This window comes from Procambarus clarkii, chromosome 11 (assembly GCF_040958095.1).
Source record: "Procambarus clarkii isolate CNS0578487 chromosome 11, FALCON_Pclarkii_2.0, whole genome shotgun sequence".
Taxonomy (NCBI): Eukaryota; Metazoa; Arthropoda; class Malacostraca; order Decapoda; family Cambaridae; genus Procambarus; species Procambarus clarkii.
The window spans coordinates 43168822-43228821 of NC_091160.1; the positions used below are offsets into that span (position 1 = coordinate 43168822).

General features: G+C 39.6%; 3 protein-coding genes across 8 annotated transcripts in view; 2 read left to right on the forward strand and 1 right to left on the reverse strand.

Annotated features, from left to right (window-relative positions):
* The first annotated feature begins 4209 nt into the window (after positions 1–4209).
* Positions 4210–16410, forward strand: LOC138363469 (uncharacterized). 2 transcript variants are annotated; one of them, XM_069322730.1, is made up of 5 exons: positions 4210–4255; positions 6478–6684; positions 9487–9671; positions 10680–10807; positions 12474–16410. In XM_069322730.1, exons 2-5 carry the CDS (start codon positions 6482–6484, stop codon positions 12591–12593), a joined length of 636 nt encoding a protein of 211 aa, XP_069178831.1. In that variant the 5' UTR covers positions 4210–4255; positions 6478–6481; the 3' UTR covers positions 12594–16410. The 2 variants fall into 2 exon arrangements, with proteins under 2 accessions (XP_069178831.1, XP_069178832.1); XM_069322731.1 differs by lacking the exon at positions 4210–4255 and adding an exon at positions 4356–4495.
* Positions 16411–17911: 1501 nt separating this feature from the next.
* Positions 17912–38206, reverse strand: LOC123758441 (gamma-butyrobetaine dioxygenase). The gene is made up of 11 exons (XM_069322732.1): positions 38085–38206; positions 28386–28483; positions 26406–26548; positions 25137–25318; positions 24544–24756; positions 24181–24403; positions 23920–24050; positions 22547–22706; positions 20900–21027; positions 20613–20681; positions 17912–18054 (listed from the first exon to the last, which is right to left on the reverse strand). Exons 2-11 carry the CDS (start codon positions 28465–28467, stop codon positions 18036–18038), a joined length of 1350 nt encoding a protein of 449 aa, XP_069178833.1. The 5' UTR covers positions 28468–28483; positions 38085–38206; the 3' UTR covers positions 17912–18035.
* A 19239-nt stretch (positions 38207–57445) lies between these two features.
* LOC123758439 (PHD finger protein rhinoceros) overlaps positions 57446–60000 on the forward strand; it is a 58172-nt gene continuing 55617 nt past the window's right edge. For all 5 annotated transcript variants that reach the window (XR_006772888.2, XR_006772889.2, XM_045742857.2 and 2 more), the window contains exon 1: positions 57446–57553. Coding sequence is in view for 3 of the 5 variants with exons in the window: in XM_045742857.2 (XP_045598813.2) it covers positions 57493–57553 (61 nt within the window). In the remaining 2 variants the exon portion in view is untranslated. The remainder of the gene's footprint in view (positions 57554–60000) is intronic.

Here is a 60000-nt window from a genome sequence, read left to right on the forward strand (position 1 = left end):
TACGAACCCAGACCAAATCGCTCACAAGGTGTAGGGTGTTTGTGTTATCACTATGCCAAGAGTTGTTCAAGAGCTGACAACACACAACAAAACCAAAGATGTTTCCCACTTCATGTTACAGTGACAGGAAGAAGACCGTGGTGATAGGCCACATTTAATTGTGCACAATTTGTTCTTCGGAATACCTAACCACCTATTTCTCCAGTGCTTGGGAATGGCAATATGAATCATGGGGTATAAATCTGAGTAAGGAATGTACTTCTGGGAGATAGGACAGACATAAAAGACTTCTTTAGGTGCCTCTAATGACCATCCATTAAAGTGAACCCCAATATGGCTGGGAACCCAGCAAAATTTAATTGTCTTATCTGCTAAAGATTAGGGGCAGCCAATATTGAATTTCGATCATCATGAGCACTAAAGGGCCAAAACCTGTAAGGTCATACGAGCATGAGTCAACTATTATAATGAATGTTGCCTTATGAAAAGTAACTGCCATAAAGCATATACAATTACATAAAGCTCTGCAGTAAAAATACTAGTCTCTAGCGGGAGGCAACACACAAATGTTTGCCCTGGAAAGATAAAAGAAAAGCTTACAGAAATAATCTGAAGCCTTCAGAGATGGTAACGGATTTAATGTGTAGCTTATACTAGTATTTGTCTTGAGAAAAAAAAATCATGTTTATCGACTTACATGTATCGAGATGATTTCAAGATTTTTTGGAGGGTTTCTGGATTTTTTGACGTGACTTGAGCAATAAGTAACCTGACTAGATTACAATGTAGATTGATGGCCTCATAATTTATTTGGGTGAATTTAAATTCCTGATGAGACAGGTCTCATAGCCTGGTGGATAGCGCGCAGGATTTGTAATTCTGTGGCGCGGGTTCGATTCCCGCACGAGGCAGAAACAAATGGGCAAAGTTTCTTTCACCCTGAATGCCCCTGTTACCTAGCAGTAAATAGGTACCTGGGTGTTAGTCAGCTGTCACAGGCTGCTTCCTGGGGGTGGAGGCCTGGTCGAGGACCGGGCCGCGGGGACACTAAAGCCCCGAAATCATCTCAAGATAACCTCAAGAAGGGTACATGTCCCCCCCCCCCCATACATCACCACATAATTTTCAAACTCCTTAAATGGGTTGACCCAAATACTAGTTGGGTCAAACTCCAGAATGAAGAATATATACAAACAATTTGAGGCGCATCCGATCCCTCGATCGTCATCGCCCCTCAACCAACAATAACATACAATTTGCACACTGGATGTTTCATCCATAGGTAACTCATTTTTAAATACTGTACTATATTCTCCACATTTTTAAGTTTTGTACGCCCACACATACTGTACAACCTATCCTATGGTTCCCGCATCGTCATGAGTTCGGTTAGGCAAGACAATAATATTTATGCTAACTGCTTCATGTTGTAATGTACTGTACCTGTAGCCTCCAGAAAACTGCTGTAGGATTACTGCTACAGTTGTAAGTGCTGTAAGTTAACTACATGAACTTAACAATTTATCCTAGTGACATAACACCATGCTAACTGTTGCTATCCAATATTCGGCCTTCTTGGCACCATTCCCTCACTCTGTCCTCACACTCGGCCCCTATACTGTCCTCATAGCCCTTCCATGTGCTAGATAGTCATGATGACTTAGTGGCTCTCTCCTCATAATTACGTTCGTCATGTTCCTTCATACCAGTGAAAGTGCACGCTGGCATCCCGCCAGCCAAGTCCCGTCTACCCACCAGCCAAATCCTGTCAACCCGCCAGCCAAGTCCTGTCAACCCGCCAGCCAAGTCCTGTCAACCCGCCAGCCAAGTCCCGTCAACCCGCCAGCGAAGTCAAGTCAACCCGCCAGCCAAGTTCCGTCAACCCGCCAGCCAAGTTCCGTCAACCCGCCAGCCAAGTCCCGTCAACCCGCCAGCCAAGTCCCGTCAACCCGCCAGCCAAGTCCCGTCAACCCGCCAGCCAAGTCCCGTCAACCCGCCAGCCAAGTCCCGTCAACCCGCCAGCCAAGTCCCGTCAACCCGCCAGCCAAGTCCCGTCAACCCGCCAGCCAAGTCCCGTCAACCCGCCAGCCAAGTCCCGTCAACCCGCCAGCCAAGTCCCGTCAACCCGCCAGCCAAGTCCCGTCCACTAAAGCCACAAAAAACGTCTAATTAAGCCAGAGAAAGCAAAATCAAGCCAAATACAAAGCAAGTTAGGCCAAATCAACCCAATAAAAGCCTTAAGAGAGCCAAGCCGAGGAGGTAATGACTCAACCACTCAACACTAACTCAATTATCACCAAGAAATCTACACACTATTGATGCAATTCCTTCATTCCATAATAGTCAGAAGACATAGAGCCTCGACATGTCGAGATATAAGCTACATTATACACAGCTGAGTTAGAAGACTCACCAAATATGAGAAAAGGCGCCAAAACTCAGTCCGGTGAGAAACTTCACATCACAACAACAACAATGACACATTCCTCAGGGACCCCGCGCTTGTCATTTCAAATATCATTGTGGACCATAATTTACAAACATACTCGAATCTAATCTAAGTTAATCTACACTAATCTGTGCTACACTAACCTAATCTAACGAATCAAGTAATTTGGTTTTGCTATTTTATTTTTTGAGTTATGACGTCACTGTGATGTCATGAAGGGACCTCTTTATTTTTTTTTAGAATCCTCTCTGCCAAATATTTCCTTGTTTTTTTTAGTATTGCTTATCTTTAAACTCAATTACTAAATTACTCTAATATTAATATTTAAGAACATAAGAACATAAGAACAAAGGTAACTGCAGAAGGCCTATTGGCCCATACGAGGCAGCTCCTATTCTATAACCACCCAATCCCACTCATATACTTGTCCAACCCGTGCTTGAAACAATCGAGGGACCCCACCTCCACAATGTTACGCGGCAATTGGTTCCACAAATCAACAACCCTGTTACTGAACCAGTATTTACCCAAGTCTTTCCTAAATCTAAACTTATCCAATTTATATCCATTGTTTCGTGTTCTGTCCTGTGTTGATACTTTTAATACCCTATTAATATCCCCCCGGTTATGTCCATTCATCCACTTGTAAACCTCTATCATGTCACCCCTAACTCTTCGCCTTTCCAGTGAATGCAACTTAAGCTTTGTTAATCTTTCTTCATATGAAAGATTTCTAATTTGGGGAATTAACTTAGTCATCCTACGCTGGACACGTTCAAGTGAATTTATATCCATTCTATAATATGGCGACCAAAACTGAACTGCATAATCTAAATGGGGCCTAACTAGAGCAAGATATAGCTTGAGAACCACACCAGGTGTCTTGTTACTAACGCTGCGATTAATAAATCCAAGTGTCCGATTTGCCTTATTACGAACATTTATGCATTGATCCTTTTGTTTTAAATTCTTACTAATCATAACTCCCAGATCCCTTTCGCAATCCGACTTTCGCAATCACAACACCATCTAGCTCGTATCTTGTAACTCTATCATCATTACCTAACCTCAGAACTTTACATTTATCAGCATTAAACTGCATCTGCCAATCCTTTGACCATTTCAAAACCCTATCTAGATCAACTTGAAGTGATAGTGAGTCCTCCTCCGAATTAATTTCCCTACCGATTTTCGTATCATCGGCAAATTTGCAAATGTTGCTACTCAAACCTACTTATTTACAATAAGAAAATAATTTCTTCTTCAGATATTCGTAAGCTTAATATCTTCTAATATGGCATAACCTTCCTATCAAATATATCAATCAATCAATTCATGTTTATCCAAAAGAATGTGTATACAAAGAACATAAGGGTAATGTACAAATGTAGGGACAGGAGTTACACATACTAATGAAGCAACTACAGGATTACGCAAAACGTTTTTCGCAAAAAATCTAACCGAATAGCATATTATTACATATTATATGTGGCATATTATTCATGTTTTATACATAGCTATTTAATATCATTACAAAATCATTAATTTGCTTCACTAAATATTATATTACATTATCGCGGGCTGGAATATACCGCTCAATCATCATACTTTAAAATACAATAACCCATTACATCTAATTTTATAGTAATCCCCTGTTTATGTTTATAATATAAATAAATGAATTAACCCTAAATAGGTAATTCATAATGAATAAGTAATTTGGCCAATATGTCCATGTTCAATATATGAGGTGAGTTTACACTCGGGCTGCCTTGAACAGCTGACACAGTCAACAACAAGCAACAGGTGGGAGCTAATATTTTGGTGTTTGGGCGCATCCGATCCCATGATCGTCGTCGCCCCTAAATCAACACAACATAATATTTTGGTGCTCATCATCAGCCTCTTTACGGGCTATTCATGCCCGTGCCACTTCTTGGGGTGGCTTAATCTTTATCAATCAATCAGCCTCAAACGGGAGACATCTCCCGTCACGCAGGGTGCAGTCACACCTCCACAGATCTCCAGTATCAGCTCTTGATACTGGTAATGGCTCAAAAGGGTCACCATTTACGGGCTATTCATGCCCGTGCCAACTTTTGGGTGGCTTAATCTTTATCAATCAATCAATCATCAGCCTCTGGAGAGGTACATGAGGCTTAGCCCCGTCCCTCTCTTTCATACCAACAACAACCTCTACCAACCTTAAGGCTACCATAGTATACTTAAGGCTACCATAGTATACTTAAGGCTACCATAGTATAGTTATGGCTACCATAGTATACTTAAGGTTACCATAGTATACTTAAGGCTACCATAGTATACTTATGGCTACCATAGTATACTTAAGGTTACCATAGTATACTTAAGGCTACCATAGTATACTTAAGGCTACCATAGTATACTAAGGCTACCATAGTATACTTAAGGCTACCATAGTATACTAAGGCTACCATAGTATACCTAAGGCTGCCATAGTATACCTAAGGCTGCCATAGTATACTTAAGGCTACCATAGTATACTTAAGGCTACCATAGTATACTTAAGGCTACCATAGTATACTTAAGGCTACCATAGTATACTTAAGGCTACCATAGTATACTTAAGGCTACCATAGTATACTTAAGGCTACCATAGTATACTTAAGGCTACCATAGTACCTTACCAACCAGCGAGTATGCCTTAGTCCTAAACATGACCTAGGATAAAAGTATACTTTCCTGTCCTGTCATATTCATATTCCATATGAATATACTTCACGGAATATGCTTCACACTTTTCTTATATCTTAGATTCTTTAGATTAATCTAGGTTTGAAAATTGCACGTGCAAACTATCTGCTGTTCAAAATTATCTGCTTCCATTTGAAATAGGCGTTTGGAGTGCTGTACTATTTAGATACACCGTAAGATATTAAATATCCTCCAACGATTTCAGTCAATTTATGTGGTAATTATCCAAACTATTCAGTGCCCAATTTGCCTGTTTCCATCCTGTCCATGCTTGGGTATGTAAGAGGGTATGTGGCCTTCATAGACTTAAGCATGTGTGTGTCAAAGGTACAGTATGGTGATGCTAAATGTGTTGTACCGTAGCTGATATTCGAAAAGAATATGTAAGATATAGAGCTTGTAAAAGACATATTAATCATTTCATGAATTTTCATTAATGAATTACATTTCACCTTTGTGAATGTACATTAATGACACTATGTAAAAGACACATCTAATACTTTATGTAGGGCATACGTAAATCTGTGTATCTATGTATTTACGTATGTAGGTTAGCTTAGCATTTTAAAAGCACCGAATCACCTTCTGTGGTTGAGTGTTCAATAAACCCTTGAACTGTATGTTTAACACTTCTCTAACCCTGTCCATGGAGGACAGAAGAAAATGTATATATGCTGGTTAGCATTGTAAATGTGTGGCCACGTCTGTGGTAGAAAATAATAAAAAAAAAAAAAAAAAAAAAAAAAAGACATTGTATTGGTGTAGGGGCCGGAGGGGAATCGAAAGTACTGTACCTGTGGCCTTTTATGGTACAGTACTCTGTACTACCTTCAAACACATTTTATATTAATGAAACAATCTGTAAGTTTGTTTTCACGTTTGAATGCATTTAGCACATGATACAAAGTGCGGCCTTATGAAATCTTCACCGAGTAAAATACAGCATTTGTATGATGAAAGGTTCCCCACCCCTGAGGTGGGAGGAGGCCTGGTCGACGACCGGGCCGCGGGGACGCTAAGCCCCGGAAGCACCTCAAGGTCAAGGTACCCCTGGTGTAAGCTAATGATTGGTTTCTTAATACTGTATGCTCTTTTTCATGTGGGATGATTCAGGTTACAATTCTCTAGTTTTTATTTATTTGAAAAGGTATTTGTGTATGTAAAATATTAATCTTGCATGTATATAGTACTGTATATACTTAATATATGCTGCTTTAAAACAGTTTTGTGTACAGTACTTTATAATTCAGTATGTATTAGGGTATTAATGTTATTTTAACGTGTTTATTTTCCAGAAAGATGGCTTACTCTGATCTTAAGGATGAGATTTGCAGTACTTGGCTGCAGTTAAGTGCCGAGCAAATGGCACAAGTTCGTTTAGCTCTGTTGGGAGTTTCTAGCTCGGTTGGGGAGTTTCCACGAATGCGAGAGATCAGTAGATGTGCTGATCTGTCTTCTGCTCTGATTCTACTGGAAAAATGGATGCTTCTTACACCTCAGAAGTAAGCTATCCCTGCATAAAGCTGTTTGTAGTGACTATAAAGAGAATGCATTAAATTTTGATTCATATATTTACCTAAAAGTCATCATCACTAGTGGCCTCAAGGGCAACATGAAACTGGGGGCTTGTCAAAGGTTTCACAAGTATTGCTGAGCTTTTTCAGCTGAATTTTCAAATGAAATTTTCAACATGTGACCATAGTCGGCAGAATGACATGCAGGACATATGTCAAATATTACTCTTTTATATTGTATGCCTGTATACATGCATTTTTTAATTTGCATATGGGTTACGAAGTAGCTGGAGGAAAATCATATACTGTACTTGAATATGGTTTTCACAGCTTTAATCTACTTGGTTCCTGCATGATATCCTGAATTAACACAAATCAAACTTATAAGAAGGGAATTACAAATCATAATAAAGATTTCTACAACAAGAACAAATTAATATTGTCTAATGAATAAGATATTTCTAAATATCACAGGATATATTCCTTCAAAAGTTTCACAATCCAGCTTAAAAGTATAGTTTATGGGAAAAATAGGGTTATATGCCTGAGACCTCCAAATGTCTCCTAATGTCTACCATCCTCCCAACCACTTGGGCTGGACAGTAGAGCGACGGTCTCGCTTCATGCAGGTCAGCGTTCAATCCCCGACCGTCCAAGTGGTTGGGCACCATTCCTTTTCCCCCATCCCAACCCAAATACTTATCCTGACCCCTTTCAAGTCCTGCATAGTTGTAATTGCTTGGTGCTTATCCCTGATAATTCCCCCCCCCCCCCTGAGACCTCCAAATGGTCACTTTTTGCCACTGCACTTGATAAAACACATACAATATTTTAACATTAATGTTTAATGCTCCCTCCACTTTGCAGCTACATATTCAGCACATAATGAGGTCCAGAATGCTTTTGCATGCACATGACTAATCATTATTATAAGGGACAAATCATAATTTGTTTATTACAGTATATTATATCACTACTTTTCATTTGAAGTCCTATGGCTTTATTGCCTCTTTTGTTCTAATTCTTTTCTGGAGTTTAAATCAGACCAACCAAAAATTACTTTTCACATATAATTTTTCATTTATATGTGGAAAATTACCTGCCCCCTCTATAGTTCCATTCAAAATTCTTTTTGTTTTGTATAATGTATATAGTGTATATAGACAAAAATAGTTTAGTCTACATTTTTAATATAATAGAAAAACATGGACCAACTAACACGTGAAGTTAGAAAAGGTTCAGAGATACGTCACCAGGCTAGGCCCCGAGCTAAAGAGTACAGTATGAGCTACGAGGAAAGATTGCTGGAACTAAACCTCACGACACTGAAAGACACAAGTTAGGGGAAACATCACTACCTATAAAATTCTCAGAGGAATTGACAGGGTAGATAAACTGTTTAGCATGGGTGGTACGTAAACAAAGGGACACAAGTGGAAACTTAGTACCCAAATGAACCACAGGGACATTTGAAAGAACTTTTTTCAGTGTCAGAGTAGTTAACAGATGAAATGCATTTGGCAGTGATGTGGTGGAGGCAGATTCTAAAAAGAGTTTCGAATGTACTGTAGATATGATAGAGCCCAGTAGGCTCAGAAATCTGTACACCAGTTGATTGATAGTTGAGAGGTGAAACCAAAGATCCGAAGCTCAACCCCCGCAAGCACAACTATGAGAGTACTATACCAGGCCACAGATATGTTCTGCCTGCCTGCTAGTCAGGCTTAACTAGATTTATTATTGTTTCTGTTGTAGAATAGTGACCATGAGCCCAGCTCATTTGAACTTGGGTCCATGTTTGGTTCCTGGCTGCAGTTTCAGGTTACAGATTCCTCCTGGCTAGCAAGCAATGATTATTTTCTTTGTGGTATTAGTAGCTGTTGTTAGTTCCAGGTTCTTAAGGGTTAGTGTGCCTCCTGAGCCCATCCTCTCGAGTTGCCACACTGGACAGAAAATGGTGCACTAAAACACCTGAACCTAACCTAGTAACCCAGGCATAGAAAATGTGAATGTTTGTGAGCTACTATGATTTAAAGTACATCATATTTTGTCATTTAAGGATTTTGACATCAAAATGCACAGTATTATTAGTGAGAGGGGACAGATTAGCTTCCAATTACTTCTATGTTATGTAAGCCAGAGAGGACCTTGACTTTCTAAATGAGGTCTTGCTCTATTCTCTCTTTTTGCAGCAGACCTTGACCCTTAAATGGCTTCAATCACAAGCGACAATTTTCCAAATAATTTTTTTTTACATTAGTTTACATTAGGACTTTAAATTAGCTGAGTCATTTAAGGGTTAAGGTCTATAACACTCGTCTAATTGGTGAATATCCCTGTCCTTAGTTCTGTCTTTCCCGCAGCTGTGTCTGTACCCAAGTTGTTTACTCCAATCCTCCTGGATCCAGTTTCCCTCTTCATGGCACATTTTACCTTCTGTTCACCCCATTTTTCATTACCCATATCTGAGAGATGATGTTTCAAGTAATATGAGACCATTCCCTTCAATGACATGGAGAATATTCAAGTAGAAAAATAATAACAAGAATATATGAATATGTAATTCTAGGTGAAGATAAAGTGGTGAGACTGTCACAAGTATATTGGGCATCAGTGTTAAATTTATTGTTTCAGGTGTTTATGCAGTTTTGTTTCACTTGCGAAGATTACTACATATTAAAAATATAATTGTTTATTCCCTGTATTAAAGACATTGATATTAAAGTTGAAATAAGTTGTATTTCTAAATAGATTTTCCATTGAAGCAATTAATTTAAACTACATCCTCAGAGTTGACATTCTGTTGTGGCTAACTGAGCAAGTTGGGCCCCACACGCAGATGGTGAGAGCACGTATAGAGCAATACAAGAAGGTTTCTCTGCTACCTAATACCCACGAGAAGGAAATGCCTTCAGTAAAGCAAGATGATAATGCTCATTCTGATCCATTACTTCATCACCCAGTCTTTGATGAGGGTATGTCAGCCCATTCTTCTAATGTTGCCACTCTTACAAAATACAAATTGTTAATCTAACCATAAATGTACAAACCGGAGCAACCCGGTCCGACCTGGGAGCCGGTCGGCCGAGCGGACAGCACGCTGAACTTGTGATCCTGGGTTCGTTCCTGGGCGCCGGCGAGAAACAATGGGCAGAGTTTCTTTCACCCTATGCCCCTGTTACCTAGCAGTAAAATAGGTACCTGGGTGTTAGTCAGCTGTCACGGGCTGCTTCCTGGGGGTGGAGGCCTGGTCGAGGACCGGGCCGCGGGGACACTAAAGCCCCGAAATCATCTCAAAATAACCTCAAGATAACCCACCTAACCTAACCAACCGACGCCTAGAAGCTGTGGAGTTTTGTGAGCCACTACATTTCAGAGTATTCTATAATTTGTAAGTTGGAGACCATAACATACAAAATGAGACATACTGGTTGAAAGGACAGGTTGAGTTTGTACAGTATTGGATATTTGACTTGTTATTATACACTGTTTTTATTTCATTAAACTGTCTTGACAGTAGATGAAAAGTTCCATTCTGAGCATAGCACTTGGTTGCTTCCACTTCCTCCTTTCTGTCCCAACTTTTGATTTTATTTTATTTTATTTTTTTTTCTCGTGCTCTCTCTGTCTGTCTGTCTCTATCTCTGTCTCTGTTTCTCTCTCTCTCTCTCTCTCTCTCTCTCTCTCTCTCTCTCTCTCTCTCTCTCTCCCCGTCCTCCTCAGGATATGCTGTAGGCATTTCGATGCTGACTCATGTTAAAGGTTGGGAAGACCAACTAGCAATTAATGCCTCTTGGCAATTATATTTGGTAGTAATAGCACTTGAAAGAGGTATAGAGTGAGCCTTCTCAACTTTATTATGCCCAAAATGCTGTGTATAACCTGTGACTTTATATAATAAACTCCTTTACCTACTATATAACTACTTCAACATGTCCATTGTATATTGTATGAATAAATTTATAGTTATTACTTTCTTGCAGTGTGTGTGTATCTGAGCGAGAATTTACGAGGACGTTGGGCTGATCTTGGACGTAGTCTTGGCTTGGCTAATTTTGTCAGTGAACTGTTTCGTGAACCCACTGTGCGACAAAAAGATAAAGTATACCAGGTACAGTAACAGTCTGCATGTAGAACTTGATATGTTTGGCTTTATTAATACAGTATACGTATAATAATTATGTGGTAGTAAAGCTCCTATTTTACAAGTGTTTTGGTTTATTGCCTTTCTCTGTGATTAGTGACATTTACAAATTTATAATATACATACAATTTATACTATAATCATGTACTTTTCACAAATAAACTTATACTTTATTATTTTAGTGCAGAAAAATTATATTGGATTTATTTTGGTACAGTACTGTATTGGGATAGACAGTGGACATGGCTGTAAGAAGCCTAGTTTCAGTGGTCCATCGTCTTGTGGCACACATTAATTTCCATTGGCAAGGACAGAGAGCCCTGTACCTACTTATATCAAGATTCCCCCTCCCCCCTCTAGGCCAACTACTTAATGATTGTAAAAGAAGCACACACATTGACTTTACCAGGCTCAAAAGTTTATTTAGCTTATGATTTTCCATGAAAGATCAGGGGAACCCATTCCAATAAATAATTATGGAGATGTGGCTTCATGACAGTCTTCAGTAAAATTTCTGGCACCAACTCCAATGGAGGTTAGAATTTGGCTTGAACAACTAATTCGAACTTGATAGTTAAATTAAAACCAGCCGTACAATTTCTTCAAAGATGGGTCCATTAATTTTACCATACCCCAAACTTACTTTCGGGCAAAATTTGCTGACATTATTACTGCTATAAAACGGTATTTAAGGATATTGGGTCACATTCAAAGCTCTTCACAATCAAAATAAAAACTAGCCGTATAATCTATTTTCATAGTACAGTTGGATTCATCCTTGACTCCCAGTTGGGGATACCAGGTGCAATTTCCAGACAAGACAGAAATGGTTGGGCATGTTTCCTTTCGCCTAATGCATACGTTGACCTAGCAGTAAATAGGTTCCTGGGAGTTAGGCCACTGTGGTAGAGCTATATCCTGGTTAAGGTTAGTAGTTCAACGTTGATACTGTACCAGCCTAAATGGGAATTATCTACTTTTTCTCATGCCAAAACTTCTTAATGATCATGATGAAATATTTTGAAAACCTCTTCCAATTAATAATCTAGGAGATATGGCATCAGCCATTACCAGATTACCATTTCTGGCACCTCTAATTACCCATACCGAATTAAAAAAAAAATATTGAGAAAAAAATTATCTGCTGGAATTTACTACAGTATACGTAACCAGATTTCACCGTGGCTCTGTTTAAATAAATGCCCAGATTCCAAAGATCAGAATTTGGAGGAGATATCGGGTATGCAAAGTTGGTCCATTACTTAGAGGGTTGTATGGATTCCTTCGTGCCTCCTTTTGATAATACCGTAACTCACTTAAGAGCGTTGTATGGTGGTCCAGATTTTGAGGGTGCCTCTGTAATCATAAAAGTTTCCTTGTACTGTACTGTACAATATATCATACCTTTGTACTGTAGTACTAAAAATAATAATGTATAGAATAATTATAAAATTATGAAAAAAAAAATACTATTATTACTATAAGCAGTTGAATTTACAGTTCAATACTGTATATGTATGTGCACGACTACTTATGTCATTACTGGACTAGAGGTGCGTGTATATTCATGCGTGCAAATAATGCAGAGCAGTTGTGTATGCAACATTGCATGGTTGTCCTTTTACTGTTGCAGATTTTAGAAGAATACAAAAGGCAAGCAGAAGGTGACCCAGTGACAGGACTGCTGGAGGCCTTAAAGAACTGTGGACTTAACCGCCAGCGCAATCATATAATTAATGAAATTCTCGCTTAATGCCTAGTAAGGTTTTGGCCCCCCTCACTGTGATGGGTCAAATGAAGTAATAATAGAAAGCAATTTACTGCAATATGAAAGTTCTGCCAAATGTTTTAAGTCTAAAGGATCCTGAAAATTCACCGAGACATGACGTCCAGAAAACAATATAAAAGTAATGTCGCCCATTGTGGTAGATCCAAATTTTTCAGAAATAGTTTGTCCAAGACCAGGGTCATTAAGTACAGTATTTTAATGATTGTACCATGAAAACATTATTATGATTGTCTTTAAAGAGAAAATAAAAATGAAATGTTAGATCTTGGGCCTATACTGTGTATAAGAGGCTGAAATGCAAGTACCACAGTGAAAGTCAAATGAGCAAGAATACTTTTTTTATACAATAATATAAATCCTAATTTAATAATTTTGAAAACTCCATTGCTTCTTTTACAAAGGTTTCCCGGGTATGTGCTTCATGCCCTTCTGAACACGCTATTTACATTCGGTATTAAAAAGTTTTGTAACAGCAAATGTATTCTTAAATTCTAGAAATTGCCATTTATTTCTAAATACAGCAATAAATTCGTCAATATTGTACTGTGTAAATTGACAAACTTAATGAATACCATTTACATTTTAATATGATTACGGTATACAGTAGATTTTTTATCCGCACTCCAGCCGTCTGTTGACCATTTACGTAACCATCCATGCCTCGAATTGAAACTGCTAGAAATGTCTAATTGCATCAGCTTCTGGTGTTGCCTGGGCCCACATCTATAAAATATCAAATTCTGGCCTGTACAGGAATCCAAGTTATTTAATAAGCAAATATAAATTTCTGGTTTTATTTATGATATCCTATTCTAGTTTCTATAGCCCATTCATTCTTACATAAAATTATTTGAACAACTATTCAGAACGTCTCCAGTGGCAAGTTGGGTCATAGCCGAAAGGTACTAGGTTTAACTCCTGTTGCAGGACAAAAGCATTAAACCCGATGCCTCCTGTTCTAGCAGTAAATAGGTACCTGAAAGTGGCAACCATTGTGGGGTTGCATCTTGGGGCTTGTTGGTCGTTCAACACTGTGTGTGTGTGTAATTACCCAAGTGTAGTGTTTTGTTCTTAAAGTTCCAGGTCTCTGGAAATCTTCCCTATCGATTTTACCAATTCCTGTTACTATTTTGTATGTAGTGATCATATCACCTCTTTCTTCTGTCTTCTAGTTTTGGCATATTTAATGCCTCTAACCTCTCCTCGTAGCTCTTGCCCTTCAGTTCTGGTAGCCACTTAGTAGCGTGTCTTTGCACCTTTTCCAGTTTGTTGATGTGCTGCTTAAGATATGGGCACTGCATATTCTAGCTTTGGCCTAACAAAAGTCGTGAACAATTTCTTTAGTATATCGCCATCCATGTATTTAAAAGCAATTCTGAAGTTAAAAAGTGTGGCATAGGCTCCTCGCACAATATTCTTTGTGGTCCTCAGGTGATAAAGATCTAGGGGTGGTTCTAGATAGTTTTATATCAAATTCTTTAAAGATTTCTCACATAATATATAGGTTGTGTGAGGTCTATGTTCTATTCCACATTCCATAACATGGCATTTATTAACATTAAATTCCATTTGCCAAGTGGTACTCCATATACTACTTTTGTCCAGGTCATCTTGAAGGGCATGACAATCATCCAAGTTTCTTATCCTTCCTAGTGTGTGTGTGTTGGGGGGGGGGGGGGGGGGTGCTTTAAAAGCTTACTGGGTTGTCCATTATGGTAAACTTAGTTTTAAACAAGTTTATTCCAGTTTTACAGCATTGATTATCTGGGTGATAGTTACCTCAAAAGGTGGTGATACAGTTTTTGAACTCTTCCATTTTGCTAATGCTGTCATCTGAAATAAGTAGTTTATAATGTGATGTTCAATTCTATACTTATTGCTTTGGATTTATTGTACTGTAGTTCTGATGTCACTCGTCTTTCATCTTTTTGCTCCTGTATTAGTATCCTGTGTAACAACACAGCTGCCCACCGTGAGTGCCCAGCCCTCCAAGGTGGGCCTGGCATTTCCCACGAGTGTGCACTCACTAAATTGTGTGTACTCTTCAGTTTTCTTGCATATTTTCTTTTTCAATAGTTCATTTTGATACTGTTCAAAATAGAATTCTCTAAAGGGATATACCCAGTACTGTGCATACAAGGGCAAATGGAAAGACCAACATAATAAAAACTTATCTTTCCACAGTATTATAAAAGTATTGTCCTTTTTCTGAACACAGTTTTATCCATTGGGAGTTTACCTTTTGCATGTAGCTGAAGATAGTTTGGTGCACCATGCTGTAATCTGAGTACCAGAGGTGTATACACTTTGTATAAGCAGCTTTTCACCCAGTTGAACAGTTATAGTAGTTATCTATATATAAATGAATCAATGAAGCCCATAACCATTTGAATTGAAGACAATTCCTGCAGACTAGTTACATCCATGATTTTGAAGTGTGTGATTCAGCTAGCATGTACAGCTTTACTCCATACTTTAGCTTTCAAGGTTAATAATCCAAAAACTTAACATTGTGCCTTCATCCAAAAATGTTTTGAAGATTGTATAATTGTTTTGCATTTGTGTAATAGATATTCCATGAATGTTTTAACTTTAGTCTGTCTTATTGTCTTTGGGAATGGCAGTGTTACAAGTATGAAAATACTTTACTTTTGATATTAATCGATTGCATTGAAAAAAGGTACATGCCACAATTTACCCATTTTCCAGTAAACTCATCATTGGCATCTTCACAACGCCCATAAACATTTAATCCAAAATATCTGGCAAGCTCTTACACCTCATTCATTCCATTTACTGTTTGTTAGAAGCATTAGACATGCTTTGTGATGCACAAAGATGTGATGCACCAAACTATCCGAAGAAATATAAGAAAATTCACCTTCGCAAATAGAGTGGTAGACGGTTGGAACAAGTTAAGTGAGAAGGTGGTGGAGGCCAAGACCGTCAGTAGTTTCAAAGCGTTATATGACAAAGAGTGCTGGGAAGACGGGACACCACGAGCGTAGCTCTCATCCTGTAACTACACTTAGGTAATTACACTTAGGTAATTACAAGTTTTACAATGTACCATAAATTTCAGCAAATCTCTCGATAAAATACCAGAGGACAGATTGGGCACTGCACATGTGGCAGTATCAACATCACTTTCAATTTCCTCCTCCACCTGCCATTTCAGTTTCAACCACCTCACTTTAGAAACTTTCAAGATCAGAGAATTCCGAAAGCCTGGAATTTTGTTGGCGCAAGTTTCACTTTGCTGTACTCTTTGGGAACACTAATCTTTTGAGGGAGAAACAGCGTTTCTTTCCCCGCTTTCATCCTGGAGTAGCCGTGTCCTTGATCACTATCCATCTTCGAGTCAATTTAGCCGAGGAAAAATAGTGGGAACGGACACACGTGTTGGATGCAAGGGGAGGCCACAGCAGTCACTAGACACTAACAATGGGCCTACCATGTGGTGCAATGACGCCACATGGGTCATCACATACAGACATTATGCACATTTAAGACACGTCTCAATAAGCAGGGAAAAACAGAATTAAATTAATTTTGGATGCAAAATGCATCAGCCAAAAGTGTTAATATCCTGCAACATGGAAAAACTATTTTCATGTTGGATAGCATTTACTTTCATTCTGCTTATCAATTCTTAGTCAAGTGCTATAACAACTCATTTTTCACTTATTTCCTACAGCCCATCTCTAAGGTGTCTAACGATTCAATTAATTTATCTATGCATATTTTATATTTTTGTACAAATAAAACAAAGTACAGTATATATTAGTTTTATTTTTCAACTGCAAAAAATTCACATTTATACAGCACCACCTTTGATAATGAGCACCACATTAATAAACAAATTTAAAACTAGCAATATACTGTATGGTAGAGTACTTACTGTATTCAAGCTCCTAGAGCATATAAAATTTACACTTTCTCAGTACAGTATACCATTTCTGGCTGTATTTTTCCACCTCCAATATCTACAACTCAAGTCAAATGTAAACCATTTTGGGACTTTTAGGTAGTTTTAAAAGACTGTATACAGAGCACTGCTTTATGGAGGCAACTAATGCCCAAGTGAAGCTTTGAGATCATCATAATACGGCATGAATGGCAGTTTTGCTAGTAGGTATATATACTGTATTCTTACCAAGAATAGTATAGGAAGAACACTTCAAAATAATGAATAATATTCTTTCCAACAAACTTTATCCATTATAACAGTTGCAGAAACTTAACATGCACATCATATCAAGACATCAAATACTATATACATGCTGTACTGAAAATCTTGACATTTGAAAAAAGTATAACAAATGTACCAATTTAGATGAATAGCAAGCGACAAAATATTAAAAAAAATGTCCCTTTTTTTTTCCTCCACCACCTATGATTTGTGCTTCAATAACACGTAATGATTTTTATGTACTTACAGTACATGCCTAGAAATTAAGTCAATTTGCATATTATATATTGGTACATTAGATCAATATCTGCCCAAGTTTTCCAACCAGTGTATTTTGATTTTATCCATTAACAGTGTATACAAGATAAAACGGCTTGCTTTTGTATTTATGAAGGCTTCTGTAGTCATTTGCCTCGCATTCTAACATCAAAAGTTATGAATAGAAGCTAATGTACTGGTGCCCCTTATTAAATTCATTTAAAATAGACTGTGCTAAAAAAATATAAACATGCATGACTGCGTGCCAGATTTGATTTAATATAAAACTAATTTCACTATTCAATGTGGCAATATATCAAGGCATCATATTGAACATTAAGACAAAGTACAGTAATTAATTAAATTTAAAATATTCTAATTTGAAACTATTAAATATTTTTTTCTAAGTAGGTTTCATAAAATATTAAGAAAACTTAAAAATTACAGTATTACGAATTAAGAGTTATTGGATAATTAAAAATATCTCTGGGGAAAGGGATAGAAAGAATCTTGCTCATGTCTCACAGGACAGAATAGACATCTGCCTCCAATACTTCATTAAATGAACCATCTAATAAGTTTGGTCTACACGTTTTTTTTTTAGAGAGCACAGTAAAGAAAATTAGTGTAGCATTCTGCAAGACAATGTACTTTAAAATTAAATAAGTTACGAATATACTTTTTTTTTTATTTTTTAAATTTTTAAAACCAATTTAAAACTTGTTATTTGGCAGCATAACCCAGAACCACAATTTAATAAATTCAGTTTTTGCCTTCTGTGGCCAACTTTAAAGCCAACTGATGAACGTTTATGAAATATTTCTTTTGGTAGAGAAATATATATTACAAGACATTTACCTGACGTGAGGTCCCTCAAGAAACTAGCAAGAGCCATTTAAATCCAACACCACATTGCTGTCATGCCCCTGACTGCAGTCTTCTGTTCCATCATCACATCATACTGTGAGGTGGAATCTATGGAGAAAAGGAAAAATTTAATTAGCGACGTGTAATCAATGGAAAAGGCATAACCCAGCTGTCAAAATAATCTTGGAGAAATGGAAGCTGGAAAAAGCTGTAATGGTTTGTGAATAGCAATTTAGATGGTGTGGGAGATTAATCAATATTATTATGCAGTCCTTTGCCTTTTGTGAATTGTCAAAATAGCAGTTACAATATTGGGATGTGATATAACTAGTACATAATGTACAATCAAATCACATTAGCTTCAAGTTAATGTAACTATGCATTCTGGCAATTATACAGAGGGCAAAATACCGATTACTAAAAATGCACTTCAAGCACAATTGATAATTTATTAAAGCCTTTTGTATAAAGATTAAAACTGCACTTCTAACTAGTTGTTTGTAATCCACCATTACCTAACAATACACTTACCTTTTTTGGGTATTTATTAGGATGATTAGAAAATGTAGCCAAAATGAAACTGGGTATGGAATTTCAGATTCTCAAAACTGATGGAAGAATGCAAGATTCTTTGAAATATCCTGAGGTATATGATGTACAGTACTATAGTTCAATCTTGTTAATATCCAATATTCTAAATCTTCAGCTAGTCTAAAGAAAAATGCTAGTTAATGCAATGGTTACAAAAGACCTGGAAAAATATTTTAAAAAGTACCCTATAAGAGAACACATGAATTTGACATTCAAGTCATTTTGAACTTGATTGGCCTCTAGGAATTTCATTACGATTCGAGATACAAAAAGACCCATATCCCAGTAAGGAAAAGATAATGGAATGGTCTCAGCTCATACCTACTTCATACACGTCAGCATTATGCACATAAAGAGTTATGGTGATAACCCTCCCCATGAATGGTACCATAAAGCCGGCAACACAGTACATTTTTTTTCTTGTTGAAACTAAGAATCAAGTAGGTATGGCTTAAGTTTACTTAATGGTAAAAACTAAAGAATGGAATCATAGATAACACTTCATTTAGATTTTATGGACTGATCTAAAAGTTAAAGTCTAAAAATTGCTTTATGTTCCATTTTAAAGTTAATACCATATACTGTATAATGAATACGAGATGAATAAATGGCCGAGATCTTGCCACTGGCGAGGCCTTGAGGAGTAGCATCATGACTGGACACTAGAGGCACTTCACGTCCTGAAACACATGGAAAGATATACTCGCTGTTACTAAAGAGGCACGTACAATATACTTGGTCAACATTTTAATGGCCGACTATGAACGAGGAACACATTCACATTGTGCAATGAATTGACAGTAATGTATCTACGAGGAAATATTGATCTGGTCAATATTTTGTACATTTGAGGAGTCCACAGATTCAATGTAACTGTACAACCTTATGTGAAAGTCTTGGCATATGGACTTCATCCCATTGTAGTCTACATTCTCTCCTACATGTACAGTATGTCCTTATGTTATACAACTTATAATTCTGGACATTTACAGAAACATTAATACAGCGTCACCAGTACTAAATATATTCAAGTACTGGTACTGTGTAAAGTCTACTATATTCTTTAAAAAGTTGCACTTAAAAATGTCAATGTATTACCGATTCACTGTAGCCAAGTTTTAAAAAAAGGCACTACAGTATACAGGAAAACCACACTATAGAATAATTAGAATGCAATAGGTTTGATGGTTTGCCATCAAGATTAACTTGCACATGTTAATGGATGAATGCAGATTAGTCTTGATAATGTGGCTGAAGATTAGATACCAAACCCACCAATTTGAAAGTTAAGAATTTACCGTGTTTTGGTCCATACCGACTATTGTATAATTACATACTTTACCAATAGTCCAAGATGTACCAAAATGCACATTTTTTCCCCATTTCAAATTTATGGGTTGGGTATTTAAGTGTATGAACTTCATAGTTAAGATATTCCTTTGACCGTTTTCTGTGTCGCCAAATATTTTGCCTCGGTTCAACTAGGAAACATTACAATTATATGGAAATACATTGAGCTCTTACACAAATTGGCACTTTACAGAACACTTGCAAGCTATGCCATTTCCAAGTTCCACACTTTGAACTTTGATTAAAAATGTTTCATTCTTCCCAAATGAATGCATATAATGCATCCTTACTTTAATACAACCTCTGAAGCAGTGAATGCACCTTATAATGGGACACTCTCACTAAATGCAGCTTCCTTTGTCAGCAAAGATCTGAAGTTAGATATGCAAGGAACCACAAAGGCAAGATTTGCATCTTAACTCTAGTCTCAGACAAGGAGAATTAACATCCAGTTGGTCCAACCAATTTAGTCATTTCAGTAGACTAAGCATGGGCCTTAATAAAATTGCACAATTACATACTTTGAAGGTCGAAGTCCAATCTCTTGATTTAAAGCGAATGAAGTGTTATACTATTATTATGGATTGGAAATTAAATTACTGTACATACATGTAGCAGGTTTGTAACTGTGTACAGTAAGTATATACACACTTTGTATTTGTGTAATCACAGTATATACACAGTATAACTATCAGATTTACTTCCAGAAAGAACACACGACTTACTTGGCTCTCAAGCTATCGTATTTGGAGAAAGCTTCATCAATGTCTACATAGCAGCCCTGTAGATGCCTGTGGGGGAAAAAATAAAATGTATTTATACATTTATCACAGTACACCACATAGGAAAGGGTAGTCATGTTGGACAATGAGTTATCTTGATCTAGTCATTCTGTCCCATTGGGGTTGGTCCCATATAGTTCATTGAATCAAGGTTATACTGTAATCTGAAAAACTATTTTAATCCAAGTCATAATCTACAATGACGGCAAAAGATGACTAGTCTTACCTGTTCAACCTTGGTAGCATCAAAGGCAGTGCGCCCATGAAGAACTCTTCGATTGTTAAAGGCTACCAGATCACCAGGTACCATGTTGAACTCTAGACATGCAGCTGGATCACGAAGTTTACTAGAGAACAACTGAAAGAAGCACTTTCTAATTAACTTTGGCACATGGGAAAATATTGCAACAGCTGACACTTTATAATTTCCTTTATTATGATTTGCATGTTCACATGTTAAATGTTTTAGGTTTTACAAGGCTACCGATTTCACCTTTCCCAATCTGGTTCAATATATTGAATTTCGTTATACTGTAAAGTAATTTAGCTGCTAGCAAGTAATGGTAGAGGCATCTTGCAATCTTGAGGATGGGTTGCATGTTATTTCCATGTAGGAATAGGTTTTCCCGTTTATGAACAAAATTTAATGCGCACACAACATCCGATAATACTGTAGATTTCCTCAACCATTGTGGTATGCACCGTTTTTTGGCAAAATATTTCCATAGTGCAGTTAAGAATACACACATTTATAAATATTCAGCTAGTGTCAAAATGTTTCCAAAGTTGACACTTGTAAATTGGGAATATATATACACACATTCTGTACACGACCCACAAGCACTGGTGGAAGGGCAAAGTGGTCCTACACCTTACACTCCAACTTCAGAATATATTACGGCGAGATGTCTGCATTTCTGAACTTGGGACACAAGGTGTAGGACCACTGCCCTTCCAGAGTGCTTGTGGGTTACACTTAGACTAGCTTCAGTAGAGGCTTTCAGACTTCCTATAATTTCAGTAGAAACACAGCTGTACAATTTTCACAAGTTTGTGGTGGTTTAGTGGCAGAGTACGTGACTGGCAGTGCTGGCGGTTGTAGGTTCGCACCTACTTAAGAGTCCTAGTGGATTTTCTAATTATTGTTACTGTATTACAACACTGCAAACAAGGCATGACTAGGTGTATCTCATCGAAACTTAATACCGAACAAGTTACAGGATGTCTATTCCTATATTTTCTTCAGAAGGTCAGATGCAACACAAAGGCAATGGTTTCATGCTCAAGCCACACTGTAGGACTGAGAATATTAAAAGTTTAACCCACAGGGTTATCAACTGAACTGCCTACCCACCAAAGCCATAACTACTAAAACTGCCAAATTTTAAAATATACCTGGAAAAGATAAAGGCAAATAGGCCCCCCCCCCCCCAAACAAGCCACTGGCTTCCTGTCCACATTCTTCCTAAGCATTAAAAAGGAAAAATCCAAGTACAGTACTGTAATATCTGTGCTACACAGTTCCAGCACTGCAGTGTTAAAATTAGTACAGTATTGCTTTAGTTCATGTTTTATTTTTATTAACATTGTAGGCCCCGAGTTAAGCAATGCATTGGGGGTGCTACACAGATGATAGACCCTGCCAGTCTGCTAAATTGCAAAATTATTACCTAGTTACAACAAAATTTATAAGAAATTTGTGCACAAGCTATTTTAATGCCAGGCCTTTCCAGCAAGGTCTAGTAATTTTCCCCACAAGAGATCTCGAAAATATATAGTACAATGAGGGCCACAATTGCAAGGGCAACTGCCCAGTGTGCCCATGCTTTAAGACTACTGTTTTAGTGTAAACTATGGATCTAATTATTGTACAGTACCTTGTATGCATGGTAGAATGGCGTGACAACATGTGTGGGTGCCTGAAGAGGCTTCATTGTGCGGTTATTGTAATGCACCTCTGTCACATCCCCGTCACTGTTTGTGCACAAGATGGGCCACAGAGCCGAATACTGCCGACCTTCATTCTTTATGGAAAATCTGGAGAAAGACAAAAATGTTTTGTCATAGGCATCTAAAGGATTTTAATGTGTGAACAGCTCACTGTTATCACTTCCTACAACCAAGCCATCCTATGGTAACCCAAAATACTGTTAAAGTAAAAGTAAATATTGCATTTTTGTGGACTTGCCATGTAGGGGAAAATAGGGCAATTCAGTGATGGTTATCTCTGGGAAGAGATTCGGGCCTACTCCATTATCACCTATTCTCATACCACATTTACCTATTCAAGACCTGCAGCCTTGAGAACAACAACTCGCAAACATCTAGACAGCGGACTACCGCCCCTACACCACAGCCCGTCATCCTCCTCAGCACCTGGGAGCTCACGCCACTGGCCAGGGAACTAGCCCAGTGGTAGTTAGCGCGAGCCGGTTCCCTAGTTATCTTTACTCCAGTGCCACCTGGACGGCCATCGTTCCATATATGTGGAGGCTAGCCAGCTCCAGCAAGCCAGATTACTCGGTGCTCTACTGACTAGACCTGTTTACATACCTGTGTGGTAATAGATTTACACACAGTCTTGGCTCGGTATTCCCACAATTTTCCAATTTGCACATCAACGTAAATTTGATAGTCTTTTGATTTGCACTTTGTATAAAGCCAAGCTTTGATATTGTGTTTTGTAGTTTAACATTCAGTATTAAGTTTGTCTTATCCTACAGTTCTCACAATGAAGTTAAATGGCAGTAATTTTTTTCACTTGTTTTTTTGTTTAATATATGGCTGACATGCTATCTGCCCTAGAGGTTCTTTACCACCATTCATTTTTTCCCATCTATTAGCTTTAGGCCATACCCTCATGGATGTGTATTAACAATATCTGTTATATTGTAACAGATATTGTTAAGAGATCAAGATCCCCCCCCCCTCTTTTTTTTACAGTTGGATTTTAAAATTTAACTAGGAAAGATCATAAAGGCAAATAATTGTTGTGGGGGGGGGGGGGATTATCAACAGGCCTCGAGTATTTATACAAGCTTCCTGTCCCAAACAAAATGAATCAATACCTGCCAAGTACCAAGCTACACATTTTAGCAAGGAAGTAACATCTCAAGTAGGGAATTTCTTACAGGTAGGCATCTACAGTATACTTCAAGATGCTACTCCACTACAGAGAAACTACTGTACTTGCAATATTAAGAACTACCTGCCATGTAACTACCCAAAAATGTAGACACTTAAACTGTACCTGACAGGTGTAGAGGCAAGGACATGGAAAGCTGCTGGCTCATTTTCTTCTAGCCATCTAGCAATTCTGAAGCCATCAGTAAAGAAGGATCGTCCACCTGGGTCAGAGCCAGAAAGTTTGGGGTCGTTGGCCTGTTAGAGAAAATCCAATATTTAGGAAGCCCTGAAAATTATGTAGACTTTAGCAATTCAAGAATTATTTTAACCCCACCATCCCCCACACTATCACAATTTTTTTGTTGTATACAACATGTGAAAGTACTTTGAGACAGTGGAGAAGCTGCATCCCAGGACTCTTCTCCCTGTAGTTCATGTCTGTGTGATGAGCCAGGGCAACACCAGTATATGCCAGATGTGAACCTTCCACTGGCTTGTTGATTACGTCAAATGTGTGACCATATTGGGTCTCTTTCACATAGGCAAATCTTTTCACAACATCTACAATTTTGTTAACCTTAGGTGGCACTCCACGGAGAACGGCAACAGCCATACTGAAAAAAAAATCAAAACTTTAGAAAAGGCACTTATCTTGCAAGTACTGTATAGCATGCAAGAATTTTTCACAATCAGTATTCTCTATTAAATAACAGCTTAAAATAAGCAAGATTTAGTACATCATAATGTACCATATTGAAAACTTGCCCTGTAAAACATATCCAGCCACTGTTTGAGACCACTGTCAGTCTCCATCACCTCATTATAAGACATTTCGGGGAAGCTGGACCAGATGGTTGTCCGATCCCACAATTCAAATTCTGGGCGTTGGGTCAACAGCTCCATGTCCATGCTATCACTAGCAAATTTATTGTGCATGAAGGATTTCCCATACTTTAATAGCCTGTGAACAAGAACATTTTCTTAACACACATTTTGCACCTACCCATGTCAGTTTTGTTTTGCCCAGTAACATGTGCAGTCAACTAGCAGACCTTTATGTAAAAGGACAAATTCCTCAGCTTGGCAACTTTACTAACCATTACTAAACACTAATTCCATGCCATCTCCATAAGCAATATACAATGGTGTAGGGAACTAAAACCTTAATGCACTTAACTACAGCAATATAATACTAGTCACCAACACAGATTAGGAGACTTTCATGCAATCCATCAGAAGTAACTTTGGTAAAAATCTCTTAAAACAGATTAGAGCTTAACCAATGAACATTATCCTCCACTAAACTATTAGAATGCTTCAAGATGTCTAAGAAATAAGTACCATGCTGGGTCATATTCTGACTTGTGATTCTCTCCTTCCTCAGACCAAATGATCTCTAGTTTGCCTGCATCATTCATGGTAAGGGAGAGTGGCTTTATGTTCACATCGAGAGTTGGAGAGTCCACCAGTTTCTGGCTTGTGCTGGGGTCCACACATCTAGGGCACTGGCAATTGTCCCTCAGCTGAAAAGGAAACACCAAAGGGTAAGAAGTTAATTATGAGGAGAAAGTACTAATACAGTACAGGTATGACTAGCAATTTTAAGGGATAGGGGTACAGGTAGTGAGGGACTCTTCCCCAGCCACTTTGATCATGGGGGATCAAATGCAGACTTGCAAGGAGAAATGTCATTGTATCAACCAGACCAAGTGATTGGGTTGAAGGAATATCGGCACACCACCTATTAATCAATGACTTCACTATCTTGGGGAAGTTGACTTAGAATATCCAAAATATTTAATTGTTATTGCTGTAGTTAGAAAGGAAACTACACAAGGAAATTGCATTAACATTATGCATCAGTAATAAAATTAGTTGGAGCCAAGATTGTGGTTCAATTTGTAGCACATATATAGTCCAGGTGTTAAGGCGTGTGCTCGAGTGTCCAGGGTACAGGTTCAAATCCTCCTCATGGCCAACACTCAAAAAGGAAGCTATACTGTGTGCATTAACTAACAACGACACTGGCATTTAAGCCAAATGAAAGGATTTAAATGTATAGTACAAAAATGTTAAGTCACTGTAGCCCAGGCATAGCAAATTTATGGCGGCAGGTCAATCTACCAAGATATGTACAAGAATAACTGTTGATGCGACTGTACAGTATTGTAGAAGTCACCGGTTGAACGAGTGCACTATTTAGATAAATAGTGTAAAGTATACCAACGATTTTATTACGACAAATTTAAATTGTTAATTTGTCTAGGCTTTCTGGCTACTTTCTGTATGAAAGTACTGAAGTAATTATGTATAACCCTAAGAATGTCACCCTCACCCTTTCGGGAATTTTACCCGAAATCTCTAAGTTGTGAACCCACTGCACCAACTACTCTTTCCCACAACCAGAGCCTCGAGGGTCAGGGCAAGACACCGTAAAATTCTTCCAAAAAATCCATCCACAGCCATATTAAAAAATATATTCCAAATCCAGTTGCATAAAATAGAAAAATGGGTGTGACCTTTAAAAGCTGCCAGCTTCCTTTCCCCATTAAGGCCATCATGTTGGTCTTCAAGCAAATTCAGGTACATCGTAAACAAGTATGTGCATACCCAGATGTACTTGAAGTCAGCCGTGGTGTCAGTGTCGAAGATAACTTTGGTGGCAAGATGGTGGGCAGGCAACACAGATGTAATAACGGGCGGGGTAGCAGTCGAATCGGTCTTCATTGTCGAGGGCACAGCCGTTGACTTGCCTGAGTAAATAGGATTACACTAGAAGCTGCTATATGGTGTAATGAGTAGGTGGTGTGGTGGTGTGCATGGGTATATTTGTGTACCTTGTGGTACAAGTAGACATGATTTATACAATTTTACAAAACAAGAGGGGGATAAATCTTTAAAAATACAATTTAGAACCGAGTTTACTTGAGGGGCACCAACACTCTAGAACAGGAAGCTGCCAGCTTTTCAAAATCTTTCCCCTCCGTCCCATTTGCCTTTATGATCTTTCCTAGTTAAATTTTAAAATCCAACTGTAAAAAAGACCATTAAGGCAAATGGGGAGACCTTCAATAAGCCACTGGCTTCCCGTCCTTGGGGGCCACTAGTGTTAGTGGCCCTCATGTAAATTTAATTCAAAATTGTGAGGTTTTTAGAAGGGTTTATCCTCTCATGGATAAACAAAGTCCTTTTAACCCGTCATGTTAAGAACATAAAACAAAAAGATTCAAATTTGAGAAGTTTAGGTACAGAAAGAAATAAGTAACCAGATATTTAAATAAGGTTGCCATTTTATGTAACAAGCTATAGCAAATGGAAAACTAAATGGTGAAGCATTGGTTGAACAATAAGTGGCTAAATATAAACTGGAGCTGCCCGACAGACCAAAACTATGTTCGTTAATGCTTACATTAATATGCAACCTTTGGGTCCAAATGACACCTGTTTTAATTGCACCCACAAAGTTGCATTGAGCTGTATCAGTAGGTCTAGCACTTGGCATGAAGTGTGTAGAGTTCATTATTGGCATGTTTAGACACTGGTATAGTATTTGCCATAATTATGCTTAAAGACATGACAGATTAAGTACCTCCTAGAAAGCTGTAGTAAATTTTGAAAGAATGCACTATATATATTAGCAAATGCCCAATTATCAATTATTTTTTATCAAATGGCACACAAGGCTTTTGAGTCTTACCTACTGTACTTCATCCCTCATGGATCATAAAGGCTATTCACCATGTTCCTTGCTCCGCCTTCTCCCCAACTACACACTTGCCAACTAAATAATTCTCTAAATTTAGAATTTAGAGGTACAGTCTATAAAGACTGTACCTCTCAATTTGTTTAAGATAAAAACTAAGGACTACCTAATAAATTCCCTGTAGCCTACCTTACCCCTATATTGTCAACATTTCTAAACAATGCCATTTGTCAACCTAATTGTATTTGTGCATTTTTCTGCCATGTTCCTTTTTTATTTTTTCTCTACACTTTAATCTCAGTATCAAGTATTGGTCTTCAATGTTTTTCCTGCCTGAAACGCTTTGCGTAGTGGCGGCTTTAGGCATTGTATGTACAGTACTAGCTTTATCTATAAATATCAATTTTTGTAAAACCTCTTTTATGCATGTACTTTACCTGAATAAACATTTATAAATGTTATGCAATAGTGCAACTTAAGGCTGGCGTCATGTTCAAATACAGATGACAATTATGTATGCTAACTGATAAGTTGAACTTAAACAAGCACTTAAAGCTCTTTGTGGTCTAGTGTTCAATAACCAATTATTCTATTTACTGTTGCCATTATCCAACTTTATCCACAAAAAAAAAAAAAAAGCACAAAATAAACTAACGATTCATCTTTCACAATGTAGGCATTAGGTAAACAACCTAAGCTAATGTAACCCTTGGGTAGTAGAACAAGTCTATACTGTATACCCAAATTTGTTATACAAAGAGGTGGCAGTTACTTGCTACAACCCTTGATACATGGCTGTACACTTAATACTGTAGTGTCTTTCAACTTCCACAGCTGGTACACCATGTGCAATGGGTCAACTTTCGTGCATGCGAGACTAGACCGACCTCTAGCATGATTGGCCCTCGAGGACTGTAGGATAGGCACCGCCACCCGCCGCACCACCACCATCGACCACCTCATCGACATCTTGTGGTAAGGGGTTCTGAAAATATATACCAATATCAAGACTAGATAAAATAAACTAACACGCTGTAAGAGTAAGAGAGCGGTTAATCCTAATAACCCAATAGTCTGGTAAATTAATGAATCGTGGCAAAATGCATGGGCAAATGGCAGGAGTAATTTGGTAGATCACAGCAGACAGCAAGCAAAAATATGAAATGCAAGGGGTAAATAGCCATATATAACCATATTAGTTGGGTTTTTGGGCTGCTGATAAACTTTTCAAACTTTAATGGCCATGGGGTGAGGCCCCCCCCTCCCCCTGATGTATTACTAAAAACACAGTACATATTTGATAGTAAAGTAAGAATGTACTACCTTACCCTAGTACCTGCAGGAGGAAATCTTTAAATCACAATGTAAAATCACTAATACAAGCCATTAAGAAAAATTACTAACCATGTCCTCAAATACACCTTATTTCTTTAATTAAACAGTTTAGGCTGTCAACAAGTAATGTAATCAATCATTAACATACCTAAAGTAATTGCAGATTAACTCATGGATATAATACAAAGACTTTACATCATGTAACACTGCCCTTCCCCAGTTGTGCAGGTTTGGTTTTATGAATCCAAGGCCAAAAGATTCTTTGTACCAGAGACACTAATCGAGAAAAAAAAAAAAATTACTGAAGCAGGATAAATTGGACCAGCAGCCTGGATAACACTAGATGTGCACCTTAACCCCCATGGACCATGACATGCTAAAGATTATATAACCTGGAATCTGCCCCCAATTTTTTAACCTGTGGAGGTATGTGCGCACACCTCCACAGGTTGCAGGCCACAACATCTGCAACTCTTGTACCCATTTACTGCTAGGTGAACAGAGGCATCTGCCCTGGATCAAGACAAAGTCGAGGCAATGCTCATAATATAAAGCAGCCTAAAACCCTAGGAATAATCAATAGTACCTTTACTTTCAAAGAAAAGTTAGTTCTATTTTATAAGTCTCTGGTGTGGGCACCCCCCCCCCCCTGGATTATTGTATCCAAGCATGGAGACCATTTTCAGACAAACATCTGCTCTGGAGAAGGTACACCACCAGGCAACAAAAATCATACTAGAGCCAAGCCTCATTGGGAACAATTGAGGGCCACAGGGCTAACACTGCAAACCAAGCATGACAGATGTTATTGACACCTTTAATATGTTGAACAATTTGAAGGATGTTAATCCCGTTAATTTCTTCCAAAGGCAGATGTAACAAGGAGCGATGTGTTCAAGCTCAAACCACAATGTAGGACAGAACATAATTTCACCCACTGTCATTAACCTGTGGAACCTCCTACCTGCTGAAGCTGTAAGTGCCAAAACACTGTTGGTTCCAAAATTCAGCTGGAAAATTTCAGGGCAAATGGGGGGGGGGGCCAGGGGGGGACATGACAAGCCACCAGCTTCCAGTTCTCAAGGATCATCCCAGAGATGGCCACATTTACAGTGCTAATCAGCATATATACATGCTCTCCTGTCCTACATGGACAGGGTTAGAGATGTGTTAAAATAGTTCAGGGATTTATTGAACAATCAACCACAAGGCAATTGGAGTACTTTTAAAATGCTAAAATAACTTTCACGTATAAAAAAAAAACTGGTTATGGGGCAAATCCCCCCCCCCCCCCCACCCCTCTGCTTCCTGTAGCTCAGCCAAATATTACTCTGGTAACCAGGACAGCACATCTATCACGTTTAGCCGACCCGGTAAGTGGATAATGGAAAGATTAAAGTCCTGTAAGTAGGAGTAACTAGTAAAGTGCTCCAGTGGATAAGGGAATACCTAAGCAATAGGAAACAGTGAGAGGCAAGACCTCAGATTGACATGAAGTCACCAGTAGAGTCCCACAGGGCTCTGTACTCGGTCCTATCCTGTTTCTGATATACGTAAATGATCTCCCAGAGGGCATAGACTCATTCCTCTCAATGTTTGCCGACGATGCCAAAATTATGAGAAGGATTAAGACAGGAGGACTGCTTGAGGCTTCAAGAAGACAAACTAAAGGAATGGTTGAACAAATGGGTGTTAGAGTTTACCCCAAGCAAATGCAATGTAGATAAGTGTAGGGAGCAGGAGGCCAGTTACAAGGCATCATTTGAGATTAAATTCTTCGAGTCAGAAAGACCTGGGGGTTTACATCACACCAGACCTGTCCCCTGAAGCCCATATCTAGAGGATAACAGCAGCATATACCAGGTTGGCTAACATAAGAATGGCATTTAGACACTTGTGCAAGGAATCATTCAGAACTTTGTATACCACCTATGTCAGACCAATCCTGGAGTATGCAGCCCCAGCATGGAGTCCATATCTAGCCAAGCACAAGACTAAACTGGAAAAGTTCAAAGGTTTGCCACCAGACTAGTACCCGGGCTGAGAGGTATGAGCTACGAGGAGAGACTAAGGGAATTAAACCTCACAGTGCTAGAAGACAAGAGTTATGGGGGATATGATCACCATGTACAAGATTTTCAGGAATTGACAGGGTAGATATAGGCTATTTAACACAAGGGGAACACACACTAGGGGGGACAGGTGGAAACCGAGTGCCCAAATGAGCCACAGACAGAATTTAGCATCAGAGTGCTTGACAAATGGAATGTATTAGGCAGTGATGTGGTGGAGGCTGACTACTCACAGTTTCAAGTGCAGATATGATAGAGTCCAGTAGGCTCAGGAACCTGTACTCTGACAGTTTAGAGGCAGGACCAAAGAGCCAGAGCTCAACCCCCGCAAGCACAAATAGGAGAGTACAAACACTAGCTTCAGTGACCCTCGGGTAAGTTAGGAAACATTGACCGTTTTATTGTTAACTGGATTTATGCAGCAGACCTGCCCACCAGGTATAGACGTGACCACTGGAATATCTAGAGATGTGATAAGCTGTAAGATGTGTTATACTATCTTGTGTGCCTCTTACAGCTTCGAAGATATCCATATCATAGTTACGAAGTTCAGAAGCATGTCGATCCCAAGGTCTAAGTTTTGCACGAGAATTATTATATACATCCCTTTCTCTCCCCCCCCCCCATGGTCTGCCGATCTTCACTAGAGTAACCACACAACAGTTGCCCAACTCCCTAGTACCTATTTACTGCCAAGTGAATAGACACATCAGGTGGAAGGAAACTTTACCAATCATTCTTGTTCCCACCCGGCAATCTTTCTAGAACGTAGGCTACTGTGCTAAACCTCCATTGTATGCCCCTTCACGGATTGACAGAACCAATGAGAGTATGCCAACTCTAAGTCATGCTTTGGACACATCAAATTGTGAAAAGTCATGCTCAGATCACAAAACTTATGAAACTGCTAAACAATGGACAACTGTTTAGAGTTAAAGAGGCCACAGTTATGCAGGACAGACCATTCCCCCCCCCCCCCAACCCAACCACTTTGACTGGGCGGTAGAGCGACGGTCTCGCTTCATGCAGGTCGGCGTTCAATCCCCGACCGTCCAAGTAGTTGGGCACCATTCCTTCCCCGTCCCATCCCAAATCCTTATTCTGACCCCTTCCAAGTTCTACATAGCCGTAATGGCTTGGCGCTTTCTCTTGACAATTCCCTTCCCCCCCCCCCCCCACCAAAAAGTTGTAAATCAAGGAAATCTTCTACTCTTCAAAGCCATAAGTGACAAATGCTGACGAATTTTGCAAAATCAGACATTTTAGATCTTTGACAAGACGCAGTCTTTGTTGAGGTCACTAGTAAGCGGCCCTCTTAGTAAAGTCAGATAATTTCAGTTTGGCATAAACTAATATTTTAATAAGTCATATCACTAGAAATTAGAAAAATGCGAATATTTTTTTTCACCACACTTCGAAATCTAGGCTAGTGCACCTGTCTTTTCAGGGGTAACTTACGGGAAAACCCCCAATTGTTAAACCTGCCACATCTTTGTAAAGACCAATAGTCTTACTTCCCAAACCACAATTAGTGTGCGAGCCCTTTAGGTTATCTCTAGATGATTTCGGGGCTTTTTTTAGTGTCCCCGCGGCCCGGTCCTCGACCTTCCCTAATCTAGAATTTATGTCGTTGCAACAGCAGTCATTTGCCAGATCAGAAATAGTTGTACTTACCATTGTGCGAAACAAGAAGCCTATAGGTCCTCACCAAGGACGGCAGCCACACTTGTCGCCTAACGACCGGATGCCAGTTTACCGCTAGGTGAATAGAGGCATTAGACGAGAGAATGTAACTCGCGCATCTCTTACCACCAGGGACTAATGCGCTAACCAATTCTAAAGTCCTTTGTTATGTACAATCTAGAGTTTTACAACATTTATTGCTCCCTTTCATTATACAAGGGACACTTCCCCAGCACTCACTAGAATTAAGGCAAGGGACAAGAAAGGTCAGTCTTCCATCTTCGGCCGGCTAACAGTCATTAAACGCCTTGTTTTTCTACATTTCAAGAAACCATTTTAGTTGGCAAACCTGCACGCTATTATCAATTAATTTAAACCCCACTTCAGCTGGGTTCATAAACAGTCTAGTGTTATTTCAAGGACACTTACACGCTTCAGGATAGCCTATCTTGAGATATCTATTTCAATCAATTGAAAAGCTACACTATGACCTTACACAGTGAAGGTTATACAACAAGTTTCTAAAATTAGAAATTAAATTATCCATAGGAGACACCTTTATTATGCAAGATACAACCCGCAAATACAAATCTCCAATCAAAATATAGAACTGGATTGGGTAGCAAACTAAAATATCTAATGTGGATTACCAAAAAGTTTTGATAAGCCTGTCACGCAGGAAAGGTGGCTATAGGGTTTAGTCAATTTAGGATCAATTCTCGGGCGGAACAGAAGTGGTTGGGAACATTACTATTATTAATTGCCTGTTCACCAAGCAGTAACTAGGTACCCGGGAGTTAAACAATTAGTGTCGGGCTGCAGCCTGGGAAAGGTTAATGTGATCTTTTGAGAGTGATACAAGCCTAAAGAGTATATACAAGTTTCTTTACTTTCCATTAATTTTGTCTAGTCAAACAAAGTTAAGACCAAGTTTAATCCCCCTCCCCCAATACAAGCACGTTGATTTATCTTCAACCTGTCCTTTAGCTGAATTTTAAATATTTTAAATTTTACAAACAGTATTAGAAATCAAGAGCACCTAAATGATTGAAAAAAAAAAAACATACGGTTGTAAGAAACCCAACAGCATCATTCACTAGATAAGACGCGGTCGCAGCTTACATGTACAGTAACCAAAGTTATTCCAACCTTAACCTAACTTCCCCCCCCCCCCCCCCCATCATAACGTAAGGAAGCCCAATAGATTGCATTTAGTCGGATAATTAAGACAGTTTAGTATACCTCTGTAGTCCGATCCAATATTTAAATAAATCTTCCCGGGTAGTCAGTTTTACACATTCTGTTGTGCAATAGGCTAGACGTTAAGGAATTAACGAGGCAGACAATTCAGCCAACAGCGGCTCCAAGGCTGTACCTAGTAGCCAAGGCGGCCAGGGTCCCGTACCTCGTTGTTTAAGATTCAGCTACTGGGAACAAAAGGCTCCAGGTAGCACGGGCTATGGTGAGCCCGTAGTGGACTGTACAACAAGACCCTACACTACGGCCTCAAGCCGAGCACGCTCATTACACTAAAGAATATTGCAGCAAGTGTTTCTGCCCCATTTATTGTCAGACTATATGGCATGGCAGAAGTAGATGAAACTAGCGTATATAATTTACATATTCCCTACATATAGCTATTAGGGTAGTTTTCCTAAATTTCAGTAGTTTGTGCTTCATGTTAATTTTTCTTAAGAGGACAAGGAGGGGAGTGGAAGAGGGAAGTGTAATAAGAAGAGAGGGAAGAGCGGGGGGGGGGGGGTGTGAGAAGTCTAGTTAGGTTCGTTAATATAATCCTGGTATACGGAATGCTAAAATTACATGGAAGATTTAGACACGCGTGGGTTCACCTCACCGCATCACTTTTCTTTAGGATGCGTAGTTCTTAATCTTTAAGGATGATCTATATTAGGACAAGTTAAACGGGTGCTTCAGTTGTCGAACTCTAATCCAAAGTTGACACGCTAATTGTAACTTTCATCCATGTCTGCCCTCAGCGCTAAGGCATAAATTACGCGCTTGTCTCTGAAGCTAGACAGTGAAATAATGATGGAGTCAGTTTGTCTCCTGTGGATTCCTTCCCATATTGGTCTCCGAATGCATGATAGCACTGATGAGTTTGTCAAGACTTGCTTGTAAAGAGGGAATTGATTACCAACTTTGACTGCCTTTGAGCAGCCCGAGGGCACCAATAGTCCAGGATTTCAACTAAATTTCGGAGACCTTAGGCAAAGTGAAATTCACACCAGTTACTCCATCTATCATTCTATTATGCAGGAAGAACCGCACGTCTATGGGTCATCCAATAATGTTAGACTTCTAGACGTTACCACTGCTAGGCTTAGGCTCTGCTACAAGTACCTCTTGGAGCTTTTAACATCTGCCGATGTAGATTTGACTAAATGTAAACCGTCAGTAGAACTATTCGCAGACTGCGTCGTTATATAATGGAATATGAAAAAAATAGCGGAATTTAGAGATAACACCATCAATAGTGTCCAAGAAATGTGTAAGTACTTCATAATTATGTGCTGGCCGAAATCTTCGCAAAGTATCGAAAATTTGCTTACTGTAGGTGCAGCATGCACACGACTGTAGAGCTGCCGCCCAGTTGGGTGGGTGTGCAGCAAGACTAGCAACTGTGCTACTCATAGATGTAAAGTGCCTTGTATAGTGACAAGCATCACTTAAGATTATTGACTTGTATTTGTGGGAGTGATTAAATATGTATGTATGTATACACATGCTGATACAAACACACGAGTGTACATGTATATACAACTAATTTTGTAATTAGCGTAAAAAAAATTATTTGCTTAGCTAAACGAACTAGAGGGTTCAGTTCTTGAACTCATTATGTGCCTCTAATCCTTTACACCACCGCCCACGGGATGGGTATGGGGTGCACAAGAAAAATTTAATACGGGTATCTTCCCGCTGGGTCAATGGCGGGCCATTAAACAGCCGAATATTTTCTGCGAGGGCCTGTAATAAATTTCTCTACTTCAACACAACCGAGGATCCCCGCTTCGACTTTAGAGGCAAATGTTTAGGACGTTTCCTTTTACGTAATGCCTCTGTTCATGTAACCAAATAAGATGAAACTCTTGGGGAGGCAGCAGACCTAAGGGCACCTCTAACCTCACGTACAGCCTCTTCCCCAGTAGTGAAATGGGAGTTATAATTGGCTTGAAAGTTTACAAAGCAGGAGTTGGTCGTAATGTTAGTTTACCCTCTTACTGGATTATGTATTTGAGACATTTATCAAATTCAAGTGTTATTCTGGTAAAGTACACATACAAGGCGAGATACAAACATTGATGGATTTATAGATAGAGCCAATACATACAATGCCTAAAGCTACTATTACGCAAAGCGTTTCGGGAAGCGCTATCTACGTGGGTAAGAATACTGGGAATATACCTCCCTGTACCTTGCTTCAAGCAGTTATAACCATCGTAGCCGTTCTTGGTAATCATGTTGCCAGGAGCAAGTCTGGGAGGTGGATGGTAACCATAGAGAAAGTTAATGTGGCCTCCCATCACCCGCAACTTAACCTTGTACAGGACAGTAGGTTGCCAATTTCGATTTGTATGATCTAACGAGGTCTTTCAACACTTCATCCGGGACGAGCCTTTTTTTTTTTTAAAGGTTTGTATCGAGGCAAACTTCAACCCTCAAATGATGAAACTTACCATAAATTTTAATTCCCGGGTACTTTGCTGCTAGATGAACAGCCATTTGTCGCTCGGGAATCTTAACCCAGATTGCGAGTCTGGACCGTAGACCACTGTACCACAGAATTCCCGAATTATATATTTAACAGATCTCTAACCCTGTCCATGGAGGAAAGAAAATGTATATACATTGGTTAGCATTGGAAGTGTAACCACGTCTGTGGTGTGTATAAAAAACCGTAAGATCTCTTTAGGGGGGGAAAAAAAAAAAAAAAAAAAAAAAGACAAGCGATTCTTTTCTAGTAGGTTCCTAATCCTCTCAAACAGTGCTCTTAACTGAAGACTAATTACGCAATATACATATATAATTAATATAGCCTATTTGGCCGCTTGGACAGCGCTTCAGATTCGAAGTCCTGAGGTTTTGAGTTCGATCCCCGATGGATCTAGAGAAATGGGCAAAAAGTTTTCACCCCGATGCTCCCGTTACCTAGCAGTAAATAGGTAACAAAAAGGATTAGTCGAGGACCGGACCGCGGGGACGCCAAGACCCGAAATCATATCAAGATGACCTCAAGATAGCCTAGTGCTATCGCTCTTTTACTTATGGTATTCAAGGACCAAACTCCCATCACAGCATCACAGGACAATGTTCTTATCTATGAAGATAAGCAGAGGATGTTCTTAGTCTCCCACCACCTTGAGGTGCCACCGGGGAACTTTATTATTTTCTACCACAGAAGTGCCATGCCACACTTACAATGCTAACCAGCATATATACATTTTCTTGTGTCCTCCATGGACAGGAGATTTGTCAAACACACAGTTCAGGGATTTATTGAACAACCACAGAAGGTGATCGTAGCACTTAAAATGTTAGGCTCAGCTACATACGTAGATATAGATTTACGAATGCATTAATGTGAAGCCACTGACGAGGCTTCACATGTGATCAGGCCACGCCAGACCGAGAACTAGAGCGCAACTTCACAAGTCTCCCGAGACCGATTGATGCCCACTACTGTGAATTTATAATGGTGAAATGCAATTCTGATCAGCTTTATACACATACCGGGGAACTGACGGCACAAATATCCCACCAATACAAATTGTCAACCCAGTTTAAGGATCACATCACGTGGACCGTCACTTCTGTAATTGCAACCATCACTATCGCTAAGTATTTAAAAGTCCTGCCTTGCTGAACGAAGTGCTCGTGTTAGCGTAGTAGGCTTCATTCTCTCCACCCTCATATGGTGAAGCCAGGGATTATATCCCGGGCGGGACAGAACTGATTGGGCCAAGTTTCACCCGCCTCTTTACCCGGTAGTACAATTTTTCTGGTTATTAGGCAGTAGTTCCACCTTCGGGGTGGGAAACCTCGATAGCAGCCAAATACAATGTTGTATACACATCTATACTTACACAAACTAGCCTTTTAAAAACTTTAACGTGTTAAAGAGAATTCATTTAGCCAAGCCCGTTACAGCCTTGAGCTAGTTACAAAACTCACTATACGTAGTTATATCACCAATGAGTAGAGAGCGACCAGCCGGTATAGTTACAAACCTTCAAAAAAATAATAAATTGCCATCAGCGGTGAGAGACTGACAGAAGGTAACTGTACCGTCTCGTAGATTACTGTCCGACAGTCTAAGACGTGAATCCATCTCATATCTAACGATATCCACCTTCCGTTAATGTAAACAACACATTTCAGTATTCCTATATACTGCCAGTATATATATCTTAATTATCATATAATGGTCAATCCCCGTAACAGCTCTATAAGACAATAACAATATAGCACACAGCTTACTTGCAACTAAGGACTAGATATAGTAACAGGAGACACACACCACAAGGCGGTCTGGAGTACACTGTATGATCGATGACGGCTGCGGCCCTTTATATAACCTTTGCTCGGGGGTCTCCACTCTGTGATATTATTACATATTTCATTCACTTTCCCATATATCTTCCTCTCAATATATCCCCCTCCCCCCCCCCGCGCCTAATGTAATTTGACCTTATGTTGTACATAACAGTGACCGAAAATAAAAAGATGAGAAGTTTCAGAATGGCATTAGAAGTTGTTTGTGTGCAGCTATAGGGAGGAAGCAACCTAAACCTGTTTGTTGTTATCGTTCATCGTCAGCCAGAGGGTGTGACGTCATGGAAGACTTGCAGAATACTCGCTTCTGATTGGTCGACACCTGGACGTTAGTGGGTGTGTCCTCTACGCCTTTGCAATAATGTGCAATTTCTTAGAATGGTTGAAGAAGAACATCTTCACACATATATATATATACACCTTCAGCATTGAAGGTGTGCATATATATTCACCCTAGCCGTGTTTCACAGCACTAAATTCACGTGATTTAGCTCATTTCCAATAATCCTAAGTTGACACGCTAATTGTAAGTGACTCCTTGTCATCCTTGACTGCCCTCAGCTCCCTAAGGCATAACTGTGACGTGCTTATCTCTCAAGCTGGACACAGATATTGTGAAATAATCAATGATGGAGTCAGTTTGTCTCCTGTGGATTCCTTCCCATATTGGTCTCCGAATGCATGATAGAAATAATGAGCTAGCCAAGACTTTTGCTCGTAAAGAGGGAATTGATTACCAACTTGGACTGCCTTTGAGCAGCCTGAGGGCACCAATATCCCAGGAACATCAACTAAATTTTGGAGACCTGAGGCAAAGTGAAATTCACACCAGTTACTCCTTCTATCATCATTCTATTATGCAGGAAGAACCGCACGTCTATGGGTCATCCAGTAAGGTTAGCAGACTTCTAGATGTTACCACTGCTAGGCTTAGGCTCGGCTACAAGTACCTCTGGGAGTTTGTAACATCTGCTGATGTAGATTTGACTAAATGTAAACTCTGTCAGCAGAACTATTCGCATCCTTTGCGTCATTATATAATGGAATGTGAAAAAATCGCGGAATTCAGAGATAACACCATCAATGGAGTCCAAGAAATGTGTAAGTACTTCATTCATAATGATGTGCTGCCCATGACTGTAAAGCTGCCGCCCAGTTGGGTGGGTGTGGAGCACATGACTGTAAAGCTGCCGCCCAGTTGGGTGGGTGTGGAGCACATGACTGTAAAGCTGCCGCCCAGTTGGGTGGGTGTGGAGCACATGACTGTAAAGCTGCCGCCCAGTTGGGTGGGTGTGGAGCACATGACTGTAAAGCTGCCGCCCAGTTGGGTGGGTGTGGAGCACATGACTGTAAAGCTGCCGCCCAGTTGGGTGGGTGTGGAGCACATGACTGTAAAGCTGCCGCCCAGTTGGGTGGGTGTGGAGCACATGACTGTAAAGCTGCCGCCCAGTTGGGTGGGTGTGGAGCACATGACTGTAAAGCTGCCGCCCAGTTGGGTGGGTGTGGAGCACATGACTGTAAAGATGCCGCCCAGTTGGGTGGGTGTGGAGCACATGACTGTAAAGCTGCCGCCCAGTTGGGTGGGTGTGGAGCATATGACTGTAAAGCTGCCGCCCAGTTGGGTGGGTGTGGAGCACATGACTGTAAAGGTGCCGCCCAGTTGGGTGGGTGTGGAGCACATGACTGTAAAGCTGCCGCCCAGTTGGGTGGGTGTGGAGCATATGACTGTAAAGCTGCCGCCCAGTTGGGTGGGTGAGGAGCACATGACTGTAAAGCTGCCGCCCAGTTGGGTGGGTGTGGAGCACATGACTGTAAAGCTGCCGCCCAGTTGGGTGGGTGTGGAGCATATGACTGTAAAGCTGCCGCCCAGTTGGGTGGGTGTGGAGCACATGACTGTAAAGCTGCCGCCCAGTTGGGTGGGTGTGGAGCACATGACTGTAAAGCTGCCGCCCAGTTGGGTGGGTGTGGAGCACATGACTGTAAAGATGCCGCCCAGTTGGGTGGGTGTGGAGCAAGACTAGTAACTGTGTGACTCACCATAGATGTAAAGTGCCTTGTATAGTGATTTGTGAGCCTTTTATTGAATCACTTGTGATACAAAAGATTATTGATGTGTGTATTTGTGTGGGTGATTAAATATGTATGTCTATGTATATATGTATACGTATATATATATATATATATATATATATATATATATATATATATATATATATATATATATATATATATATATATATATATATATATATATATATACATGTATGTATGAGTGTGTGTACATATATATAACATTAATAATTGTGTAACTAGCGTCAAAAGATTGTTATTTGCTTAGCTAAACGAACTAGAGCGTACTGAACGGATTATGTGCCTCTGTAATCCCTTACACCACCGCCCACGGGATGGGTATGGGGTGCATAATAAAGAAAAGAAATTGAATTCCATTAAAAAATAAACAACACTTGGATTAATTATACATTTTGAGTTACGGCAAGACAATTTGACTCATATTTGCCAATCACTAAATACAAACGATTGATTTACTCACTTGTACTCGATGAATGACATCTAAATAAATATTATATATATATATTAAATATATATTTTAAATAATAAACAGCCGTTAGTGCGTATTTAGTGAGAATAATTACTAACTGGTTACCGGTGTTGACTGGGGGAGAGTTGCCACACGCCTCCACCTGCTGGCCCCCTGAGGCTTTATTTATTTTTATTTTTTTTACCTTTTAATTATTTTTGTTTTTTTTACCTTTTAACCTGTATTTTACCTTTACCTGAATTTACCTGAGTGCCACCAATACTCTAGTGGCCTCGACGAGGAGAGGAGGACCATCCACCTGAAGTAATGACCATCCAATTCAATTTCTTTTGACCATCCACCTGAAAATGGAAGCGGCTGGCGGAATTGATGTAATGTCCCGTTTTCTGTTGTGGGTCCTCTGGCAGGTTAGGACAAGGGCACGTTAGTACGACTGTTTCTTGACGTTGGGGACCTTAGAAGGACGGGCTGGCACCGGTTCGAATCTCACCATCTCTACTAGGGTCCTCGCGGCTGAGTGGACAGCGCTCGGGCGTCGTAGTCCTAAGAGGCCAGGGTTCGATTCCCGGCCGAGGAAGAAACAAATGGGCAGAGTTTCTTTCACCCCTGATGTCTCTGTTCACCTAGCAGTAAATAGGTACCTGGGAGTTAGACAGCTGCTACGGGCTGCTTCCTGGGGGTGGAGGCCTGGTCGAGGACCGGGCCGCGGGGACGCTTAGCCCCGAAATCATCTCAAGATAACCTCAAGATCCTTTTGGGATGTTATTAACTTTCTTGAACTTAACGAAACTTGATCTCTCTTATATCCTAAAAGCTGCCCAAATGCTACCATAAGAGCGGCGTTATGTAGCGTTATTATGAGTTGTAAAACATGATTAACAAAGATTGTTTTGAGTATTTGCCTGAATTTACCTGAGTAGCACCCGTCACTAGCTTAACAAGGCTCATCTGAGTAGTACTCTGAGTTAATTAGAAGCTTCCTTTAAATAGGTAGAGCGGAAGATCTCAACTCATTACCATGAAAGTCTAAACGCAAAAGATCTTACTGAACTTCAAGTGGCTTATCTTCCAGCATAATACCTGCCACACACACACACACACACAAGGGGAACACGCACTAGGGGACACAGGTGGAAACTGAGTGCCCAAATGAGCCACAGAGATATTAGAAATAACTTTTTTAGTGTCAGAGTGGTTGACAGATGAAATGCATTAGGCAGTGATGTGGTGGAGGCTGACTCCATACACAGTTTCAAGTGTAGATATGATAGAGCCCAATAGGCTCAGGAATCGGTACACCTGTTGATTGACGGTTGAGAGGCGGGACCAAAGAGCCATAGCTCAACCCCCGCAAACACAACTAGGTGAGTACACACATACACACACACACATTTCTCACATAATATATAGGTTGTGTGGGGTCTATGTTCTCCTATTCCACATTCCATAACATGGCATTTATTAACATTAAATTCCATTTGCCAAGTGGTGCTCCATATACTTATTTTGTCCAGGTCATCTTGAAGGGCATGACAATCATCTAAGTTTAGGAGTATCCTTCCTATTATCTTAGCATCATCAGCAAACATGTTCATATAATTCTGTATACCAACTGGTAGATCATTTATGTAGACAATAAACATCACTGGTGCAAGAACTGAACCCTGAGGGACTCCACTTGTGACATTCCTCCAGTCCGATACATTGTCTTAAGTTAGGTTAGGTTAGGTCGACCTAACCTAACCAACCCACGCACAGAAAACGTGTTTATGTGTGAACCCCAACTGTTCATAGTACTTTGTTGGGGGACCAGCCCGTCCTCATCAACCCGGCCAGCCCGTCCTCCAAACAAAGATCCAAAAGTCCATTCCATGCACCCGCCAACCCCACTGTTTATGAATGAAAAACAGTTTACACAAGACTCACAACTGATGACGTTCGAACACTTCCGGAGCAAGTGCTTCACTGACGACTGGTGTTCGAACCACAACGCTGTAAATGCTTCACCCACGTACTACAAATACAAATACAAATACAAATCGCCAACAGAACCTAAACACCTAACTTAACCAGTGCCTAAATATGTTCAACATGCTAATATATAATAGTATTAATTTATATTTGAGAAAATTCTTATTTTGATCGAACAGCATGTTAAAATTGATGATTGTGTCCTTGGGGTCGACCGCTGGATGGAATGGACTTAGGTGAGTTGAGGGGACCGTAACGTACGACTGAGAGGTGTTAACAGAGAGGCCGGAGTACATGCCTCTCCAACATACTGTCACCACCACCTGCTGGCTCGCGTGTGCTACTTCCTGTTTTTGTTTTAGATTTAGCTACTCAGAACTAAAATGTCCATGTAGCACGGGCTATGGTGAGCCCGTAATTGAGTTCGGTTATTCGCGATAATCTTGTTACTGTGATATTTGGGTCAAAGGTTTAATGGAGGTGGAGTGTACTCCTTTTCTCCAGTTTCTGTTTTAGTGCACTGGTTTTAGTGTTGTTTTAATAACATTATCTTGGTGGTGGATACATATGTACAGTGTTCACTAGTGTGTCCCATTCTTCAACTGCTTTTCTAAAAATTGTAATCACTGTGGATTTTGCATGTAATGCAGCTGCTGTCGTTGGATTAATGTATAGTTTGATGCGCAGGGGTTCAGTAGCTTCACATTCCAGTAAGTAGTACAATAGTGGCGCCTCTGCTTCTGTTCTACAGATATGACACTCTTTAACTATTGGGTTCATTACCTCCCAGCAGCACTTGTAACCAGGTCTGAGTCTGTGTATGGCTACAGCAATGTCTCTGGATATCTTTTTGTCAGGCATGAAAGAGTAGTTCCCAGTGGCTTGTTCGTACCATATCACAGTGGATCTTCCTTCCGCTACTTCGGCTCTGTGGCGACTTTTGATATTTGGGGGTATTTTCCTCTTGATTTGCTCCTTGCTTAATTTAGAAACTGTATTTGTGGTCGATCTCAAACCCATTGTTGATGTGACGACTTATACTAAATTTTGTAAATAGTTCAAGATTGTAACTTGCTTAGCTAAATGAATTGTGGGGTCCAGTCCCTGAGCCTATTGTCTCTGTAACCCACTCTACTACCGCCCACAAGATGGGTATGGGGTGCATAATAAATGAACTAATCTAAAAAACTAAACTGCATAACAGAGCAGTGGCAGTTTTTGTTAGTGAGTCTGCCTCTTCATTACCATCTATGCCAATGTGACTTGGTATCCAATTTAGGGTGATTGGCAGCCTTAAATTGTGTGCTTGTTTTCCTATATGTTGGATATCTGTGAGGAGTTGTATATTATCTCTGTGCTGACTGGATAACAATGATTTAGCGAAGATTTAGAGTCGGTATGAATGATGACATCATGTAAATTATTCTCAATTGTATAGTTTATGGCCTCCTTCAGGGCATATAATTCTGTTTACAATGTTGAGCACCCACTATTCATGCTCCAGTAAGCTTCATGGTTGGTAGTGTAAACTGCTGCCCCAGCACAACCTCTTTCTTGATCAACTGATCCGTCTGTGAAGATGTGAGTCGTTGTAGGTCTTGAGATGGTTTCCATTTGTTGTTCCATGACTGCTTTCAGCCTCTGCGAGTAAAAATTGTAAAAAAATTCTTCACAAGCTGAGGCTTGTGAAGAAAGAGCTACGTTGACTTATATTGTTAAATACCTTTAATAATAGTTCCCTCGGCTTTGTATAGTTTGGCATTGGATAGACATGATAAGTATACACCAGACAAGCCAACAGCTCATTTTTGTACATTTAACCAAATAGTTGCTGTTAGGTTCAGTTTAATTAAGGTAGGATAGGCTGGGAAAGCCTATCCTACCTCAGTCTAATTTTCTCTTGTCATCTCTCCATTACCATTTTTCTGACAGAAGTTGTTTACTGATAAACTCACTTCTGTAATCAGTTAACTACCCGGGTGTTATCTCAGGTACCCACTTACAGCACTTCACTTCTCCGATAACAGTGTTTCGTGGTTAGGTCGTTATGTCACGAGGAAGTAATGGTCTTAAGGGTTTAATTCGGGTCTTAAGGATCTTAAATGAAAAATCTATGTTTCATGCCATTTGTTATTTCCTTAATATCCGTTTATTTGCTAGTCGTGTGAAGATGTGAAGGGGTAAATTCTTAATACTAAAAGATAATTAAATCTAACAAAAATTAAAAAAAAAATAAGACAAATCAAGGAATACAATAAAAAGGTGAGTTATAAAGTTTGTAAGGAGAGAATAAGTCACTGTAAGGTCCATAGAGACCAATGAATCAATCCACAAGATATGAAGCCTAAGTTGGTTTGGTCAGTCAGAATTTATCAAACATTTATGCTCAGCCATTACGAAACCTGTACATCTTTCCTCAATTATGGCAGCTTTGTTTACATTTAATAAACAGTTTATGAGCTCGCAAACTCTACGAGATTGTGTATAACAATAACAACCTTGGGTTGTGAAGTTGATTGTCAACAGAATCTAACCTAAGTTAGACCTAACTATTAAGCACATTCTATTATGTAATAATAGTAATATAAATTTGAGAAAATGCAAATTTCGAATACGCAGTACGGTAACATAGAGAATGCGTCATATATGTGGACCGCAAGTTGGGCAACTCTTGCCTGAGGAGAGGCTGGTGTGGTAATCACACAGTAAATAAAAAAAAATCCTTGTTTCGTCCACAACTGTGTTATTAAGGTACGGAAAATCTTGTTTTCCATTTAGGGGCAAAATTGATACTAACCATCCACACTTTCTTAAACTGAACTAAACCACAGTGCCATAACCCCCCAAAAAATATAACAAGAGTATTCCCTGGAACACGACAGGTCAATAGGTTCGTAACTAAAGCTGCCCAAACAATGTTGAAATAAGTTTATTGAGGTAAAATACACACAAAGGGATGAGGTAGCTTAAGCTATTCTCACCCCGTTCAGTACATCGTGTTAATACATACATATAAACACATCACAAACAATAAACATATTACCAAACATTCTGAGAGATAAACATCTACATTTCCTCGTTTACACAAGTAGTATGGTACCAGACATACACAAATACTTTTATGACCTAGGTATACTGTATAGACAATTTGCAAGAGACATGCAGATAATGCAACAAAAGATTACAGTCTTGGTGCAAAATTCTTATATCTCTCAAGAATATCATCAACCTTTCCGTGGCCCAAACAATGTTGGGTGAACATATAGGTGAATGCTGAAGGATCGGCGCCCCGGCAACTCCTCGCGTCCTCTTAACATATAATTCTATTGCGAAACTAGCGTAAATGAGACGGTGTACTGCGTCAGATGCCTTGAGCTAGGCTGCTGCTGCTCCTCTCACACTTTTTGCTCTTACCCGATCCGCTTTTATCTACTTTGTCGTGTGTGCCACATGGCCTTCCCGGCTCGGTGCCTTCTTTTGATAATTACTGTACTTGTAAGTTTAATTACTTGATGCTCCCGGATGCAGGTTCGAATCCTCGTCATGGCCCTTGTGGATTTGTTTACTTGTAAGTTTTAGATTTAGGAAATACTTTGGTAAATACTGATTCGGAAACAGGGTTGTTGATTTGTGGGACCAATTACCGCGTAACGTGGTGGAGGTGGGGTCCCTCGATTGTTTCAAGCGTGGGTTAGACATGTATATGAGTGGGATTGGGTGGTTATAAATAGGAGCTGCCTCGTATGGGCCAATAGGCCTTCTGCAGTTACCTTTGTTCTTATGTTATTACTTACTGCTTTGTCGTTGCTCAAATATCTTGTCGATTCACAGTCGGGGGATTTCGGGATCGAGTCCTCGGCAGGACAGACATGGTTGGGTTTGTTTCCATTCCTCTAATGCGTTTGTTGAGCTAGCAGGCAGTGGATATCAAGAGGAGCTATAGTCAACTGTTATGGGGTTGCATCGTAGGAAAGGTCAAAGGTGAAGGGACGACGACGTTTCGGTCCGTCCTGGACCATTCTCAAGTCGATTGTGAGGGCAGGAAGTCGCTGGCTTCCTGCCCTCGTCGGGGCCACTAAGAGATGGTCGCCCACAGGTAAATTCAGGTAAATGTGTAAGTTCACCAAGCAAGATCTTCATGCAACCCCCCCCCCCCCCTTCCCTCTTGCCCCAGCAACAAGTGCATCATGTATGCTAATCACCTCTTGACCATTTATGGTCAGGTGGTGTTGACCTGAACGGCTCCATACGGTCTACCAGGAATGTAAACAAACTTATTTTACAAACACCACCGGTTCATGCAAGGATCTAATATGCAATAACAGTAATTCTGACTATGTATCTGTCCCATCCTATTCACACAACTCACTAAAGTGTGTGTGTGAGTCTGATGCTATCCGGCAGTTGCAACTATATTGTCAAGCCAACGTTTTCTTACATTATGTGCTATTATATACCTTGTTATATATATATGCCAGAATGTTTCGGTCCACCACCAATTCAATATATAAATATATTGCATTTACAAATAACAGTGTAATAGGAAGGGTGCACACGGAAATCACAATAGCGTGATGCATCAAATGTTCAGTAGAAGTTCTGGTTGCAGTTCTTTTTACCATGTCGTAGCTCAGTTAATTAAGGCAGCGTCTGGGATGCTCTCGAACGTAGGTTCGAATCCTCGTCACGGCCCTTGTGGATTTGTTCATTAATGGGAAGGTTGCGTTTGTAAGGAAGGGTCCTATTATAAGGAAGGCTAGTTCTGTAAGGAAGGTTCCTGTTGAATAGGTTTGATTTGGTAGAGAAGGAATTCCTGTTGTAAGGAAAGTTCCTAACTTTTCCTACGCCTAATATATCAAATATATGTACTAAATTAGGCCTAAAATTGTGTATGTTAGCCCTAGAATTGCTTTTTTTTTTTAAGGTCTGGTCAGGTTAGGTTGATGGTTAGGCTACTTCAGTTCTTGTTATACATTTTAGACCTGAAATAGTACATAATGAGGACGTTGGTTGCAGTCAACAGTCCAACAATATATAATACTTTCATTTTTTGGTTGTTTTACCGTCAGTGGACGACTTGAAACTGACGTTAATGCAACCAAAAATGGCCACTGGGTTGAGGTTACCTTGAGAGAGTTCCGGGGATCAATGTTCCCGCGGCCCATTTTTCATCGATCTGTTGATTGCATTATTATGTCCTACATGCAAGGTCTTCCATTTTTCATACTGAAAAACACACACATAGCAGTCTTCTGACCGCTTGTTGAGTTGTATATTTCTGGGTCAAGCGAAACTCAAACTTAGAGATGTATGTATTAAACTTAGAGATGTATGTATTTCGACATGTACTATAGCTCTAGATAACATCTAGATAACATCAGTAACATTGTTGACCAGACCACACACTAGAAGGTGAAGGGACGACGACGTTTCGGTCCGTCCTGGACCATTCTCAAGTCGATTGTGAGACTTGAGAATGGTTCAGGACGGACCGAAACGTCGTCGTCACTTCACTTTCTAGTGTGTGGTCTGGTCAACATACTTTAGCCATGTTATTGTGACTCATCGCCTGCATCAGTAACATTTCAGCCTCTGATACTGCCATTGAATTCAATAGGTTCTTCTCATCCGTTGGGTCATCCTTTGCTAATGATATTCCATCCTCCCGTACTAATGTAATGTTCCTTACAAGTAGGAACTATCCAGAGTCTCTGTAGGGAACTGTCGCTAATTCCACTGATGTTAATGAGATAATCTTTTCTCTTAAAACAAAGTTAAGTGCCCTTGCTGAGATACCAATTCTAATTTACAAAAAGCCTCCAGATTTCTAGCTCCTGACATTGTATTGCTCTACAACAAATCACTTGAACTCCAAACATTTCCGGATATTCTAAAAAAAAGCGAGAGTAACCCCTGTCCACAAATGTGGCGATCTTGCTGCTGTCAACAACTTCGGACTTATATCAATTCTGCTAACCTTGTCAAAAATATTTGAAAAGTTAATCTACAAGCAGCTTTACTCTTATCTAGCCAAACACAATATACTTAGCTCTTACCAATATGGCTTCAGACCCCCAAAAAAGCACTAACGATGCACTGATTAGTATGATTAACTTGATACATGCAGTTCTTAATAAAAATGAGGTCCCTGTTGGGTTATTTGTGGACCTGCGTAAGGCTTTTGACACTGTCAACCACCAAAACCTTCTTCTTAAATTACATCATTATGGAGTCAGAGGACACTCCCTGCAATACCTCAAATCCTACCTTAATGACAGGCTCCAGTATGTTTCTGTGAATAATTCCATTTCTCCCACACTACCCATCAACATTGGTGTTCCTCAGGGCAGCATACTTGGCCCTCTCCTCTTTCTCATCTACATTAATGAACTTTCAAATGCCTCTCAACACCTCAAACCAATTTTATTTGCTGATGACACAACCTTGACCCTCTTGCTCTAAATGTCACAGTAAATACTGAACTAAATAAAGTCCATCTTTGGCTAACTGCTAACAAACTCATCCTTAACATTGACAAAACTTTCTATATTTTGTTTGGTAATAAATCCTCAGATCAAATTTGTCTAAAAATAAACAATATCCAAATTAGTAACAAAGTAGGTGGTAAATTCCTGGGTGTCCTCATCGATAGCAAGCTGAATTTCCAGGGACACATTCTAAATATAGCAAAAAAAGCGTCTAAAACTGTGGGCATTCTTTCTAAGATCAGATATTATGCACCTCGCCCTGCCCTGGTGACTATTACTCTCTCATCTATCCATATCTCAACTATGGTATTTGTGCTTGGGGTTCTACTACCCAAAATCATTTACGTCCTCTAATTACTCAACACAAAGCTGCTATTAGGACAATATCTAACTCTGGCCCCAGACAGCACTCGGTACCCTTACTTATATCTTTGAATATGTTAGATATTAAGTCACTGCACATCCTCTCTTGTGTACTCTATATATTTAAAACGCTGAACTGTAATGCCAATCCTGACCTTAAAAGCTTCCTAGAAGGTTGTAAGAGAACCCATGAGCACCACACCAGAAACAAATACCTATTTGATATTCCAAGAGTGCGACTTAACCAAACTAGAAATGGTCTACAACTCAAGGGACCCAGAATGTGGAATGACCTTCCCAATCATGTCAAAGGCTGTACCTCTCTCAACCAGTTTAAGAGTAGAACTAAGTACTACCTAATTAACTCCATGTAACCTGCCTTACCCCTAAATGTCAACCCATGTCTTGCTTTTCTAAACAATACTGTTTGTTGACCAACTTGTTTAATTGCTGATTTCTGCCATGTTCCCGCTCCTCGTTTTCCATTTCAACACAATTTATACTTTACTCTCAATTAGTATTAAGGTTTAGTCTAAGTGTCCCCCCCCCCCACCTTGCCGGAAACGCTGTGGGTATTAGTGGCTTTAGTCCTTGTATGTACTACCTGATTCAGATGTTTAGATTCAGATTCAGATGTTTATTCAGGTAAGGTATATACATACAAGTGATGTTACATTAATGGATTGATATATAGATAGAGCTAGTACATACAATGCCTAAAGCCACTATTACGCAATGCGTTTCGGGCAAGAAAAACATTAATATCTAGAACTTAATACTAATTGAGCATAAAGAATAAAAAGTGTTGAGAACAAATACAAATAAAGATAAAAAAAGGGGGAACATGACTGAAAAAGCAGCACAAATACAATAGGTTGACAAACAGTGTTGATTAAAAAAAAAGAAAATAACAGACATGGGTTGACAATAGAGGAGTGAGGTAGATTACAGGGAATTTATTAGGTAGTGTTTAGTTTTTATCTTAAACTGGGTGAGAGAGGTACAGTCTTTAACATGGTTGGGAAGGTCATTCCACATTCTGGGTCCCTTGATTTGTAGAGCATTTCTAGTTTGATTAAGACGTACTCTAGGAATATCAAAACTGTATTTATTTCTGGTGTGGTGCTCATGGGTTCTGTTACAACCTTCTATGAAGCTTTTAAGATCAGGATTGGCATTATAGTTTAGCGTTTTATATATGTATAATACATATGAGAGAATGTGCAGTGACTTAATATCTAACATATTCAGAGATTTGAGTAGGGGTACCGAGTGATGTCTGGGGCCAGAGTTGGATATTGTTCTAATAGCAGCTTTGTGTTGGGTAATTAGAGGACGTAAGTGATTTTGGGTAGTAGAACCCCAAGCACAAATACCATAGTTGAGATAAGGATAGATAAGGGAGTAATAGAGAGTCACCAGGGCAGGGCGTGGTACATAATATCTGATCTTAGAAAGAATGCCAACAGTTTTTGAAACTTTTTTTGATATATTTAGAATGTGTCCCTGGAAATTCAGCTTGTGGTCAATGAGAATGCCAAGGAATTTGCCATCTAATTTGTTACAAATTTGGGTATTGTTTATTTTGAGATTTATATGACTAGAGGATTTATTGCCAAACAGAATATAGAAAGTTTTGTCAATGTTAAGGGTGAGTTTGTTGGCAGTTAGCCAAAGATGGACTTTATTTAGCTCAGTATTTACTGTGGCATTTAGAGCAAGGGGGTCAGGACTGGAGTAAATGAAGGTTGTGTCGTCAGCAAATAGAATTGGTTTGAGGTGTTGGGAGGCATTTGGAAGGTCATTAATGTAGATGAGAAAGAGGAGAGGGCCAAGTATGCTGCCCTGAGGAACACCAATGTTGATGGGTAGGGTGGGAGAAATTGTATTATTCACAGAAACATATTGGAGCCTGTCAGTAAGGTAGGACTCGAGGTATTGTAGGGAGTGTCCTCTGACTCCATAATGATGTAATTTATGAAGAAGGTTATGGTGGTTGACAGTATCAAAAGCTTTACGCAGGTCCACAAATAACCCAACAGGGAACTCCTTTTTATCAAGAGCTGTATGAATCGAGTTAAGCATACTAATAAGTGCATCGTTAGTGCTTTTTTTGGGTCTGAAGCCATATTGGCAAGGGCTAAGTATATTGAGTTTGGCTAGATATGAGTAAAGCTGCTTATATATAAGTTTTTCAAAATTTTTTGACAAGTTTGGCAGGATTGATATAGGTCTGTAGTTGTTAACATCTGTGGGGTCACCACATTTGTGGACAGGCGTTACTCTCGCTTTTTTTAGAATATCTGGAAAGGTTTGGAGTTCAAGTGACTTGTTGAAGAGCAAAGCAATAGCAGGGGCTAAAGATCTGGAGGCTTTTTTGTAAATTAAAGTTGGTATCTCCTCAAGGGCACCAGACTTGGTTTTAAGGGAAAGGATTATCTCATTGACGTCAGTGGAGTTAATAGGCTTTAGGTACAGAGACTGTGGATAGTTACCTGTAAGATAGTCCTTAATGTCAGTACTGGAAGATGGAATATCATTTGCAAGGGATGAACCAATGGAAGAGAAGAACCTATTGAACTCAATAGCAGAATCAGAGGCTGAAAGCTGACCATCGTTATTAGACAGGAGAGTCGGTTTGTTATTTAAAATCTTCTTTGATCCCAATATTTGTGAAATTGTGCTCCAAGTTTGTTTAATGTTGCTCTTTATTTGAGTAAATTTATCTTCGTAGTATTTAGTTTTGGCTCGTCTAATTATCTTAGATAGCAATAATGAGTAATTCTTTGAGAATTCTTTGGAGACAATTCCTAACCTATACTTCTTCTCAAGGTCGTGTTTTTTGTTAATGGATTTCAGTATTCCCTTTGTAAGCCAAGGATTGTTAAGCCTTTTGCTTGTGACTTGTTTTGTAAGCCTAGGACAGTGGGTGTTATAAAGGCTAAGAGTTGTTTGTAGAAAAGATTGCACTGCTAGGTTGATGTCCCCTATGTTACCTAACTCGGACTCCCAGTTGACATTATCAGCAGCAGTTATAAAATTGTTTATAGCAGTTTCATTGTGCAGCCTAAAGCTTAACTCCCTTGTTTCTAGAGGTGGTTTGCTAATGTTAGTTAAGAGAAATGTGGGGTTGTGGTCTGTAGTGCTATCGGTGATTATACCTGAAGTAAGCGGAGAGGTTATGTTGGTCCAGATGTGATCTAGAGTCGTGGCAGTGCTATCAGTGATTCTAGTAGGTCTAGTGATTAAGGGTATGAGGAAGCAGGAATTCATACAGTTGAGGAAGCTAACAGCAGTAGGGTGTTCTGGCTCGCAAAGGTCAATATTAAAGTCCCCTGCGATAATTAGGTGGTTTTTGTTCAGTCTGTTATCAAGTATTAGATTTCTAAGGTTTGAGTTGAATACAGACACATCAGTGTTGGGAATTCTATAGACTGCACCCACAGACAGGACAGACTCGGCACCCTTGACTCTGAAGCTGGCGAAGATATACTCCCCATAGCAGTCTCTAGTTCTAATTTCTTTTAAGCATGTTAGTTCTTGGTGGTAGTAAAGAGCAGTGCCACCACCTCTCTGAAGTTGACGACAGTTGTGAATTGCTGAGTAGTTAGGCATGTTAAAGAGTTGAGTAGTATCCTCTTTCAACCATGTTTCAGTAAGTATAATAAAAGAGAATTTGTTGCCAATAGTTTCAATCAAGGCACTAACATCATCGAAGTGTTTACCTAGGGATCTAACGTTCAAATTGATTACAGAGATATTGTGATTATGAGTTAATACATTGTTTACATCATGTGCTGCAAAATATCTGCAATTTAGATCATTAAAGTGATTATTGTCATAGATAGTGGATAAGAGGTTAAGTTCTGGGTCTATACTTGACTGCATAAAAAAAGCTGATTGTAGAATCAGAAATAAGTAGAAACAAGCTATAAAATAGGGAAAAATATATACACAATACTGTACAAAACAAACACAAAAGGGGCTTACAGGGGTACAGTGGAGTAAGGGAGTATGGCTAGGCTAGGCAACCTAGGCAATTAATGAGATTAAAGAAAAAACATGTAAACATGGACTATACAAAACACAAGATATAGAAATACAAAACAAAAAATATAAGCAAGACTAAGCAATACAAAAAAAAAACAAAATGAGCAAAAATGAAAAAAAAAAAGAAAAAATGAAAAAATGAAAAAAACCTCTATCTATAACTCCATCATTATGTTTGTAACTCATCTTCTGTGTATGTACTTTTACCTGAATAAACATTTTGATTTTGATTTTGATAGATGGTTTTGCAGTACTGTACTTCGATATCGCATTCGCTTAATTGTGATCGCTGCAAATTTGATGATGAGGATTGTAATATTCTGATCTATGTCGTTAGGTATATAATACAAAGTTTGGCCCAAGATGGAACCTTGAGGCACTCCACTCGCAACAGTATTTCCAGTAACAATCATTTACATATATGTATATACAGTATACATTGAAATCTACTCAAGATACCTAGTAATCTAGACTCGTTATACATTTGTATATGTATGTATTGTGTTAAGTATAGTGGCTGTAGCAAAATCTTATATGTATTTTTGTATTCATATAAATATCTAATTCATCTATATCATTCATAGGCAAGTTTTATTTTGTTTAAAAAGTAGGTCAATGGTCATATAAGTAGCAATGTCCTGAACTATATGAAGGGTTACGCCGCTTAGTTCAAGATTACAGAAGCACATTACATAGGTATATGCTCTGGAGGCCGGTGGCTGAGTGGACATCACGCTGGATACGTAATCCTGTGGTCCGGGGTTCAATTCCCGGCGCCGGCGAGAAACAAGGGGCAGAGTTTTTTTCACCCTGATGCCCCTGTTACCTAGCAGTCGGAGCCGGTCTGCCGAACGGACAGCACGCTGGACTTGTGATCCTGTGGTCCCGGGGTCGATCCCGGGTGCCGGCGAGAAGCAATGGGCAGAGTTTCTTTCACCCTATGCCCCTGTTACCTAGCTGTAAAATAGGTACCTGGGTGTTAGTCAGCTGTCACGGGCTGCTTCCTGGGGGTGGAAGCCTGGTCGAGGACCGGGCCGCGGGGACACTAAAGCTCCGAAATCATCTCAAGATAACCTCAAGATAGCAGTAAATAAGTACCTGGGAGTTAGACAGCTGTTACGGGCTGCTTCCTGGTGTGTGTGTGTGTGTGTACTCACCTAATTGTACTCACCTAATTGTGCTTGCGGGGGTTGAGCTTTGGCTCTTTGGTCCCGCCTCTCAACTGTCAATCAACTGGTGTACAGATTCCTGAGCCTACTGGGCTCTATCATACCTACATTTGAAACTGTGTATGGAGTCAGCCTCCACCACATCACTTCCTAGTGCATTCCATTTATTAACTACTCTGACACTGAAAAAATTCTTTCTAACGTCTCTGTGGCTCATCTGGGTACTAAGTTTCCACCTGTGTCCCCTTCTTCGTGTCCCACCCGTGCTGAAGAGTTTGTCTTTGTCCACCCTGTCAATTCCCCTGAGAATTTTGTAGGTGGTTATCATGTCTCCCCTTACTCTTCTGTTTTCCAGGGATGTGAGGTTCAGCTCCTTTAGCCTTTCCTCGTAGCTCAATCCTCTCAATGTGTGTGTGTGTGTGTGTGTGTGTGTGTGTGTGTGTGTGTGTGTGTGTGTGTGTGTGTGTGTGTGTGTGTGTGTACTCACCTAGTTGTACTCACCTAGTTGTGTTTGCGGGGGTTGAGCTCTGGCTCTTTGGTCCCGCCTCTCAACCGTCAATCAACAGGTGTACAGATTCCTGAGCCTATCGGGCTCTGTCATATCTACACTTGAAACTGTGTATGGAGTGAGCCTCCACCACATCACCCCCTAATGCATTCCATTTGTCAACCACTCTGACACTAAAAAAGTTCTTTCTAATATCTCTGTGGCTCATTTGGGCACTCAGTTTCCACCTGTGTCCCCTTGTGCGTGTTCCCCTTGTGTTAAATAGACTGTCTTTATCTACCCTATCAATCCCCTTCAGAATCTTGAATGTGGTGATCATGTCCCCCCTAACTCTTCTGTCTTCCAGCGAAGTGAGGTTTAATTCCCGTAGTCTCTCCTCGTAGCTCATACCTCTCAGCTCGGGTGTGTGTGTGTGTGTGTGTGTGTGTGTGTGTGTGTGTAATTACCTAAGTGTAGTTACAGGATGAGAGCTACGCTCGTGGTGTCCCGTCTTCCCAGCACTCTTTGTCATATAACGCTTTGAAACTACTGACGGTCTTGGCCTCCACCACCTTCTCACTTAACTTGTTCCAACCGTCTACCACTCTATTTGCGAAGGTGAATTTTCTTATATTTCTTCGGCATCTGTGTTTAGCTAGTTTAAATCTATGGCCTCTTGTTCTTGAAGTTCCAGGTCTCAGGAAGTCTTCCCTGTCGATTTTATCAATTCCTGTTACTATTTTGTACGTAGTGATCATATCACCTCTTTTTCTTCTGTCTTCTAGTTTTGGCATATTTAATGCTTCTAACCTCTCCTCGTAGCTCTTGCCCTTCAGTTCTGGGAGCCACTTAGTAGCATGTCTTTGCACCTTTTCCAGTTTGTTGATGTGCTTCTTAAGATATGGGCACCACACAACAGCTGCATATTCTAGCTTTGGCCTAACAAAAGTCATGAACAATTTCTTTAGTATATCGCCATCCATGTATTTAAATGCAATTCTGAAGTTAGAAAGCATTGCATAGGCTCCTTGCACAATATTCTTAATGTGGTCCTCAGGTGATAGTTTTCTATCTAGAACCACTCCTAGATCTCTTTCTTTATCAGAATTCTTTAAAGATTTCTCACATAATATATAGGTTGTGTGGGGTCTATGTTCTCCTATTCCACATTCCATAACATGACATTTATTAACATTAAATTCCATTTGCCAAGTGGTGCTCCATATACTTATTTTGTCCAGGTCTTCTTGAAGGGCATGACAATCATCTAAATTTCTTATCCTTCCTATTATCTTAGCATCATCAGCAAACATGTTCATATAATTCTGTATACCAACTGGTAGATCATTTATGTACACAATAAACATCACTGGTGCAAGAACTGAACCCTGTGGTACTCCACTTGTGACATTTCTCCATTCCGATACATTGCCTCTGATTACTGCCCTCATTTTTCTATCAGTCAGAAAATTTTTCATCCATGATAGAAGCTTACCTGTCACCCCTCCAATATTTTCCAGTTTCCAGAACAACCTCTTATGTGGAACTCTGTGTGTGTGTGTGTGTGAAAAATAGTTAGTAGTTAGTAACAGTTGATTGATTGATTGACAGTTGAGAGGCGGGCCCCCAAAAGAGCAGAGCTCAACCCCCGCAAGCACAACTAGGTGAATACAACTAGGATAATACATAAAACCTTCAGGAACTAAGCCCGACAATTCATTTAGCTAAGTAAGTTACAATCTTGAATAATTTAACGGTATTCACGAAAAGCTTAAGCGTGTTAGTGACCTTAGTAAAAAATATATACAAACTCTGCGAACAATTATTAAACCACTGTATCATATTTTATCCATTTTTGGGCGGAAAATATAAATAATATTTACAAGAATGTAATTTCAACTTAAACTCTACATTCTCCATTAACCTCCCAATGTACCTTATTGTATATAAATAAATAAATACATAAACAAATAAAATTTATTGTTATAAGTGCTGGAGGCAATTCAATTTCTTTCTTTATTATGCACCCCATACCCATCCAGTGGGCGGTGGTGTAAAAGAATTACAGAGGCACATAATCGGTTCAGGAACTGAACCCTCTAGTTCATTTAGCTAAACAAATAACAATCTTGACGCTAGTTACAAAATTATTAATGTTTTATATATATACATGTATACACTTTCATACATACATTGTTTTCAGTGCGGAAGGCGAGCGTCACTTGGCCCAGCAGACGCCGCTAACATGGCGAACGACAACAAAGCCACCAAAAATGACTCTGTGGGTTTGTTCCTGCAGGCGATGGGTAAGTTGTGAGTAATGGCGTGGTGAGGAGGTCCTCACGAGGCCAGTTAGAGTGCAGAGATGAGTCGAGGGCGGCGTACGGGCGTGTGAGGGGCGTGCTGGAGGAGGTGTGAGGCAGGAGAGCGGCGGCGACCTGCCACAGAATTGGGGGGGGGGGTGATGGGGAGGATGGGCGCGGTGATTTGACTTCACGCCGCCTGTAGGGGTTGTCTTCCACCTCTACCTCTCTGGTTTATCATATATCTCGCCCAGTACCTTGTCATTTGACTTCACGCCGCCTGTAGGGGGTTGTCTTCCACCTCTACCTCTCTGGTTTATTGTATATCTGGCCCAGTACCTTGTCATTTGACTTCACGCCGCCTGTAGGGGGTTGTCTTCCACCTCTACCTCTCTGGTTTATTGTATATCTGGCCCAGTACCTTGTCATTTGACTTCACGCCGCCTGTAGGGGTTGTCTTCCACCTCTACCTCTCTGGTTTATCATATATCTCGCCCAGTACCTTGTCATTTGACTTCACGCCGCCTGTAGGGGGGTTGTCTTCCACCTCTACCTCTCTGGTTTATTGTATATCTGGCCCAGTACCTTGTCATTTGACTTCACGCCGCCTGTAGGGGTTGTCTTCCACCTCTACCTCTCTGGTTTATTGTATATCTGGCCCAGTACCTTGTCATTTGACTTCACGCCGCCTGTAGGGGTTGTCTTCCACCTCTACCTCTCTGGTTTATCGTATATCTTGGCCAGTACCTTGTCATTTGACTTCACGCCACCTGTAGGGGTTGTCTTCCACCTCTACCTCTCTGGTTTATCATATATTTCGGCCATTTGACTTCATGCCACCTGTAGGGGTTGTCTTCCACCTCTGTCTCTAGAGCTTATTGTAGCCCAAGTAGTAAATGGCCAAAACTCAGTTAAATTGCTCTGAATTATATACAATACAATTTTAGTGAGTTACCAAATGTAGCCATCAATGATATAACCTCCTCTTTACCATTAATTTCAGGAGTGCCACAGGGCATCATTCTAGGACCTCTCCTATTTCTTATATACATCAATGATCTGCCTAATGTCTCTAACATTCTTAAACTTTTACTATTTACTGTGGATACCATCTTCATCTACTCTGACCCCCCCAACCATCACACACTAAATAATGTTGTAAAAACAAATTTAAAAAATGTCCACTCATGGATGTCAACCAACAAACTCACACTAAACATAGAAAAGGCCTACTGTATTTTATTTGAAAGCAAATCATCAAATAAAATTCAGCTTCAAATAGATAAAGTTAACATCAGCAATAAAAATGATGGAAAGTTCCTTGGCCTATACTTAGACAAGAGACTCAACTTCAGCACCCACATACAACACATAACCAAAAAAAAAGTCTCAAAAACAGGTGGTATACTTTCTAAAATCAGATAATATGTTCCAAACTTTGCCCTCGTCTCATTATATTACACGCTAATCTATTCCTATCTTATACTGTACATGATTGTACATGATAAGATACAGTATACTGTATCTTATACTGTATACTGAGCCTCATGTACATCTGTGCATGAGGCTCAACCTCTGCAAATTACCTCAAGCCCATCATCACCCAGCAAAAAGTTTCTGTCAGAACAATAAGAAACTATGTTTTCAGAAAACACAGAGCCCCGTCTGTTTAAATCCCTAAACATGCTAAACAAACTCACTCCACACATTCTCTCGTGCCATTTACACATACAAAACCTTGTTCCTAAATGCAAATCCTGATTTGAAAAACTTCCTTGACAGATGTAATAGAACCCATAATCACCACCAGAAATAAATATCTCTTGGATATCTCCAGAGTCAAGCGTAATCTGTGTAAACACACTATGCAAATAAAGGGACCTGGTCTATGGAACTCTGCCTCTCAACCAACCACTCAGGTTCGGGTGACCAAACAAATTAAAAAGCTGTTCAACCTATACCTTATTCAAAAGTAAAACCAAAAAGTACCTAATTTCATCCTCATAGTTTCCTTCCTAATGCTTCACACTTGCACTGTATCTTCTGCTACCCATTCTTCCCATATATATGCCTAAGCCATTCAACATCACCATTGTAAACACACTCATCATCTTAAATCATGGTTGTTATGTTGAATGCAAATTTTACTACAATGTTCCTAGAAATAATCCTCAAATTATGCTACAATGTTGATAATCCTCAAATTATGCTGCAATGTTGATAATCCTCAAATTATGCTACAATGTTGATAATCCTCAAATTTTGCTATAAGGTACCTATTAATTTTCTTCAAATTTTCTTACACTGTTTCTGTTAACATTCTTCAAATTTTGCTACAAATTACCTATTTTAAATTAGCTTAGATTAAGGACCTACACGAAATGCTATGCATGTTAAGTGTCTTTACACTTACTGTGTGTGGGACTACACTTGCGTTTCAACTTTAGCCA

What these genes read in the sequence shown, in the direction of transcription:
- LOC123758441 (XM_069322732.1), bottom strand. Translation starts at nt 28,467, where the DNA reads ATGTCGATGAGGTGGTCGATGGTGGTGGTGCGGCGGGTGGCGGTGCCT. An exon ending in GAGGGCCAATCATGCTAGAG is followed by an intron (nt 26,549 to 28,385) that starts GTCGGTCTAGTC and finishes CTATTTACTCAG; the next exon opens with GCAAGTCAACGGCTGTGCCC. An exon ending in CTTGCCTCTACACCTGTCAG is followed by an intron (nt 22,707 to 23,919) that starts GTACAGTTTAAG and finishes GTCTTTCTCCAG; the next exon opens with ATTTTCCATAAAGAATGAAG.
- LOC138363469 (XM_069322730.1), top strand. Translation starts at nt 6,482, where the DNA reads ATGGCTTACTCTGATCTTAAGGATGAGATTTGCAGTACTTGGCTGCAG. An exon ending in TCACCCAGTCTTTGATGAGG is followed by an intron (nt 9,672 to 10,679) that starts GTATGTCAGCCC and finishes ACTTTCTTGCAG; the next exon opens with TGTGTGTGTATCTGAGCGAG. An exon ending in AAAAAGATAAAGTATACCAG is followed by an intron (nt 10,808 to 12,473) that starts GTACAGTAACAG and finishes TTACTGTTGCAG; the next exon opens with ATTTTAGAAGAATACAAAAG.